Source organism: Lonchura striata, chromosome 1 (assembly GCF_046129695.1).
Source record: "Lonchura striata isolate bLonStr1 chromosome 1, bLonStr1.mat, whole genome shotgun sequence".
Taxonomy (NCBI): Eukaryota; Metazoa; Chordata; class Aves; order Passeriformes; family Estrildidae; genus Lonchura; species Lonchura striata.
In genome coordinates, this window is record NC_134603.1 from 71878681 (window position 1) to 71943494 (window position 64814).

The 64814-nt window shown below is 41.4% G+C and overlaps 1 protein-coding gene and 1 long non-coding RNA gene across 2 annotated transcripts; one reads left to right on the plus strand and one right to left on the minus strand.

Annotated features, from left to right (window-relative positions):
- The first annotated feature begins 262 nt into the window (after positions 1–262).
- Positions 263–48591, plus strand: ANKRD33B (ankyrin repeat domain 33B). Its single transcript, XM_021538417.3, has 4 exons — positions 263–670; positions 33472–33601; positions 39047–39187; positions 46955–48591. Exons 1-4 carry the CDS (start codon positions 263–265, stop codon positions 47803–47805), a joined length of 1530 nt encoding a protein of 509 aa, XP_021394092.3. The 3' UTR covers positions 47806–48591.
- LOC116183234 (uncharacterized) lies at positions 26022–28272 on the minus strand. Its single transcript, XR_004147806.2, has 2 exons — positions 28027–28272; positions 26022–26192 (listed from the first exon to the last, which is right to left on the minus strand). It is a non-coding gene; the product is annotated as an uncharacterized LOC116183234 (long non-coding RNA).
- Positions 48592–64814: the final 16223 nt, after the last annotated feature.

Consider the following 64814-nt stretch of genomic DNA (forward strand, 5'->3'; position numbering starts at 1 on the left):
CCCGCGCTCCCCAGAGCCGCCCTGTCCGCCCGCAGCCTCTCCCCGCTCCCCGTGGCGACGGCGGTGACCGGTCCCGCGGACCCTCCCCCGCAGGCGGCGGCATGCCCCGGCCCGGGGGGCGGCCGGGCTGCCGCGGGGCGACCCGCGGGAGGGGGCTGACCCTTGCGTGAGCGGGCAGCGGCACCCAGCCCGGCCAGGCAGAGCCGCGGCTGCCGGGCGCCCTGAGCGCCCCGCGGGGCCCAGCGCAGCCCCCGCGGCCGGCATGGTGCTGCTGTCCGGGCACGGCGAGCAGCTGCCCGGGGAGCGCGTCTGCCCCGCGCCCGCCGCCGCTAAGGAGATGCCCGGCGCCGAGGCGGAGAGCAGCCCCGAGCAGGGGGCGGCGGAGGCTGCCGCCCAGGAGCCGGACGAAGAGGAGGAAGAGGATTGCGAGGAGTACGAGGACTTTTCCGAGCTGCCCGACACCTGCAGCATCGCCTCAGACGACTCCTTCTACCCTCCCGCGGGGCTGGACGACGACGACGTCTGGTCCCTGGAGGGGGACGAGCGCGACAGCCCCGAGGCGCTCAGCCTCTTCCGAGCCTGCTGCACCAACAACAGCATCGTGCTGAAGGCGCTCATCCGCCAAGGCCCCCAAGAAGAGGAGGTGCGGGAGGCCGACCGCAACCGCAGGGTGAGCATCCCGCGCCGCGCCGCCGCCCCGGCGGCCCGGGCATCTCGCCCGGGGCAGAGCGGCTCGGCTCCGCCGCCGCCGCCCCCAGCGAGGAGCGGAGCCGGGGGCAGCAGCCGTGCGGGGGCTGAGTGAAACCCTCCCCTTTGCTGGGACGCTGCTCTGCAGCCCCGCGGGGCACGGGACCCCGGGCAGCGAGGAGCAGAGAAGGGCGTGACGCTACGCCTGGCCAGCCCTGGCTTTGCACATTTGCCTAAGGAAAGGTCTGGTTTATGGGATGAGACGGTGATCGAGGTTCCGGTTTTCCCGCCATCAGTTTTGAATTGGGTCTTGTTTTCCCTCTGTTGGGGACAGAGAGGGGCATCGCTGGTAATGGTTGTGCTCAGTATCAAAAAACCTTCCTCTGTTCTGGGCTGTTCATCCACTGCAGTACCTTATGATATTCACCTTAAAATTTTGAACTGCTGGTAAAAAGGTTTTTTTGTTGTTGTTGGCGGTGGTGGTGGTTTTTTTGTTTTGGTTTGTTTTTTTTTTCTAATTATTTTTTCTTTTTCCTTTGGCTCCCCCAAAAACGTATGCTTGTTCCTGGTTCCTAGACTGCCAAGCAGGGTTCAGGGTATTAAAGCGCTACAATCAGCATTTTTCAGAGTTTTTGTATTTATTTTTGTTGCTGATAATCTATTTTTGGGCTTTGTATAAGTACAAGTTTTGTGGTTTTGTTTTTTCCTGTTACTCAGTTAATTGCGGGAACAGAAGTGTACTTCTCTAAATCAGAAGGTGAAAGCTTGGGAAAGATTTTCTGCTTAATGAGTTACTGGGACATTTGAACAGCAGTATTGAAGATTACCAATATTACTACAGTTTGTTTTAAATCTAAGAAGTTATTTTGCATAAACAATCTGCAAAAATAATTCTGGGACTAATCTGTGACAGCAGTGTTTTCAAAGGAAACCTGTATTATTTTAATTGGGCAAGTAACTTGTACATTCTGGCAATATAAGTGGTCTTTACAACGAAAAAAGTGCCATGGTTCTGTCTGGAGAGGGGCTTTTCTTGTGGCTTAGATATATGTACTTCTAGGATTTTTCCTAAAAATATCTTTACTTCTTCTCCAAAGGATTGATTTTAATACGGATTTTTAGTGATCTGACTTTTTGTAAATTTCTTAAGAAGATGAAAGGTCATATTAACACATCTGAGGGAGAAGAACCTATGCCGTGAGCATGGGAATGAGCAACACAGAACAGAAATAATTACATCAACTCTTCTGCCCAGGCCAGGATATGGCATGGTTGTACTTTAGCTGGTAACATGTGAGATCCAGGTGTACATTATAGGATATTTTGAATATCCTGCAGATTCATCTATCCCATATATTAGTGCTGTGCCTGGGCTGGAGCCCAACCCCAGCTCTGGCACTGTATGGGGTTTGGGCTCCAGCCTCTGCTGAGGTCCATTGATTCAGTGAGTGTCAAGTGTGTGATAATGTGGGGGCTTTGGCCCCCCACACATGTGGCATTAAGGGCCAAGTGCCCCAGAACTGTCCCTCCTGAAAAGGTGGCCTTCCTGTCCAACAGAGGACAAGAAGCTGCAAGAACCCTCCCTCTCAGGGCTGGGTCCTGCAGACTTCGGTCAACAGGAATGACAAAGTTCAGCACAAGCATCAGAGACAAAATTTTAGTTTGAATCCGAAAGTTTATTTTCTTTGTTCATACTGTAAAAACCCAAAATCCAACAAAACAAAATAAAAAGAACATCTACTTAGGCAAATAGTCAATTTGACCCGAAATTAAAAATTGACATAAAATTCTGTTTCCTTCATTTTTTTATGAATTCAAAGTTAAAAAGTTCTGGAATTCAGCAACCTGTGAAGCTACAGGAACAATGTGGTAGACATGAGTTCACTTTCTCTCTGCCTTCCTCAGAGAAGTGCCCTAGTCACAGCAGTACAGAGCAGGACAGTTGGTCTTTTCCAGAGAGATGTGAATGGGGTGGGTGAAATCTTTTGACTAGAAAGCAGAAGCTTCAGGTGTGATTCCTGCTCAGGCAAATTCTCATTATTTTACAATGGAAAAATCACCTTTTTTAGAGAACTTTACTTAACAAAATGGAAGTTTCTCTCACACCTTTTATTGCCCTTTCTGTGGATTTTTTTTTTTTTTTGCTCTTGAATTTCATTATAAAATCATTGAACTTTATCCATGAACAAGACAATTTTTCTACCACAAAGTAACAAAACAAATTACACATACCTCTTGTTCTCATGAAGACTTTTCGTTGCTGAAACTAAAACTACTGTTGGCTTTCAGCATCTTCTTTTGTCAAGATAATGTTTATCTACAATGTTATCTTGTATGCATTTGTTGGAAAGCTCTGGGTTTTTTTCTTATTTTATAATACTTTTTTACCTTTCTTTTTAAAATTTATTTTTTTTTCCCACACTGAACAAATAAACCATACTTCTCTTTTGTCTAAGTTTTAGTTTCTTTTCCATGAGACAGGGCAGGGAATGAAGAATAACTTGCTTTTTGAGAAGTGGGGTGGTGAAGCGAAGGGCTGTCCATCTGAGGATATTAACTACTTGCACCATCCTGATCTGATAACCTCTGGTATGTAGGTACAATGCAGTTTCATTTTCACAGCTTCAAAATCAAGTTTTCTTCAAAACAGACAAAACAAGTAACAAGATATTGTCAGTAACACAACACTATATTTTGATTCTGAAAGTAAATACAATCAGCTCAAAAAATGTAACATGAAAAAACTTCCAAATGCCCTAAAATGGGTACAATGAGCCTGCTCTGTTTTTAATTAGTTTTATCTTGCCCCTAAAGTGCAAATGTATAAATGTAAGATGTAGAAGCAATTCTCTGGGAAATGCTAGGATCCAGAAGTACCCTTATTTATTTTCCTCCATCCTTTGTGCCAAAATACATCACTTGTCTCTTGGAGTCAATTTGCCAAGCTTGGATAGTGGCTTTTTGTGCCATTTCTCCAGATGCATATTTTCCCCATAGTCTGTTCATGAGCTGCGGAATCTCCTGCCAGGCACAAGTTTTCATTAAATGCACCTTCCTGCAGCAAACCAGACTCCACAGCATCTGATTTGTTAGTCACCACATGTAGCCTGAAGATCTGTACCTTCCCTCTCTTGTTTTCATTACTGTCAAGACAACAGTTTATGTATCATTGACTGCAAAGGATCCCCAGATGGCTGATCCCCTCATCTTCTCTTGCACTGCTGTCTGTCCATGGAATTCTGAAAGACTGGATTGGTACTGCCCATTTTCTCTCCTTGCCCAAACTAACACTGAAATATTTGGAAAATAACTATGACAGCATATAATATACTAATTGTATATCGTGCAGGGTGACCTCTCATTCTTCAGTGTTTATTTATTTATCCTAAAAGTAAAGAGGGATTTGAAAATAGACAAGGGAAAATATAAACATGGCTCTGGTGAAATTTCCTGACCTGACTTGAGACCTTAGTATCACCTAGCTAATGGTGCTACTTTTCACTTTGTAGCATGGGGACTGGTTCTCCTCCCTCACTAGCCAAATTTCTAGAATTTCAGATATTTTTATCTCATCATTTTAACATCACTTAATATCAAATTTTGTCTGATGACCAGGATTAACTATATATATATATATATATACTTAGAGAGACAGAGTTTTGAAATCTGATGTTACCTAACTGCAGAATGCAAGCAAATTTAGAAATTTGCCATGACAATAGAGAAAGCATTAACAGATGGGGGAGAGAGAAAAGAAGGCAAAGAATGTCTCTTTGCCAGATTGAAAATAATCACTGCAGCTGATTCACAGAAAGGTTTTGTGCTGATTTTACATGTGGTATAGCCCATATTAGCAAGAATACTCTGTTGTAGTCTTTTTCAGTTATTCTTTTTTTTTTTTTTTTTTTTTTTTTTTTTTTTTTTTTCTGTCATTGCTCAGTGAGTCTTTTGTCCAGTTCCATAGACAGCTATGGACTTAACTGTGGGAATGTTTCTCTGGATGCAGCCTAGGTTTGTCTGTGCCCTGCACACCATGAGTGGATGTTTTGGAATGGCATCACTCACCTGGTTTCCTCACTGGGTCCATGACAGTATTCAAGGCATCAGACCTGTTGTGCTGCTCTCCTTTCCCAGTGCTGCAGGCTGCTCCTCAGACTCTGTACTGCCACAGTGAAAGTGCTTCAGGAAACTCACCCAATTTAGGGAGCATTACCCTTCAGAATTTTCCACAGAACAATGCACAGTGAATCCTCCGTGGATCTGACACCTGAATTTGTCTTTGCCAAAGGGCTAGGCTTCTGAAATTGCAATTGGTTGTGAAGGACAGGGAGCCAGTGGTTCAATTTCAACTTTCTGAGTGAGGAAACTTTGTATTGGATGATGCTTTAAAAAGTCATGTGTCACAAAAAGTGCCAGAGCTTGTGTAACTAGCTAAAACAAGTTAACTCCATTAACAAAGAAACTTGTTTGTTTGTTTGTTTTTATCTTCAGAATGTTAACTTTTAAAACAAAAAAATCAGGAGTCCAACATTTTCTAGTAAGGGATGAAGTTCTCCATGTCACATATTGCTTTTCAGTTTTCATGGCACGTAACTTAACCCATATCAGAAAAAGGATTTTAAGAACATCATCTGCTACAGTGCTCAGAATATTTTTTCATTATTATTTTCATAGACAGCTTCAGTTCCTTCATATTGTCTTATACAAAGCATTCTCATGGAAACAGTTGTATTGAAACTTAACAACATGACACTAAATCATGAAAGGGAATTTTTTGGGTTGAAAGTACTTTTAAAAAGACAACAAAAGTAATAGAATTTAAATCCTTAAAAAAGTACAGAAATCCTCAAATACAATAAAAAACGTCCCTGGAAATACATGCTTGTGCTTAAAAAGGAAGTGAGTAAGGTAAAGAATTATAGACATCAAAAAAAGGGGGAATTTTTCAAATACAGTAATTACAGATCAAGGGTAGCCATCAGAAAGGGAATGGAAAATATGAAGTGAGCTGGCTAGGAGGGAATTTGGTGAGCTAACCAGAGCATGAACCAGACTAATACAGGTAGGCACTCAGAGGCATTATCAGAAGAGCGTGGGCAGGTTAGCTGTCTGCCTGCTCTTGTCTGTATTCATCTGCAGTGTTAGGTGACTAATGCCTATGTAAACCTGGCACAAAAAGAAATCCTTTAAAATAACTTTACTGGGGAAAAAGTATGTGCACAGAACATACTTTCTATAGATTAAAGAGAACAATGAATAAAGACCATGAGGGTGTGTAGGCATAAAGAATGGCAATGCAGGTCTTTAGCATGCTGCTGGAAATGCAGGGCTGGAGCAGGTTTTGTCCTCCATGGAGCTGAAAGGTAGGATGACATAATTTTTACTTAGTCTCAAAAGCAGCATTAGCTAGCAGATGTAGGTTCTACTGGAATGGACAAATACAGATTTGAAGAACAGATGGGAAAGTTGTACAAGTTTAATTTAGTTTCATGTGATAGTTTCAGCTTCTAGAGAAACAAGATGAAGAGTAGCTTCTTTGAAGAATTTTGACAAATTGCTTAATGTGAATGGTATGGAACGGGAGGGGTGTTTTTGGTCTGACAGTAGTACAGCAGTAAAGGTCACAACAATCTTCTGTTCTGCTTTAAGCAATATTTCATGTTAGTGTCTTAAATCAAGTGTGTGGCTTGCAGGACTACTCAGAGATGCAGGGATGATCCTGGTTACCCATCTGAGGACAAGTTGACTGCAGATATTTAAAAATATAACTGCATTTAAAATCCCATGATAGCCTAACAAGACTGGTTGTCCTGGACAGCTTTCATCAGTAATTATGACAGACATATAATGAGTTTTTAACATAATAGGTCCATAACACATGGGACTTTTGGATGCCTTACTGCCTTTCCTAGGAGAATACTAGAGCTTTATTTCACAGTGCATGAAGTGACACTGCTAATGCCTTCAATCCATCAGGAAATTCAAATTTATGTTCTCATGGAGGAATTGCTCAAGAAGGAATACTGGCATTAATTTCCTTTTGTAAAGCTTAGAAAGATTTCTTAGGGAAAATTTATTGAGGAATAATAGGAAGTTGAAGTAGAGAGTGCTGCTACAAAACATCTGATTGCTCTGAAAAAAAAAAAAAGGGTTCCTGTTGAATTTCAGTAGCTTATAGGAGGTACTGGAATTCAAGTCTCCTGGGAAAGGAAGTGGTCCAAAGCCACCAATATTCCCAAATTCTTCAGCTCCAAGCTAAGTGCCAGTAAGGCAACAGTGGTACTTTGTTTTATCAAGGCTTTAGGTCTCAAGGCAAGGGCTCTGAGGAAGAAATAAAAAATATTCCTGTCTCAGGCAGGAGGTTCAAGGCTGCCTGCTGAGAAGTACCACAGGAGCGGTGAGTTCAGGTGCCAGTTGTGGTGGACAGCAGGTCTTCACTGCCACATCTTTCAGTGTCATCAAGCACTTAACTCTCATGTCCTTTGGCTCTGCTGGTGCTGGAAGAGGGGATCTGGGCTGTGGCTCTTAGAGGCTCCCAAGACAGTGGCGACAGATGGAAAGACAGGGACAGGGATGTCAGCCCCTCATCAGTTTTCTTTTCAGAGGTGTGAGACTTGGTTGTCTTTCACTCAGTCTGACTATTCTGGTTTGAAAGCAAAACCAGTGAGAGACTCCAAGTCAGAAGTACAATCTATTAGGAAAAGGGAAAAAGAAAACAAAATACATGCAATCATACAAAAGAAAAACCACTGAGAGAGTCAGAATACAACCTGATATGATTTTGGTCAGGGTGTTGGTAGCAGTCCAAATTAGAATGGCTGCAGTCCTCCTGGAAATCCAGCGGGAAAGCCTGAGTCTGGTGTCCCCCAAACACAGATTGTATCCAGTTAGGAATGCTTGGCTCCTCCCCCTGGGTGGAGCATCTCACAATGGGATGTTATAGTTCTTATCAGTAACTCAGTGACATTCAGTAGCCCATTATCAGCAGATGTCTCCCCAGTGGGAGAACTGGTTGTGGAAGAAATAAGGAAAACTGCCCACTTAACAGAAGACAACTGCCATGCAGATGGCAAATGGAATACATCTTGCCTCGAAATCTGGGACACTGACTTATTGCTGGGTTTCAGGGGACATTTCAGAAAGGGTTTTGAAAGAGGCATTAATGTTTGCTTTTGTGTGTGGCGTAGAAACTCTTGCCATCATCTTAATTTTAGTCACACAATCTTGTGTTTATGCTTGGGAATATAAACTGTGACAATAAATTGAAAAAAAAATATTGAACAAGGAATACAAGCAATCAAAACAGCTAATTTGATCTACTACTCAAGAAGAATTAGACAGAAAAATAAAAAACCCCAAAGCTCCATTATACATTTTGGAAAACGTCACTGTGTGACAAAGACCAACAACAATCAGGTATTTCACTGTAATGCTTCTAAATGTTGGTAGTACTTCAACTTCATAGAGGAGAATGACACTTTACAGGTATTGGTTGCTTCCCACCAGAGGAGCCAAAGGGCATGGGGAGTGTGTGTGCTTTGCCAAAAGAAACCATCTCTGGCATGAAAGTGATAATAAAAGCGTTTTAAAATCATGGGGATTTAGGGTTAACAGGAAAAATAAGCTTAGTAGGCCCTGGAAAAATAAACACCCTAAGCACATGAAGAACTTGTAGTTGCTAGAACTACACCTGTGTAGCTAGTACATGATAAATAATATAATTGTTAGATGTGATGATTGTTTAGTAATTAAATATAATTATTGTTTAATCATAAGAATAATTATGATAAACTGTGGTCAGGGACCTAAGAAAGATCATGAGAAACTCATGTCAATGTATAAAATAGAACAATATAAGTTTAATAATTAATATGTAAGTTATATAACGATAGAATATAAAATACATTCAGCTCAAAAGCCATGTCGGAGTCAGATTTGGGTTTGTACCCCTGATTCCCAGAGCTCTTGATAAAAGCACCTGCATATAATCATGTCCTGTGATTATGTATGCTCCTGAACGCTAACAAGAGCACATGTGCAGCCCAGCTCACATCTACCCTGTGTAGGGCATCTCTGGTGTGGACACAGCCAGTGCCTGGCCTGCATTTTCCCTGAATCCTTGTCTGTTCTCCTAATTCATTATTGGCTTTTAGGCTTTTGAGTTCAAACGCCCAAACTAGCATAATTTGTTGTGTTATGGTTTTGGAAATCATTAACTATGCTGGTACTAAAATTGGTAAAATATCTATTTGCGCATGCTTTATGCTTTTTTCAGATATGGTAAGATAGCTTTCCAGTAGGATAACATAGGTCATAAGATGCTGCAGTTCTTCCCAAATTGCAATTTTGGTCATTAATTTCCGTATCTTTTCTAGTGCTTGTGCTGTTTTTGGACAAGTTATTCTGTTTTGGGTGAGGCTGGGGGAAAGGGGTTAGCAATTATTTAAGTGCTATATTGCCTGCTAAGAATTTTCCTGTGTGTTCTTTCTGTATCATCTGTCATTACAGTGTGGAATTAGTTTAATCTTTTGGGACTAAGGAAGAATTGCACTAAAAACTAATGGTAGAGTTGCTAAAAACTGCCAGTATATTTTTAAATAGAAAAAAAGATCTCTGGGGAATGTGAAAACAATGAAGAATTCCCACAGGCCTTATTAGAGACAAGAGCTCACCTTTAATGTTTTCATGAATAAAGTTTCTCTCAGAAGGTTACCCTTCTAAATTATTTAAAATATTATGCCACATAGGTTTGAATGTACCTGTTTCTGACTGTTCTTTAATTAAATATGAAAATGGAAACCCTCCAGCCTGGGCTAGATATAATCCTGTAACATACTCAGTGAGTCACAATAAGAAATAATCAAGTACTGTAGGAAGAGGATTGTTGTCGCAGAGTCTGTGGTTGCACATCTGGCAGTGAATTAGCAATTCAAATTGTATCCACTGTGGGAAAAACCCACTATGTGGAAATAGTTCCCATTTTTCAATTCTATTATTTCCTATAATGTCTGTTAAATTCCATTGGGAGCAATTTGAAAGCAAGATGATGCAAAATGGGAATGACTCACGGTTGGGCTTTTGTTGGTTCACATGTTTTGGATGTATAACGTTCTGAGATTGATCCTGTAATATCCTCTCACATGTAAGGGCTGGGGGATTTTTTTTTTTTTTTGTCTTTTGCCTTTCAGTACATGAGGCCTCATCTTTGGGACAGCTTTTGTGGACAGACCAACTGCTGGCAACAAGAGATGCTGCCAGCAGCCACCAGAGCTCAGAACTGGGCTTGTGGAGAAGTTTTGAAGCTTTGCTTCTGTTACTATAGGGGCGGGGGGGAGGCTTATGCAGAATCTATTGTTATTAGTTGTCTGAAGTTCAAAAGCAGCAGATAAAGGGACATATTCAATCTGTTAATAAAAGGAACCTTTCAGGCAGTCTTTGGCTTTTTTTTTTTTTCCTTTTTTTTTCTTTATAAAACCTAGACATCTTGCTATTTGGAGCTAATAGTAAGAAGGCTCAGCTCAAGTGTTTAGCATTTGATTGAGAAACACAGGACTGGTATCCATGTATTCATAAAAGTGTCTTTAAGTGTAGATGAAAGGAAAAGGAAGACTTTCTTTGAAAGGTGGCGTGGTACTTCTGTGTATCTGCAAGTATCATATGAGTTTGATAAAGGATCTAAGAGAAGGCAGAGTCAAAGCTCAGCTCCACAAAGGGCTTAATTTAAAATACTTTTCTTTCTACAGAGTTTTCTACAGATTTTCTGTACAAAGAATGAAGTAGCAATAACTTGTTAGAAAAAGAATGTAGGACAACATGTATTGGTCAGTTCTGCAAAATAAAATACCACAAGTATTAGTGAAATACCACAAATACTAATGAAAAAGAAGTGTTTAGACTTACAGAGCCCTTATGAGCTAGTAAAAATATAAACACAGTAAAGGAGTTTTCTGATTACACTGAGTTGAGCTGTACTACACAGTAAATAGCTGGAAGCATGGAACAATGCCAGCCAGAGGAAACCTGTGTCTGGGAAGAAAAAGGTTGTTTTCCCTGCTGTCCTGCAGGCACTTTGCAGGCTCACCACTGCGTTAGGTGAGTCCTGTCCACAGGGAAAACTGGGCAGCATGACCATATCAGAGACACTGCTGTGGCACACTGCTTCAGCAGAGCTCCCCATGCAGAGCTGCCAGCCTGGAATAAAACACAGGGCTCCTGGAGGAACAGCCTGGCCACTGGTTTGAGGGGGGAGTGAAACCATTCATGGCTGACAGGGAAGAAAACCACTTAATTTCAAGGTCTCTGGGAACAGAGTGAAAACCTCTTTCTAGTTCCCCAGGGACAGGTGCAGTCTCCCAAGCAGAGACTGTCCCACAGCCTGCAGGCAGTGGCTGTGACAGGGCTCAGGTAGCTCTGGGATCCCCCATTAACCTGCCACCACCAGTCAATGGGACAGAGGCCGAGTTGTGCTGAGTCCTGCTGTCATTTATGTGGGGCGGGACTGAACCTTCCTTTTTATGGCCACCTGTTTATGGCTGTGCTTTCCTTTGTTTTACTGCACTGATGCTGTATGGTCTGCAGAAATTTTACAGTCCAGAAAATTCTTCCTCTTGCGAGAGTGCAACAAAGATGCTCCAAGTGTGAAGGTACCCCTGAGCAGAACTGCCTGTGGAATGGGGGTTGTCCTCTTTCTCCCAAGTAACAAGTGATAAGACAAGGGGAAATGGCCTCAGGTGCTGTGAGGAGAAGGTCAGATTGGGTAGTAAAAAAATTTCTTCACCAAAACAGTGGTTAAAAGGGGAGCCTATGTGAGGAGCTGCAGAAGTAACTTGGTTTTTTTCAGTCTGGAGAAAAAGAGACTGAAGGGAGACCTCATTGCAGTTACAACTTCTTTGTGAGAGAAAGAGGAGAGGCAGAAAGAGGGAGTGATCTCTGCTGTGTGGTGACCAGTGACAGGACCCAGAGAATGGTCTGAAGCCGAGTCAAGGGAGGTTTAGGTTGGATAATGGAAAAGGATTTTTCACCCTGGTGCCTGGGCAGTGGAACAGGCTCCCCAGGCAGTGGTCACAGCACCAAGCCTGAGAGAGTTCAAGAAGCATTTGGACAACTGTCTCAGGCACATGGTGGGATTCTTGGGGTGTCCTTTGTAGGGCCAGGAGTTGGACTTAATGACCCTGATGGGTGCCTTCCAACTCAGCTTATTCTGTGTGTTTCTGTGTCATTCTGTGATTAGGTTTGGAACAGGTTGTTCTGGGATGTGGTGTAATCACCATGCCTGGAAATGTTGAATAATGAGTAGATGTGGCACACACACAGTGTGGCTTAGTGAATGTGGTGGCATTCCATTGAAGGCTGGATTTGATGATCTTGGAGCTCTTTTTCCAGCCTTATTGATTCTATGATTCTAGTATTAGCAGCCCAGAACTAAAAAAAAAAAAAAAAAAGAAAACAAGGTGGTGAAAAAATGTCAACATTTATCTTAGAATTAATCACCCAAATTATTTTGTTCTAAGGCAAGAAAGAGCTTATGAAATGTCTTTTATTTGCTATTGGCATTTTTTTCTTTCTGTGGGCATTTTTATCATGACCTAGTTTATGCTTATTACAGTCAGCAAAGCTGATTTATGAGCAGAGTCTCCATTCTCAGATGGGTGCAGGCAGAGCTGAGGCATTCAGGTATACATCTATGACAATGTTCACAGATCACAAATGAATTTACCATCCTCTTAGGATCTGAAGTCAAATGAGGGGGAGAAAAAAGCCTAACCTGGAGGTTTCAAGTAACGTAGTGCTGTTTCCCAGTGCTTCTGATATCTCAGGTCCATCACACTCTTTTCTGCTGTTGTTAAAACTATGAAACTGCCCCCCTCCACCAGCTATCAGGTGTCAGCAAAAAGTGCTCTCTCTTTGGAGCTTCAGTACCTGGAGCTAGATCAGTAGGAGCTCCCTCCTGCAGTAGGTACACAGACAGTAACCATGGGGAGACATAGATCAACACTGCCCACTAAATGTCATAAATATGTGTAATATGGATGAAGATATCACAGAGAAGAAGGGTTTTAGAACTTACAGGTGTTCCTTTAGTGTCAGTGGAAAGAAAGAGTGACTCCAGGGCAGGCCAAGGCAGTGCAGGAGCAGGGTGCCCAGGGCACAGTCACTGGACCTGCAGGGACACTTCCACCCTGTGGCATCCAGCTCAGGTCCCAGCTGCTGTGTCTGCTGGAGCAAGGGATCATACCCTGCCTTACCTGCTCACAAGGCCACCTTCACAGATACGAACTAGTTATGTGCAAAGCCCACTTTGTTTACCTGCTGTGCCTGTGTTATTGAAGTACATCTCCCCATCAGAGTGAGCTGAGGGCTGGTGGCTTCAGGCTGGGCTGCTTAGAGGGCAGCACAGACATTCTGTTTGAACATGTCACAAGCTGGGTGTGCTGAGGAGCACAGTTCACAATCTTGTAATGAATATCCTTGGTGAGCTAGCCTACTGTCATTTATCTGTCAGTCTGCAGTCTGAAAATTTAGGTCAAATATATCCAAATTTGTGCTTTGAGAATTATTACAAATAAATTAATTGTTTTGAGAATTAAAAAAGAAATCAGTACTGTTTTTTCTGTAATGTAAAATAGTAACTGTAATTGCACTTGTGAGTTTAATGTGTGTATTGGCCCTTTTTTTCTGTTTACTCCCTGCCATCCACAAAACACATTCCTCTGGGGAGGAGGTTTTTAAAATAGTTCTTAGTTATCCTGTTTAGATTTTGAGTACTTGCCTAAAAATACTGTCTTTTCCTATTTCTTATGGAATTTCTATTTCTAGTACAGTGACTTCAACAGTTGTGATTTATTACTAAATTGTTAGTGTGTATCATAAAGGAACTAAGAACTGGAGCAAAGCCTGTACAGTTTGGCAGCTTATCAGTCACAGGGGAAAGGGCAAGTGAACATTGTTCATGTGATGTAAACCCTTACAAAGACATTCAAATATTGTCAGCCTTGCTTTCACAAGCTTACTTCTCTTCCCAGAGCAGTATCCTGCTATTTCCTTTCAGATTTTAAGGTTCTCAGAGAGTGAATATGGAATGATTCTACCTCATTACTTGTGATACTGCAACCAGTAATATTCCAAAATACATTACTTTGAAGTCTACCTGTACTGGCTGAGCTTTCAGGATTATTGCTGCAAAGCAATATCAAATAGTATAATAACCATGTTATTTACAGAAATTCTATAGTAAATTCAAAAATCCAGTATGCGATTTACAAATGATAAGGGTAAGAAGGTGATTTTTGGCTATAGGGTTTTCATACCAATGTTAGCTAGAATCAGTTAATTGCAACTAGCCATCATTTTGGATATGTGCGACTGCTTCTTTCCAGAGATAGACTGAAGGAGTCAGACTCTGAAGGTAGCAGGAAACAGTCTGCCCATAATTTTCAGGTAGAAATTAAAATACCAGATCTGGTCTTTAAAAGATTTCCATATTACCAAGTAGTATTCTCTCATTTTGTGTCAGAGAAATAGAAAAATAACTCCAAACACTAAGAAAAACATTAAAAAATACTCTGCTACTGCTTCTAGGTGCCTGAATACTGAGAGAGAAAAACATAAATTTACATAAATTCTTCCACTGCTATTTTGTAGTCTCTTTAGCTAGTAGAGATATAGAGTTCTCAGAAAATCTGGGATGAGAAATTGCAGCACCTGGTTAGTAATTGTAAACTCTCTAAGCATGTCAGCTTCCACTCATCAAAGAAGAAAAAAGAAAATAAAACCCAAACAGTATCTTCTGAAGTCATGAGAAAGATGAACTGTTAATTGGAAGGAGACCGTATTTATTCTTATTTTTTAGATTCCATTTCTTTCTGTTTTCCATAAAAAAATTCATTTCTCACTGATATGAGTAAAGGAAGACCTTAGCAAACCTTCCTGTTGCTTTTACTACACTGCAGCTTTTCTACACAAACCTAAGTGACCCTAATTCCTACTGAAGTAGAAGAAAAAGCTAGTGGAAACTGACAACTTCACAGCCAATCTCCAGATTAAGGTGTTTTGAAAGAGTGATGAAAATGAAAGGAGCACCCAGGAATTACTTAGGAAATTGATAATATAGTCTCTAAAAGGTCTGACGTCTAAGTTAACATGAGGTATTTTTCCTTAAGCAAATATTTAGGCCAGAGATCTATGATGCAGAAAGGCACATATTGATGAGGTTATTCATACCATAAAAATGTAATATGAATGAAGATATACAGAAAGTAAAAGGCTGTAAAATCAACAGTTTTCAAATCTGGGGGTACAAGTTATCCTTGCATGGAATTTAAAAAAAGAAGGAAATTATAAGTTGTTAGTCTTCCAGTAGAGGCAAGATCTTGATATTTCCTCCCCGTGCTTTCTAGTATCCAGCTGTGTAGGATAGGTTAGAACACACTTTTTATAAGGGTGGATGGGAGACATGACACTCCTGGATCAAAAATGGAAAGGATCATAACCTGTAAAAGAGTCTTTGAAGTCATTAAGGTACGCATGTCTTTCAGTTTACTGCTGTATGAATCATTGCCTTTGTGCAGCTGATACAATCTCATCTTCTAACTGAGTCATGGAAAGAGCTTTTGGCTCTCATTTCGCAGAGCTGGGCAGAGCCTGGTAGCCTTCTGTAGCAAGTTAAATGTTCTCTGTGGAATAAAGGGCTCAGAGGCTTTGAAGTCTACATAGTTAGAATATCATCTCTCACCTTTTCAGGACCGAAAGGATTGTTTGTACATTTATTTGGCCAAAAAACAAGGTGGGAATCAGACCTAGGAAATGAGTCATTTAGCACTGGATGATAAAATGCATATTAGAGGAATTTAAAAAATGAAGAACAGAAGGCGTAACTCTCAGTGCCTCTGCTTCTAGAGGCTAGAGCTGAAGAAACTGTTCCTTTGTAGATTTGTGGTAAGGAAGGAGAGGGTTTGTTGCTGCTGAGCCCTGTGTCCATTCCCAGGGCAAGAGAAGAGCAAGATTTGGCAGCAGACTGTGCTGCTGATTTGCCTCACAAACTCCTGTGGCTGAGCTGCTCTGGTAGAGGGCTCTGTCTAAGCAAACAGACTGGCAAGCTGAGGCTCTCTGGGGAACTCTGCATGGAGCTGGGAGGTTTAGTGCTGCTGAGATTTACTGTCCTCAGACCACACATAGAGGGATTTAAGGATGCTACTTAAGGGTCTGCTGGTGAAGGAAAGCAGCTAGTGCTCCATATACTCAGTTGTGATGAAACGGAAACAAGTGCCAAAAAAAAACCAAACCATAAAGAGAAGAATCTGGATATAATATTTAACATTTAGCATCTTAATTGTGGTTGAATGTATTTAATTATCAATCAAATCTAGAAAAGCCAATCTTCTAGTTTGGCCTCCATCTCCTTTAAAAATGCTTGATTTGTTCTTGAGTATGGCTTGTGAGTAACTGCTAAATGGACAAGGGCTAACAGAAAAAAATATTGTTATTCTTTATGGAGTAGGTTTTGTTCAGTATAGTGTATGCACAGCTGAAAATTTATGTTTTCATACATTGCTAGTAAGAGAATACCAACTAGAATAACATTTACATCAGCATTTATTATCATCCTTTTAAATACAGAAATACCTCTTCATCCAGCTTTTCATTCTCATTATTTCTATTTACTGCTAATCATTCCATGCTTATCTAATGGTAGAAGAGTTCCTTCTTTATCATGCTCTTCATCATTATGAAATGTAAAAATTGCACAAATAATAATGGAATCTTCTTTGCAGTACTTCTTCAAAGTAAGTGTGCTTCTTCTCATCTCTTAGGAAATTCCATAGCTTTGGAGTTGGGCACCACAAAAATGAAGAAAATTGTGTTTACAAGTCACCTCCTACTATTTCAATGAACAAGTCAATGAACCAATCATTGCAGTTACAGCTTCCTTGTGAGGGCAAGAGGAGGGGCAGACACTGATCTCTTCTCTCTGGTGACCAGTGACAGGACCCATGGGAATGGCCTGGAGCTGTCAGGGGAGGTTTAGGTTGGATATTAAAAAGGTTTTTCACCCAGATCATGGCTGGGCAGTGGGACAGGCTCCCCAAGGCAGGGGAGCAGCCTGAGCGCACCACAGCACCAAGCCTGAGAGAGTTCAAGAAACATTTGGGCAATTGTCTCAGGTGAACGTATGACTCTTGGGGATGTTGTTGTGCAGAGCCAGGAGCTGAACTCAATGATCTTGAGGCGTCCCTTCCAACTCAGCATGTTCTGTGTGATTCTGAGTTTTAGTTTCCACCTGTACACTGAAAATTTCCTATAAGTCAGCTATCTTTTATTTGCTCCAGGGCCTGCTGCATCATTCGAAAGGCCCATAGTGTGTTCAGATACTGCTCTCATTAGTGAGCTGCTATAAAAAAAAAAAAAATGCCACCCTGCAGTTGAGCAAAGTCTTGACATACCCAAAGACTCTTGTAGTTCAATGGCTGTGGCACAGCGATGTGTCAAACTCACTGCAAACAGGCCTGAGAAACTTCCATCAGATGTGTTTGATACGTGCTGGGTTTTTTGTGAGTGCTTCTTTTCAGCAAAAGATATTCTTGTGTTGAGAAAGCTATGTTCTAAATGTCTACCATTTTGCTCATAGAAATAGGTCCCTAAATTAAAAAGCAGAGTGGTTATATGAACTCCTGGACTCCTGTCCTAATAGTATCTGGTTTACAGTTTATCTAAATATTCTCCAATTTTCTGGAGTAGGAGAACTGTTTCTGGATTGTTTGACTGAAATTATTTTATAAAGTATATATATATAATTAATGATTTAGCTGTTTTAACAAAGGCAAGTAATCACTAGAAATTCCAGCTATTTGAATATAAATGTGAAATTGCTTATCTTTTTTTCCCAGATATTTAATTCTGTCTTCTTCAGATTCAATAGTATGTTAATGTTCAATTACTCCCTATGTTTCTTTATTACTTAGGTGAATGGGGTGTATTCATTAGAAGATTAGGTTTTTAGATCCAAGTACAGAGGCAGAAGATGTTTTCCTGCCTTTCATTGCATGGAACTAAACTCTCAGCTGAGATAAACTGGGTGGTCACAGGCTCTACAGGAGAAGAAAGACTCACTCTGCTCTTGCTACCAGGCAAGGACATGCAGTAGCAGTGTGTGCTGCATTTGCTTATTAAACTTATCTCACCAACTGAGATAATAAAAGGGAAATTTAAAATGGGAATGCACAGTTAAGAAAAAAAAATGAAATCCAACAACAAACCCCAAGACTGCTTTTAAATCATGTTATTCATGATTCAAAAAAAATTGAGTATAAAAACCCAGTGAGCTACTGGTTCACCATTTTTCAGGAAAAAATGTCCTCTGGACAGATTGATTCTATGTCACAGTGTGTGCTTTCTCAAACAAAAAAATGCCAAGCTGAGCCTCTTTCAGATTAATAAGGCAGATGAGCCTATTCCCTAAATACAGCACTAAATTAATGTGAGTCTATTCACTAGGATTTGCAAGCCAGAAACAGCAGCATTCTTGGTTTTGCCAAGTGCTAGTCTCTGATCTTTCAAAACTTCAATTCTACCTTTTCTTAAAATAGATGTATTTTTCACAGAGTGATGCTAAACCTTTAGGAAGGAACTGTTCCTTAATGAAAATCCTGAGGCATGCTGGATTTCCTCTACAGTGGCTGTGTGCATTCTACCAGTTACTTTATTACTTAAACAGACAGAATTGAAGGTTTATAGGTTTTATAGCAGGAGTTCTTGCCCTCTAATCAGCCTTGAACATTACAGAGCCAATGTTGTAGGTGTAAGTCACAAGAGCACAACCCTGTTTGCCCTTGACCAAAGAACATTTACATTAAAAATAGAGGTCTTACTGAAACACAGGTCATTTGTTGTGCTGTAATTTAAAATGTGAACACAGTCATCAGTGGTTCTAACAGTTATAAAAGATGAAAATGATGAGAATAAAATTTATAGTGCTTATGAAACAAGCATTACTGCAAAATGGCATATTTTGTTTGAAGGTAGTGCTTTCACCCAGAACTGAAAATCTCCATGATTCAGAAACTGTGAATTTTTCAAGATTTTTAAAAAAACCCAGTAATTAGTGCCTCTTTTCTCTCTCTCCCTCACCCTTTTGTTTTTCTTTTTATGGAGACTCACTTTTCAATGCAATTTGTGGAGTGCTACTAATAAGCCACACATAGGTAGGAAAGAGCAAAAAACTTCATAGGAAGTCAGTAACTGTGGTACTTTCCTCCAAGTTTTACAGGCCTGAATACTAGGATTGTATAAAAATACATTGCTTTTGCCTCCAGCATGGTCATATGTGATAGTCCACAGCAGCTGCATTCCATATAGTTGTAGGATTATAGGATTGCAACCTTCTAGGATCACAAAGGTTAACACTAAATCCACACATACAAAAATCTACTTTAGGTCTCTGTGAAAAACAGTCCCATCCATTCACCACAGATACATCTGTTGCTCAAAACCACTTGTTTTCTAATAAAAAGGAGACTTTTTAAATATTTATGCACAAAAACAAAAAATCTTTTGCCTTGTTAGAGATAGGGAAAGAACAAGAAGCGGCATAAATGAGTGAAAAACTAGTCTAGGTAAAACCAGAAGCGTAACCAAGATGAAGGAAGCTTTTTCATTGTGGAAAGCATAATGAAAAGGGCTTTCAAGAACCTGGACACTTTGACATGAAAAGAACCATTGTCACTTGCAGTAGTTGATGATACACTGAAGAGTCAAGATAATGAGATCCCATCAGTGAGGGCTAGAAGTCAAATAATAATGGCTGGTCCAGGTGGAAAATCCCTTTCACACCTACCAGTAATATTTCAACATACCTTTCTTTCTGAACATTAGTATTTACCTTGCATTTCCATGAACAACAAGGCTGTTGTTACCAGGTTATCCTCTTGTTTGAAAAGAGGATTTTGACTGTTGCTATGTGATAGCCCATCTAGACAGAAGGATGTAAGGTGAATCCTGTAGGGTAAATACTAATACTTTCATCTGAGACACATGTGCCCTTCTGCTGTGCAAGGGCAGCTGGTCCTTTCCCCCTGTCTTTTTTTTTCCTCTGGGGAAGAAAGTTTACCACATTTTCCTGGTGCATTCAGGTAAATTTCAGGATCAATAAGCTTATTATTAGAAGATCCAAGATCAAGAGGGAGGGTTATTATTAGAAGTGCTAGAGAAAAGGAAACAGTGAGGTTCAAGAGGCAGAGCACAGGATTAGTTGGGAAGAAGATACAATGAGGGACCTCCATTTCCACTGATGCCATTATGAAACTCATCGTCAAATGGCACTCTAATATGGAAACTAGTGCTCTTACAGCTTCTTTAGATCAAAGGGTGGGAAATAGGCTGACACGATTGTGTGTGGTATTACTGAATCATACAGTGGGTTTGGTTGGAAGGGAGTTTAAAGCTCATCTAGTTCCACCTCATTATAGAGCACTCTGTGTTGTGTGTGCTTAATTCCCCTCTTTGGAGTCATAAGGGTATACAGTTGCCCTTCTCGGTGAGAATAGGGCCTCTGCAAGGGAGAGATTCCACCCTGATGGGTATTTTTCTTCATCAAGTTGATTTTTTTTTTGAGGAAAAAAGAGCTTTCAGGTTTAAAGTTTTGTTTGGTTTTTTTTTGGGTTTTTTAGTTGGTTGGGGTTTTGGGTTTGTTTTTTCTCCCAGTGGTGATTAGCCACTGATGGACAGAACTATTCCTGGGCTCTTTCATTACAAGGTTTGGGTCTGGTGCAATTTCACAACCAAAAGGCTTGGAAGAACATTGGCAAAATGAATTTGCAGAAATTGGAGGAAAACTTGGGAAAATTCTTGGGAAGGTCTTTCCTAAAAAAACTACAGCATCTTACTGCCACAAGAGGGTGCTTGCAAGCTCATCACTGGTCATTTCAGAGACTTTAACAGTGAAAATGTTCTGGAGGCTTTAAAATATTCTTTACAGAAAAGACAGATTAGATACAGTGATAGATTCTGATGGCGTGAAAGGTTGTACGTTCATCTTCTGCTCAGTGTCAAACTGAAATTTATCTTTATGAAGATTTTGTGAGAGGTCTCCTGAAAAAAAACTATGCATTCAAACACTCTATTAAGCTTCTTGTAACAGATATCAACTACAACCTGCCTGCATCTGACAGAACATAACAAAAAGGAAAATGAATCTATTAAACACAGTGAGGAGTTGAACCATGTGCTCTAAAGTAAAAGGCAGCTCTTTTTGACAGAGTTATGTCAGTGCACAAAATGCATTTCACATGGTTTCTGAATGCCCTACAAAATGCTTTTTAAATGATGTAAACTCTCTTTTTCATCCTAAGTGTGTATGAAGGTACATGTATAGTTAAAAGCAAGGAGAGAAGTTGACAGTAGAGTTTGTCAGGCACAGGAGCTGAAGTTCACATCTAAACTTGTTTCTGAATGCTCCCAGAGGTCTTACGTGCTGAGACCGTGCACTGCATACAGGTTGCACCAGGTTAGGTTATGCTGTTAGATCATCCAGATTTGACTAGCATTTTTTTTACCTTTTAGGTGGTTTGTCTTATTGAAAATAGAGTAAACAAAATGCTTCAGTGAATTCGTGGGAAGGCTACAATTTTGACATTGGATTTTGAAGTAATCGGGCAATTGAGAGACTCTCCAAAATGTTTTACATATAATTATATTCACAAAAGGTGTAGTTTGAGGTTTATTACAAGCACTCTCTCTTCCAGTGATGCCCAAACCCACTGCAGCTTTGTGCAGCAAATAGCCAAAGCAGCAGGTGGTCCCAGCCTCAGGTGTCCTCAGGAGGAAGCAGTCAGTACTTTTCTGCTTTTAATCTATTGATAGCTGGAAACAGCTGTTCCAAGAAAACCACAGTAAGGTACAGTTCATTTAAGCACCCAGAAATACATTATCCTTGTTCACGGAATGGTTTCCAGCCATTGGAAGCCTTTGCAAACATTGCATATCAAGCCAGTGAAAGAAAAAAAAAAATAAAATCCACTCACCATTTGCTGTAGCAGGACCCTGATGATGGAGGGAGCCTGTCACACTGCTCTCACTGCCCTTCCCATTAACTAATGGTTTGGGTTGCTAATGTTCAAAGCATCTTGAAGTAAAGACATGGGATTTGTGGTAGAAATGCCTTCAGGGTTTATATCAGGATCCCCATATGAAATAAATCACAGTATCACAGAATGGTTTGAGCTCAAAGAGGCCTTAAAGATTATTTGGTTCCAGCCCCTTTACGATAGGCAGGGACACCCTCCACTAGACCACGTTGTTCAGGGCCCATCCAACCTGCCCTTGAGCACTTCCAGGGATGGGGCATCCACAGCTTCTCTGGGCAGCCTGTCCCAGTGCCCCACCACCCTCACAGTACATAATTTACATTCTTCGCTGAAGCCAGACATGTTGATTTTTTTAAAAGCAGAATGTCTTGCATTTAGCACTGATGCTAAAACAGGCATAACAAGGAGGACTGTATAAATTTGGCTGCTATGGATCTTGTGTTACTACCACCAACACAATGAAATCTCAACACTAACATTTGACAGTACTAACCTGCAGTGCTTGTTACAACGTACAGTACAAACAGATAAGCTAGGAGTAGTAAAGGCTACATTATTAATCAAGGATCATGACTATTTATTAGTTGTACCCAACATGACAGTCTAAATAAAATTAAAATATTAATTTTAATCTGATACAATTTGTGTTTCTTCCCCTACCATTTTCCCACACTACTTTCTGTTCTTTGCAGCCAGGCACCTCAAAAACAGAACAGAGAACTCTTTCTCAAAAATGGAATTCTGGGCTGTTTTGCCATCTTATTGGATCCCGATACAACTTCCTTTTATCTTATGTATAATGATGGCAAGCTCCACTGATGACCTGTGAGTTCAAGGATATGTTATTTGTATTAAGCAGTATTTCCCTAAAGTTTCCTTATTTAGTCCTTCTCTAAAATTATGCCTTGTTTAGTTCTGCTGTGACCATAGATCTTGCATACATTGCAAAGCTTTATTTTTGATTGATTGCATACATCAAAGATCACTCTGTGGGAAAATGATCCCAGTTTCTTCTTTTTCCATATAAACTTCTTGATTCTGTATATTGCTTTGTTGCATATTATTTGGCTGTGACTAGCAAAGGAACTTCCTTCTGCTGAAACTTCAGATTGATGAGTAAATTCCTAATCCTTCACCAGCTGTCACCGAAAAATAATATAGTATCTTAACAAAATTGATATTGAGCATGAATGTGTATATCTGCTAACATCCTGAGCAGTTTTTATTTCTTTTTAAATATGTGTTAAAGGAATCACAGTAAATTTCTTAACTCAAGCATCTCAGTGTTAAAATATGTCCAAGCTAGTTGTGGCTGCTGCTGGTTCTTGTTTACATGTTCAGTTCTAGCTGAGGTTCAGAGGAAAGAGCAGTAAAAGATTTTTCATGTCATAACATAGATCCAGTTGTTGCTGTTTCAAGAAGTGTGATCAAGTGTCAGCATAAGTCAGAGGAAAACACTGGCAGCACAGCCCAGGCCTCCTACCACTCAGTCAGCACGGCATCCTTTGGCTCATATATTTCTGCAGGGTTTTTCTCACTGTTAGATATAATCCTGAGTGTCCTCTGCTTCTGGCCTACTTGTGCCATGGAAATGATTGTCCAGAAGATGCTATACAGCCAGGAACAGAGCAGCCCTTTTCTCCAGCAATGGGGAGAGGAGGTGCTGGCCACTGCTGGCTGCTGGTCAGGTTGTACAGTCCAAAAATGTCTTCTGTGCTTCATCAGCTCTCCAGGCCCTTGGACATGGTGTGATATGGGGTGAGAGGTGGGGGCAGATGGAGCAAATAAAGAAGTGAGAGAGAGAAGTCACCCTACATGGCTCCTGGAGCCTCCAAGGGGTGCAGGATAAGGTGTGGGGCTCCCAGGCACCTGGGTGTTTTCTTACATGGACTTTGCCTCATGGGAAGATTAGAACTCCCTGCAGGAGAAAGGAGAAAAGAAGGATCACCATTTTTGGTGTAATGATTCTGTTCTCCTCTCACCAGGCTTCCCATCATATCTTCAGACCTTAGTCAAGAAAGCTGTGTCAAAAGGCAGCCAGATGGCTGGTGTTGGGATATGTGGGGCAGTGCAGGAGCTGGACACATGTTCCAACCTCCTATGGAACAGTGCACAACCCTTAGGTCCCCATCAGCTCATGAGGTTTAGATATCCTACTGAATTATATGCTTTTTTATGTATCTTGATATTATAAAAAAATAGAGAAGGGTTAATATCTCATAAGCATCTCTCAGAATTGCCACATATTCTTTATATATCTTACCCACTGGAATATCTCTGACCACTCAGCATGTATTTATTTGCCTTGTAAATCCCTTATGGCTCTTAGCAGTTACTTCCGAGGTTTCTGTCAGATGTTTTTAATTCAGATGACGTACATGTTAGTAAATAAAGAAAATCCCACTATTTTTATTACCTTTTCCTGTTGTCTGCTTTATTACACAAGTGGCACAGGTTCTCTTCGTTGTGTAATGCAAGCTTTTGCAGGCATAGTAAAACGAACTTTCCTGGAACTATTTTTAGAGGTGATCATGGGGATTTGGATTAGAATAGATTAAGTAAGGATTTCTGCAGAGATTATACATATACCTTTCCTTAAAGACATATGACCTGACTGATTGAAGAGGTGTTTATGAAATAAGTGAAATAAGTGAAGCTGAACACATCACAAAAATTGGAGCAGAAAAATGATGGGTCATCATCAGTGTGTCCATGGACTGGACTGTGTTTTTATGTAGTAAACTGCAGTCCATACTGGGAAATGGATCTGTAAATAACACTGCAAAACAGAGGTATCAATTTTGTACCTTCTGTATCGAGGCACTGGCAAGGGCAATACCATTTGAACTCGATTTTGGATATTGGATTAGGCTTTGGGCTACTTTGCTCCTCTGCAGAGCAGGCAGAGAGTTTTGCACACTGATGGTCCATATTTGGATACCCCTTTGTATTTCTCTGATCACTTTCCCTGGCAAAATTAGCCTCTCCCCCCTTTCCTCCTCCAGGCATGTGGAGTTTTGATCAAATAACTGTTGGACAAAATTCATTTAATTTTCCTTTTTTTTGTCACTTTCCCAATACAAATGTGCATGTGACTAAGCTGTTGCAGCCCTTTCTTTAAAAGGGCAGCCTAAATTATTTTCTGCAGATAATATTAGGGCTTATGTGCTTGATGAGTTTCTGTAGCACATAAACACCACTTCTCACAGGACTGATGACCTGAATAATTACCTCGTCTCTGTCGCTGTTGAAATAATCAACCTAAACCAAATATAAGAGAAGCTCAAGCCACTTTGAAAGTTTCTGAGAATGCCATTTTTATACTAGAATATTTTAGTATATAGCAGATCATGATGCTCAGTGCCACACTTTGCTCTTTTTTAATACAGCGTAAATTTAGAATCTCTGTTAGAGCGAAGTTTCACACAGTTGCAGAGCTTTTAGTGGAGATCAGAATTATCAGAATTACCCTGAAATTATTTTGGGAGATTTACTTTAAAATACTTGATCTGATTTTAAATTTTTTTTTTTGTTTGTACTAGAAGTATGGTTATATATATAATGGTGTTATAGTGTGAGTTTTGTATAAGACAAAATATTAAACATATGAATTATTATTTTAATGAATCAACAAGAAAATGCTTCAACATAGCTTTTTATTCCTTTTTTTAATTCTTTCATTTATACTATTTTTAATATTTTTTAATAACATGCTTTTAACTTAGACTTAATTTTCATTGTTGTCCTTGCATGTGATTATGGATTACAATGAATCATTATCTCATTTAATTCAATTACATATGGTTTTAATCACTGCTAGTAAACCAGCCTTGCAGAATTGTCATTAGTACTTACAGATGCATGCAAAGCAAACTGGACAGTTTTTTATCGAAATGCTTGTGGAGAGCAATGGGTAATATCAATTTAGCCTTTTGCCAGACTCATTTTGTCTGGTAATTGGCAAAAACCTATAATAAGCTGCGTTCATTCTCAGCATCTTGGTGGAAAATAAGTTGCCTGAAGAGAACTTTTAAAAAGCTAAATTAATTGCATGCTGTATGTGATTTGCTTGTTATTCAGCTTGAGTTCAATATTGATCCTTGAGTATTTCTTGTGATCCTTATTATCTGTAATGATCTAGCATACAAATAGCATTACATCAGTAATTTTGTCATAATGTCTGATTTATAAAATCGTGTGTTGAGATATCCATAACCTCACTTAATCAGACGTTATTATGTCATTAGCCAACACAGCTGAGCAAAACAGAATTTATTTTCATAGTGGCAGCACTATTCCAGTCTGGCTATCAAAGACACATGAAGAATTATCATTTTAAACAAAATCAGAAGATTCAATGCTTGAGGAAGGTGTTGCAACATCTGATTTACTTCAGGTAGTCCCATGGCCGTTATGTTAATTTGTGCACTGTGAGAAGAAAATAAGAAAAGTAGTTATACTTCATTTAGAATACATGGGAAACAAGTATTTTATCTGACACTGTTTTTTCATATATTCTAAATACTGTTAATTTTGCTTGCACAAAAAAACCAGATGTATCATAAACTACAGAAAAACTGTAGGAAAGCTCTGTGTAATGTCAAATATTCCCCAGAGAAAAGATAGAGCCCCCAATACCTGGAAGTATTGTGGGTTCTACTTGAGAAAAAAAACCAAAACCATTACTGAGCTGACTTTCAATGTCCCCTTCTGTGGAAAAACGACCGTAAATATTAATGTAGTTGGTGTGATGGATGCCTCATGCTTTCTTGCTTGTCACACAGAGCCTGTATGCAGTATTTGAAAAATTAAATATGATCAGTTGCAAACTTTGTTTCATATTTTAAGTCTCTTATGCACAGAGGATCTCTTTCACTGGTCTGGCAGAATGATGGGCAGCAACCCTGGCCACTGATTGGGAGAGAGTAAGTCAGATAACAGAGTATCCTTGAAAAGCAGGATACTGTGCTTGCATGCTGTGACAAATGTACAGTTGCATTAATCATTGATGTTTATTACTATATATTAATAGGAATAGTTTGAGTTTTATTATAATTTAAAATAATTTGTGTCTGAGGACATGCAGAAGGGAAGAGAGGGGAAAGGATGCTGTTTCAGGTGGAAAGTCCTTTTAGGAAGAGGATATACCTTGAAGAATTATCAATCTTCCTTTCTCCTGAAGCCCTCCCAAGTGTGGGTCTCAGATTCAGTCAAAGAAAGAAACGGAATGTTTCTAGCCAGGCAAAAGCCTGGGAAAGAGTTGGGAAAGAATGTAAATAATTCTTTATCTCTCTTGTTGTTCACATTGTTAAGTTCTATCACTGTGCGTCAAGCACTCTGCACCAATGGTGGTGGGTTGTTTTCACTTCAGAACCAACGGATTTGGTCCTTGCGGAGCTCTGTATAAAAGTGCGGTGTATTTTGAATAAACTGGAGTTTTACTCCCAGCAGCCTTCTGGTCAGAATCTTCTCATTCCCGTCCTGCCTCAGCAGCGACATCTGATTACCGCCGATGTGGAATTACACCTTACCCTGAGGAACAGGGTCTGGTGTAGCCTGACGTGGCACTGCACCCTGCCCTGAAGGGACCTGGCTGCAATCTGGGTGGGCATCGACACAGCCTTGGACACAGGCAGCGGTTCCGACTGAGTATTTTGGGATCCCTGACGCGGACCGCACCAGAGCCTGCACGGCGGCTGGCTGCGCGGGCACACCCTGCCCAGAGCACAGTGCCGCTGACATTGCCCGCCCCTCCCGAGGCAGCTGGGGTGCCTTTGCCACAGCTATCAGCACACCCGGCGTTGCATGGACTGCATGGGGCGGCCCCGGACTGGCAGGAGCCGCCACCTCCCGCGTCCCCGTAGCCCCCCACTTTCCAAACTGCATCCTGGGGGGCTGGAACTGCCCTCGGCGCCAGGTGCAGTGGGGGTGGATGCCACCCCCATGACTTCTTCGCTGATGGAGCCTGCGCAGACGGCGATGCAGCCTTTGGTCCATCCCCTGGCACACCCACCGCCACCCGCGGGGTTTTCGACTGTGCTGGCAAAACAGGCTTTGCCTCCCGGTCCGCCCCTCTGCACGCCATGCGGACCGGCTGCTTTGATTTCATTTACAGTGCCGGTATCTGTCGTCCAACAGCACAGCTCGGGCAGGACACCCATGTTGTTCTCTGCCCTGCCCACTGTGGGACAAACTCCCGTGCTGGGGGTGGAGCCTGCCTTCCACGCCATGCCTGACATGGCGCCACCCCTGCCGACAGTACCTTTCACTGTCACGCCCACCACTGCTCCGGCGGCAGCAGCAGCCTCGCCTCCACCCACCCCGGGACCACCGGTGTCATTCCTGGGAGAAGCCGCCGCAGCCGCAGTGCTGCCCACTACGGCTCCGGTGCCTGTGCTGCCTGCTGCGTTGCAGCTGCGAGCGCCAAGAGCGCCGCCGCCGCCGTCGAGCTCGGAATCGGCAGAAGTGCCGCCCCCGGCCCCGGCCCCGGCCCCGCCGGGAGACGCGGCCGCACCGCCCGCCCCGCTCATGGCGGGGGAGGGGCGCCCACAGGGCGCAGCGGCTCCCGCTGCCGCACCCCCTGAAGCCGGCTCATCAGCAGCGGCTCCGCCCTGCGATCTGGCGACCGAGAGCCCCGTGTTGGACAATGAATCCAGCCCTTCATCCCCTCCAGACTGTGCCGAGCTCTGCCCCTCCGAGGGAGAGCCGGCGGGAGGGGGCACCGGCTTGGCCAGCAGCAGTGCTACTGCTGATGGTCCTGAAGCTGGGAATGAGGGGGGTGAGGTCGCGGATCAGGGAACTGTGCAGGGACAGGGGAGCAGCCCCTTGTACTGGGTGGGCGTGGGTGGTGCAGGGAGCCCCGGAGCCCGGGTGGAATTTTATATTCCCGGGGAAACAGCCCCTTCTCGCACCCTTCGCGTCCTGCTCTTGTGGTTCACGGAGCGAGATGCCGAGAACTGTGGGAAAACTCATTGCTAGGCGGGGTGGGGGAAGGGCAGAATCCCGGAGGAATTGCTGGATTTCTTGCAGCCTGTTGGGAACATGCACTGATGTATGAGTTTGGGGGAGGTCGCTCATTTATCAGTGGTCTTGAAGTGTCCCAGGGACCCCAGATTAAGGGGCCCCAGAAGATACCAAAGAGAAGCTGGGGGCCGAGCCGGGTGGCTCTTGCCTCAGCAGAGACCCTTGGCTGCCCATGGCTGGGTTTGCAACATGTGGCCCTGCCCACGGGGCCAGGTCCTCCGCCTTGCCTTGCCTAGCTAGCATTGCTGGGTCATAAAGTCTGCCGCTGGCTCTTCAAAAAACAATAAAATGCAGAAAGAGCTGTGTTTTCACTAACAACTCAAAGTATTGGGAAGCCACCAATCAACCTCAGCCCAAGTGATTGAATTAAGGGCTGTGGCCATGGCATTTCAGAGATTTCATGGCATTTCAGAGGTTTCTCAAGTGTTGTGAATTTGGTCCTTTCTGAATTGGGTCAATTTCACTCAATTGTTTTGAAAGCCTTGAGGATGTAATTTGGATCTGAATTCAATTTTATCACTCAAGCTGTCCATTGAGGACATGATTGCACAGGCAAAGCCTTGCATGATTCTTCTATTAAGTACACACACCTTGCAAAAGCAATTCTGATGAATGCCAATCGAGGCAAACCTGCTGCACCTTACTGGCTGGGACAAATCCCAGAGGCCTAAAGGCTTTGCAGCTCTGGCAAAGAGATGTTACTCATCTTGCCAAATTCAAATTTGGCTGATTTGGGTATGTGCATGTGTTGTAAATACCTTCTTTTCTGTCAGGTCATACTCACACTGGGAAAAGGGTTTTGACAAGTTGGACTGCCAGTCTTTTGACAGTCTGACAATGACTTAGACAGCTTAGAGCTGGTAACTGATTCCTTGAAAATTATAAATTTGGAAGCACTTTGACCAATCTGAGCCAACATTCAATGAGGTTTTGAATTATCAACTAGTGAACCTCGGAGTCATGTTTGTCCTCTTCTTTGCAAGGTGCTCTGACAAACACTGCCTCCTTCTTTAAAAAAAAGGAGGAAATGTGGGTCTCAGATTCAGTCAAAGTGATAAACTGAAAGTTTCTAGCCAGGCAAAAGCCTGGGAAAGAGCTGGGAAAGAATGTAAATAATTCTTTATCTCTCTTGTTGTTCACATTGTTTATAGTTAAGTTCTATCACTGTGTGTCAAGCACTCTGCACCAATGGTGGTGGGTTGTTTTCACTTCAGAACCAATGGATTTGGTCCTTGCGGAGCTCTGTATAAAAGAGCGGTGCATTTTGAATAAACTGGAGTTTTACTCTCAGCAGCTTTCTGGTCAGAATCTTCTCATTCCCGTCCTGCCTCAGCAGCGACACACAAGTAGTGAGTACTTCTGAGAATTGATCTTACTGACAAAAATACTGGTAAGATTAAATTTTAAAAAATACTTTTTTTCCATGTACACTGACCATTTCATAATTGCACTGTGGCCTTTCATATGAGGAGCAGAATAATGGATGCCTTTGGTAGCATATTAATGCCATCTCTCTTCTCAGGGTGACCAGATTGTTCAGGTTCAATATTTTCTAACTAAAACTCATTTATTTTAGATTTTGAAAAGACATTAAGTGCACAGCTGTATTTTCCTGCACGCTGCTGTGATACAGGCTACTGCTTTACTGATCACTTCAAAACGCAATTTGCTGGAGGCAATTTTATAACACTTATTAATTGAGACTGTTGAAGGAGTTTTTAATATATGGAAGTATTTATTGGCATATGAATTTAAAGATTGTAGACTAATAAGTCACTTTGATAGTGACTGATTTCACATGCTGATTGGTCTGTTTGTACTAGCTTTCAGCAATGATAATATAGACAGGATTGGAAATGGATGCAAAGGGAAAAAAATCGGAAAAATAAAAAGCAATCTGATAACAAAAAATATCATTGTATTATTGCACAAGGATTTGGGAAATAACCATCAAATCCAGAAGTTTATTGCAACTTTCATCTTAAAGCTGCAGCCTCCTGCACCCCATTTCAGTATCTGACACCTTTGGAAGGGTTATGCAAAGGAAAGCAGTCTCTCAGCAAGCAGCAAGCAGTCTGTCTCACCCACCTCCTGTAGAACTGCAAAAAGGGTGAAAAAAGCCACATCAGCTTTACAGAAAGGATTTGTTTTTATTTTCTCATCCCATAGCCTGTTTTGTTTCTCAACCAGGGACTGCTGGGTGTACACTCCGCTGAATATTGGGTTCTCACACTCTTATCTGGCCCACTTCAGATTTGTAAAACTGTTCTTCAAGGATGATTTTCTGTGCTACTGCATCATGTAATCCCTCAGAAAGCTCCTGCTCTCTCTTTCTTTCTTTATCCTTAAGCAAGCAGTCTTTGATAGCATCTTTGGAAAATAAACTTCAGAAAATGTTGACACCTAAGTAATCCTTCTGGTTTTCAAACACAGAATGGTGAATTTTATTGATTTAAAGATAATTTGTGTCTTCCATCTGCTGAAATCAGAATGTCAGTGTTAGATGCATTAGTTCCTATCTGTCCACTAAAAGTAGGACAAAATCCCTCCAATACTGTAATGCAAAAAGCTCTTGCAAAAAAAACCCCAAGGAACCAAAAAACCCACAAATGTTTGTTATTATTTTTTTACAATATTTTACTATATTTTTAAAATATTTGCTTTATACTTTTACAAACAGAACAAAAAAACCAAAACATTTTAAGCATCTGGTAACTATTTTTAGAACACAAAAATGTTCTGTGAAAATATACTCCAGATATTGGGTGAAGAAGGTTTTTTTTTCATTAGAGATAATAGCTACTTTTAGTTATTCTTACACCCTTTTTGAAACTATCTTCAAAAATGCCATTCTTTTCAGTGAACAATAGAATCTCTCTTATTGTCAAAAGCTTTTGGTCTCCAAACAATTTTGAACTTAATTTTCTGCTATTGTAAGTAATGGACATTTTATGGAATGACTGTGTGCTGTTTTGAATCTACACAGCTTTTGGAATTGGAAAGACCTATATCCTGATCATCCTGGGTGAAAAATTAAATTATTAAGGAACTGAAATAATGTTCAAGCCCTTACAAAATGGACATTGACTGATTTTTCTTAAAAGCCAAAAACTATTACATTACAGTAAAACTTGGATTTATCTGTACAATCCCACCAGGAAAGTACATATGTTTAGTAAAAAAACCCCAAAAACTGAAAATAAATTACTTTTGGCAGAATCCTCCGTACAATTTCAATAGAAGGCTTTGAAGTATTGCAGGTACTTCAGAAGGAAATGAAGATGTCCTTTATGAAGCAATGGTAGGTGTTGCTTCATGCTGAGGGCAAGAGTGAATTGAGAACAAATGAAAGCATGGTAATGATTTTATTGAGAGATGTAATTGAGAAATAACCTACATAGTCTGTGAACAGCCTGAAGAGTAGATATCACTCCTGTATCTCAATAAAGGTCTTTGCCACCTCAGCCAAGAGAACTATCCAGAATGACAGTGAAACAGGACACTGAATAAGTAACTAGTTAAGATGACAATAAATCAGAAGCTACAGTTGTCACCTGGTGAACATCTCTGTCTTAGTAATGTCCACGGGGAAAAGAAATAAAGAGAATGTGTAGGCAAGAAAAAAATGATGGAGGAGCTAGGGTGGGCCATTCTGTTTCCATAACCAGGTTCTCCTTGCAAGTCTTTCGTGTGAATGCATTTCAGGCAGGCAGCATAAGCAGGAGGTTTGAGATTTGTGTCTCTGCCCTCACCTCTTGGGCAGTCAGATGCTCAGGCTGGGCTCAGGCTGAGTGGCACGCTGGCAGCGAGGAGGGAGTGCAGGCAGCGCTGATTTATCTGCACCTGCCCTTCCCTACACCCATCAGCCCCAGGCAGATGAACGAGGGCTGCCCAAGCAATCCTGAAGACTGGAGATAATGGCTTTAATCCTAGTGGTCCAGAGAGCAGCCAGGATTAAGCACTGTGGTTCCATGTAATTAATGACAAGTGTATTTTTCTGTATTTTAGGGAAGCTGTCAGTTTGCTGCTGTGGAGTGAAACACTATCTGGCTACCAAGTGTAGTTACAAGGTTTACGTCCTGGCTTGGCTTCCTCCTGGAAATTTTACAGCCTCCAGCTGTCATAAAACACATTAAACTGGACCTCTAAAAGCAATTTAATTTTATTTATGATTATAAAAAAAGGAGGCATAGTTCTAATGGGAAATTTGAATTATTTAAAGATAGCAACAGGCAGTATGAGCACAACTCCTGCCTACCACTTCCCTTCATGGAACAAATAGCTGTTTTTCAGAGAATTAATATTCAGAGCAGGTCCAGTTCATCTTACCTGCTGGGTTCATTTTATTATCTAATAAAATCAGATTTATTCTCATTTGGGTATAAACTATATAGCCATATAAGCATAAGCCATTTATAAACAGTTACTTTGCATGTAGCATAATGTAATACTTACTCTCTTAGGTATTTATGAGGAGTATCAAACTTGACTTGCCAAAGGGCATAGATAAAAAGAAGTGTATGGATCTGAACATTATGCCTGGAGGTGATCACTAGTTGTGCTGGTACCTTTTTAGTTCTTGAGTCTGGAAAAAAAATAAAATGAAACAGCTGTCTCGTAAACTTCTTCAGTGAACATTTCTCAGTCTGGCAAACCTAAGTCTCTCTTTATATTTTACTTACAGAATGGTCTTATTATTGCCTGTTACCAAGGTTATGTGGATATTGTAATAGCCTTAGCACAATGCCCTCACCTTGATGTGAACTGGCAGGACAACGAGGGGAACACTGCTCTAATTACAGCTGCACAGGCAGGTAAGGCTCTCTGTGTCACCTCTTACATGCAGGGTCTTGGGAGGAGTGCGTGTTTAGGCTACTTTATTTTAGGATTTTTTTCAAATCCCTGAAAGAAATTATTCAGTGTAAAATAATTCTGGCCAGGCCCACTCCCAAATAGGTTTGTCATTATTTTCTTTGAACTAATTAATCTGCAGTAGTATTTATCCATATTATAGTGCTTTGCTCCTTTAAGCTGATTTTCCAGTGTTTGCTCTGGCAAGCAACAATTGAACAGTGTGGACATGTAATGTGCTGCATTAGTGCTTTTCTCCCATGCTTGCTGCACCTACCTTAGAGGGTCTGTAGGAATTGATGACTGTAGGAAAACATATCATCATTAAGCTATACCTTATCTGCTAAGACATTCTTCATCGACTCCACATCTGAAAAGCAAAAAACCTCAGCAGGATTTAGGATTTGCCAATGATCTTTTGTAACAGCTGATATCAACATTGATCATGTTAATCCTGATGCAGATTGGAGTTTAGCACAAGGTTTTCTTTTATCCCACCCAGCATGGTAATATTCAGTGAACGGCTCTAACAGATCACTTAGATGTAAGAGAAGCACCCGGGAGAGTTCCTTGCTTCCATTGTTCTGTTAGAAAACAATAATTTAATTATTTCTGTTTAAGTTGAAGGTCTGTTCTTCAATCTTTAAGGGAAGGTTTAGTTTCCTCTAATGAGTGTTAACAAAGTCCTAAAGCATGTAAATCAGGAAAAATTTCTCCAAGGAAGGATGCCATCACTTTGTAGTCTAAAAGCCAGGGGCTGCCTAGCTCTGCATCTCTGGTTTCCTTGGCATCCTTCAAGTGCACTCTGCAAAGGTGATCGCTTTACAAGGGATTGCATAGCTGGCCTTTATCATGTCTGCTGCCTGGTGAAGAGTCTGGGATGTTTGTGGGAGCTCGTGGGACATAGTCCTCACTCCTGGACACTGGCTTCCTGAAGGGAACAAATTTCCATCAGGGAATATCAATGGGAATTACAAGCCATGTCTGAAGATTGGAGCAGTTTGATTTCCACGTTAATTTAGTAATAGTGCCACTGGACATTTCCAGGTAGTACCTAACCTTGCTTTGTGTTGTACCAAAAAGTGAACCCTGTGAAAGTTCCTGCAAGATGAGTCTTAAATACTGGAAGAAAGAACTGTGACCACATTCGTACCAAAGTCATGAGTACAGCTTTCCAAAGAAGGTGGAAAAGTCCCAAAAACACTAATCTACTTTTATTTATCTGCCCTAATATAAATTTGAACTAAAAAAGGTTTAACACTGCCTCCATCTTGACCTTTATAACTCATGATAATGAGCTCAGAATTAACCCAGTGGGCTGACATGGACTTGACACTCTCTGCCAGTACTTGCTATTGATCCCAAAAGCAACTAGAAATTACTGTAGTCAACAGAAACTTATACAAACTCCCACCAAATTGGATGTTTTCCCCTGCCTATGCTAATCCTGAGCAACAGGGTTTACACCAGGTATTTAATTAATTATCACAGGATACTGCTGTAGCATTAATAGAGATTACTGTGAGGCTAAATTGCAACCACAGGAGTTACAATGCAATAGATGCAGATTAATTATTGCTGAATGTTAGGTAGTAACACTGAGCAGTGCATTATAAAGACCTGAAAGAAAAGCTTATGCAAGCTTGCGTTTAGTGGAGAATTTATATGTTGGGGGAGGAGTTAACTTTAGGCTGTGAAAGTAATCACATTTTTGCAAAGTAAATTATTCTGAGATCACTGTTATTTATACCAAAACTATGGGTTTTCCTGTGGAAAGTCTAATAGCAAATCCACCTTATTTCATGTATCTGTGAGATGGTGTTTGAAGGTTTCAGAAAGTGCTGCTATTTTTCTTATGATCCATTGCCAGGTGGGCCATCATGTATGGCCAGACCCCAAAGACGAGCTGAATGGGCAAAAAAAGTGTGGTTCTGAGGAGCTGTTCCTTGTGTTTTAGAGTCTGCATCTGCATTATGAGGTATAGATAACAAAAGAGATGACAGAGAGGTCTCTTTACTTGTGCTGAAGAGTTTAATATTCACACTTGCCTATGCCATTTCATGACTGCCAGACATGATGCTCAAATATGAGCATCAGCTTGAAATAAATAGGATTAAATTAAAGAGCAACTAGAGTCTCAGAAGATGAGTGAATTCAGTTCTTCATATTGCTTTTGACAATTTGAGATTCTCATCCTCCAACAAAAGTATCTAAGGATGAAGTTTTCTGCATGGGCTGACCAGAGAAAGACAGGCTGGAAGGATCAGTGAAAAGCAGTTCTGTTTTAAAAAGCTTATTAATATAGAAAAATAACCACAAAATGCTCTGCTTTGTATGTAAATGTCACATTTGAAAATTGGTCTGTCCACCTGCTTTCTCAATATTTCCTATTTCTTATATCCCTTTTCAAAGAGAACTTGCCTTCCAGAACTGTTAATGCATGCAGTCTGCAGCAGGTGGTGCCCAGAAATGGGTGGCAATGCTATTGCAGCAGAAGCAAAATCATTAAATATCATTACAAGGACAATGCAGAAAAAAAAAGGGGAGATTGATACAGACACGCAATTGAAATAACAGGTGGAAAAGGAAAAGAAGGAAAATTACTTTTTTTCCCCTCAGTTCTGCTGCTGATGGGGGCATAGCTACATCAGTGTATAGTAATTGGCATGCACTGGTGTTCAGAGGGAGTTGTATTTGCTTACAAAGTATAGATGTTTTATGTTACAGCCACCAGTTTGGGAGCCTTGCTGAGAACACAAATTGGAAGTTATCCCAGTTTCTGTTTATTAAGAAAGACATGAGAATGCAAACACCTAAAATACCCAGAGGATCAAGCCTTCTGGGTGTCTTTGGTTCCATCCATCTGTGAGAAAGCATTTGCTACCTGCAGGCCAAACTCGAGTGTTTTGCAGGTACAATTCAGGAGTGAGATGTTATTTGGCAAAGGGTCTTCCTTACTATGCAGCTTATCCTTCTGCCTGTATTACACAGATTATTAGGTAATATTGTCATCATTGTAGGCCTTTTCTTTATGGCAGCAATTAAGTGAATTAAGCTATTACAGACATCTGTGCTGATCTCTAAATAAGGTTCGCAGGGAGAAGTGAGCCCTTAGCATGCCAGTTCTGGTAGGAAGTAGATCTGGCTTGCAAACAGCAAGACACTGCTTTGAATTCAGTATCACCAAATGGCCTGAGCCCAGGCTCGTTTATTTTAGAGCTGCACAGGGTTTTCATAGTAGACTTTACAGCACCGGAGGCTCATCCAGTTTATAAATTAGGTACAGACTGCTTATTCACACAGACACAGGAGAACCAAAGCAAACTTCATGGCATTAAATCAAAAGCATATGACAGGGTTTGAAATAAAACTTGGCAGCTCTGAGTTTTGCTTTGAATTTGATATCTGTTTGAACTGGAAATCTGAAGCAAACCTCAGAGGACAGAAGATCCTCTAGATTAAAACTGGTTTTTGGGAATCCCTGAGACACAAAACTTTTGTGAATCACAAACTTCTTAATTTTCTTTTTTAATTTACTGCTGGTATTTTTTTTCTGTCACTTTTGGGGCCATTTCTAGTCCCCCGGAGTTTTGATTAAGAAAGGTCTTCAGGATTAATTCTTAGGATCACCCCAGATTTGCAAAACATATCTTACTGTAATTATACTTTTGGCAAAGGGAAGAACATCTTTAGTGATGAAATAACTGCTGAAAAATATTACATTTTATCATTTCTACTTGTTTCAGCTTGTCTCTGGTTTCTGTGGTCAAAAAGCAGGATTTAAACTGTTCCAAAACCTTCATGAAGACACATTTTCTACATCACTGCATCAGAGCATGTTCTGCAAAACAATTTGGGCACAAATATTCTCCTAGTAGCAACTGATTCCTTGATAGGATTTGATTTTATGACATAGAATCAGCAAAGCTGAAATCTCTGTATTGAGTAAGCAGGATCAGGTCACTTGATCCTGCCCTGAACCCAGTTCACTTTTGCTTAGTTCAGCTTGTTGTGGTTTGCTGAGTCTTTGTAGTTCATTCTCATCAGACTGCACAAGGTACAGGGAGCTTTTTATTTGGTTTTCTCTGGCTCTGGAGTTGCTCATCTGATCTGCATAATCTCTACATCAGCTCAGGTTTCATGAGAGTCTCCAGTTATGCAGAAAGGTAACAGAGTAAAAAAAAATTACAGGAGAGAAAGAGTAACACCTGCAACACAGATTAATTGGTAAAGACTTTCTTAACTTGCTTTTCAAAGTGAATGAAGGACTGTGCTGGTACAAAGTGGCTGCTGATGAAATCTACACCAGATGTGATGCTACAGACTTTAAAAATTGTCCTGTATGAATTATAATCTACTTCAGTAACATTTCTAGATGAATTTGAATGGCATGCATCACAGAATAGTCATCTGGTCTGCAGAGTGAAATGAGGGAATATTTTTACGGCTCTTACTAATTAAATTGTTATTGTTGCAGCTGCCTGACAGACGGCATTATTTTATAGAGCATCAAAGCATCATAAAATGATTGACAAGTGAAAGGAAAACTATTTTGAATGAGTCATAATGGCCCTAGCTATCCATCTGATAGTCCAATTACAAAGATTTGGTGTCTTAATTGGTCTTCTAACCATTTAGCCAGAGATGTGCTCAGCTCCTCACCATAGCCTTGTAGACACTAGTTATCCTGGCATACAAGGCACATGAATGGCAACAACAGTTGCTTTTAGAAATAGAACTTAAATAATCTATTTTACTATCAAAATTGAACATCAATCCCATTTTCCAACTGAAGGAGAGTAGACAAGTAGCTTTACACTGTCAGAGGGAAAAATAAAAATGTGGGATCCTACACAAAATATTTTATTCTCTTGTGTCAGTCCTGGCATGGTTTGAAAGCATTATTGGCTGGAACAACTATGCACAGTCATTACTTTTTAATGAAGCACCATGATTGTAAGGCTCAAATTTACCAGTGGAGGGAAAATGATGAACCCTTGCAATCAGTTGCCCCTGGTGATGTGCCTTCCTTCCATAAGCTGTAGGAATTCCTGTTGCAGTGCTACTCACTGGGTCAAGAAACTGGGGCCCCTTGCAACCTCAGAGTGACCATTTCTGGTTTTCAGTTATTCCCTTACCTTAAACTGACTTTTCAGAAAGGACAAAAATTTGAGAAAAGGTGGGAACCCAGATTTTCCACCTCCTATCTGAATATTCTGGTCAAAAGTCAGGGCCACTTAACCCTAAGGCTGATGACTGCATTGAGTGGAAGAGGACACAAAGAAAAGATGTCTTATTAATTATCAGCATTTTCTACTTATCAGACCTGCAGAAGTAAATTTTTGGTTTATCCTTGAGACAGCACCTGCATTGTATGACATTTTCTCTGCTTTTTTGCTTCTTTAAAGGGCACATAACCATTACAAACTATTTGTTGAACTATTTTCCTGGGCTTGATATTGAGAAGAGGAATGCGTTTGGATTCACTGCCCTGATGAAATCTGCAATGCAGGGGCGAACAGAATGTGTGAAAGCCTTGATGATGGCAGGTATGCAAAGTGTTTTTCTTTTTCTTTGTCACTATCTAACAACTACCAAGAATAAAATTGACTCTTAGGATGTTTGCTCTGAGAACTGTGGTAAAGCCTTCCCTGAAAATAGGTGCAGCTTTTAAAGAAGCCATAGTCAAGGCAGTGAAGGCATGTGCTACAGGAGTTTGCCTGTACAACCTCACCCAGGAGCTCTCCTAGAGCTCTGAGAGTGAGATTGTCTCCAGGAGAGTCTGGGGAGCAGGATCATCAAAATTTGTAGAACAGGAGTTAATGAAATCCATGACACAGGTGGGAAAGACATGCCAGTCGCTTGCTGCCATCTCTCTGTGTGGCAGACAGTGCAAGGGTGGGACCACAGCCAGACCTCCATTTCTGCCTTGAACTGTGCTGGGCACTGGAAAGCTTTGGCTGCTCCAGTCCCTGTCAGGAGTGTTTGGTGTAGGGACCACATCCCACTTGGGAACATTGGTGGGAAATTTGGTGACTTATTTTTTTGTTAATGACTCTACAGCTCTGAGTTTGGTCTCCAGGTTTATGAGCAACTGGGCACCACCAGGTCTGTGTCAGCTGCAAGGAGGGAGCTGTGGCACAAGGAGAGCAGCTCTCTGTCTGCCCACCTGTCTTTCTTCACATCTGAGAACAGGAATTTTGTTTCTTACTCTTGGCTCTTGTCTACTGTTGAATTTCTGACTGTGTTGCATTGCAAGGTGAAGGGGTCCTGGAGAGGAGATTCAGAAAGCCCCCTAAGGGGCAACAGCCTCTACAAGAACAGTCCTAACACAAAGCATCTTTCAGCCACAATATTGTATGGGGTTTTTTATATGAGATAATCGGTATATAAACTGTTGGATAATAATAAAATAACTAGCTTATATGAATATATATTCTTGTTTTTCAGTTAAAGTCACACAATTTTATCAAGCATAGTGATATTACTATCCTTCATTTCATAATATCCAGTTTCTAGACATTGATATGACACAGAAAACATTATGTGGTAACTGGTGTTTTATTTTATGCTAGGTTCTGTAGCCTCTTATTCTGGAACAAAGGCTTAGAAGTCAGATCATTAATTTTAAATTTTTATGACAATAAAACTATGAAACTACTGTCAGAGCTTGAACACCACTAGAAACAGATGCACTTTCTAGACTCACACATACTTCACACAGATGCTAGTTCACAATTTTCCAGTCAGTGTTATAAATCATAATTTAAAATTAAACTTCAATCCTATGATTTTCTTACCTGTCAAATTTACCTTATGATGTCATGATCTATTATTATCACTAGAGATCCAAGGGAAGCTTGTTCTTTCTCTTTGGGTCACTAGAAGCTGTTTCACAACCTTTCAGCTATGTAAATAACTCAATGCTTGATATTCTGATTCTTATACTAAAATATTATCAAAGTCCACTTCTGTGGTGGCTGCCTCTGGCATCTGAATAGCCATTTCTTGTTTCCATGATTCATAAGAAAACAGGCTATTGGGGAGAACAAACCTTTAGACAGCCAGAAAATGGCTTTCTTTAGCCTCCATCTTAAGTTTGCCTACAGAAAGCTTTATCAGCCTATTTTTGCATCAGAGATAATGAGGATACCAAAGATTGTCCACCAGCTAAAGATCTGATGAATTAATATGCTTTTGATTTTCTAAATTGCAGTTTCAGTGAGTACTTGCAGTTCCTCACATTTTCAGCTCAAAATATGGGCCACAAAGAAAGTGCAGTAAATTACCTGCACCTATTTTAATATCTGAGTATTTTTTAGCACTGCACAATCTGGTGAAATGGAGGGAAGGAAGGAGGGAAATTCTCATTCAGAATGGGTTTAGAAGTAGTTTGGGATTTAAGGGACACTGAGTGGGTGCTGACAATTTAAGTACTAGTGAGCTGAAGAAGATAAAATAAGTTATTGAAAGATTTGGTGAAAAATTAATTTCACAAATAACACAGCAAAATTTCATATTAAAACATAAAAATGCATGACAACATAGAGGGGAACACCCATAATAAGCTGTGGGTCTACTTGCACAGCTACAAAGCAGTTATGTGTGTTTAGAAAGGAGTTAGTCAGGAGGTTTTTAAACCTGGTATTTGTTCAGTGGCTTGGGTAAGACCTCTGCTGATGGCCAGCTACTTATGGCAACACAGGAGGTCAGCAAAGCAAAATAACTCACCTTCCTAGCTGCCTTAGCATGGATTCAGCACAGTCAGATGGGGAAAGAGGTAACAGCAATGTGTGACAGATGGTTGGAGCTGGATTGCCAAAGTGACTGCTCTTTCTGAAACATGAGTTTGTGGAGGAGGGCCAAGGTCAATCACTACAAGATTAAGGCACTCTGAGACACTTGGCCATACTGTTGCTCTTTCAGAGGGACTCTTGGAACACGTGCAATTGCTGTTTGCGAGCGCACAGCGGGTGAGGGGGCCGGTCTCCCAGCGGCACTTTGTCACAGGCTGCAGTGCTGCCAGCACCGCGGCACTGCCAGCATTCAGCAGGAGAGACAGCCAGAAATGCTGGTATGTCAAGCCCTCCTGTAATCTCCAGTCTAAACTCAGTGCTGCTTTAGTAGCGCTGTTGGAGTGGCCCCGGATCTGGAGACTGGGCTTTAAACACTACCCATAAAACAAGCTGGTGGCAGATGCCTGAGCCTCCTCAGCCCCTGTCTTTAAACTCATGATGCTAGTTCTGCATCTCAAAAGTGCGGCTTTTGGGGGTCACTTGCTGCTGTCCCCCGGCCCCCCGGGACCCTCCGGCTAGCTGTCCCCTCCGGGGCCGGGGTTTTCCGCGGTCCCGCTGCCCTGGGCTTACCAGGCAGCGTCTGGGTTAGCACGGTCCGAGCTGCGGCGCTGCCTCAGTCACCGCTAGGATTCGAGATAAAGAGACCAAGAGAGACCAATGGTATGCTTGTCCAGAGAGATTGTATTGCCTGAACCATAGCAGGGACCAAAGGCCCTGGGCTACTGCCCAGATACAGTTTTATACAGCAAAATTAAGAGATAAGGTCTAAACAATAGAAACAGTGTTCAGCTAAGGCACATCAGAACCACCCCAGGGGCCAGGTCCAATGGGAACTGCTCAGGGGTGGGGAGAAGGGGGTTTTCAGAGAAATGCTGAAGCGAAACTTTCCCGAAACAATGGGGCATACAGAAATGTATCTTTTCCTCAGTTTCCCATTCCCAAGGCCTTTCTAAAACCCTTCCTCCACACTACCATGCAAGCATGATAGCAACACAAAAGGACATGAAGTCTTAATAAAATAGGATATTTATATCCTAAAGGAGCATGTGTGTTCAAATTAATTGTGCTGAAAATGATCTTCAGGGAAACTTCTAGGAAAAACAAGGCTAGTGGCAAGTGCAGCATTCCTGAAAGAAAACTTGTAGGCTATAGTTACACTATAATTACAGTTAGTTCAATAAGACTGCTATCACATTTACAAAGGGACATGACTACTCATGTGTATTCCAGGTAAAGCATTCTGCTGAATGACAAGTTTGTTCAGGAATTTTGTGTGGAAAATCAATAAAACTATGGTAAATAATGCCTTAGAAGAGATTTTGTGATATGAGGTATGTTGGAACTCAAAATGTCTCTCAGACATTTTTAGAGGTTCCAGGCCTTGGTCAGAAGCATTTTAGACCCTGGCAGGCAGCTGGAAACAGCTGTGATTTTGAGTTTGAGCCATGGAATGAGTTACCAACTTTGGAGGTGGAACAAGCAGTCACAAAGGGTTAGATAGTATAGTAGAAGTAGTTACAAAACAGAGGGGAATTTTTTTTAGTATTGTACAGGAGGGTTTTAGCACCTGTACAGGGGGGTTTTTACTTTGTACATGGGGGTCAGAAGTTCTAAGATGGAGGAAAGTGGGCTGATCCTGTTCTTCCTCCTTCTTCTTCCTTGCCTCCATGTTCTTGGTGATGCTGGCACTTATGGATTGGTTTAGAGTAGAAAAGCACCTTGTAACATAGGTAGTAGGTATTGGGGGAAAACTGTAAACACGGACCATGTAATATATCATATAAAAGATAGCAGCAGCCCTGGGCAGGGAGAGAGAATAAGAAGACAGCAGACAGAGAGGATGTCAGGGTGTGTGTGTGTCTCTGCCTGAGCTGCTGACCAAACAGCCGCAGTCCAAGAAGACAATCTTTTAGATAACTCACAATAAACTGCCTTGAGACCGAACAACAAGAGGCTGTGGAGTTTTTCTTTGGAAGCATGGGTTGGAGGAGAGACTTTACCACCACATGAGACCCCCGAACCAAGCCCGGGGTTCTCACAGAGGTACAAAGTCAGCATTCATTTCTGTTGGTAGGTTGGGATTTCAATACTCTGTAGTATTGTTTCCTGAGATAGAGTTTCCAAAACACCTGGGGACCCATCTGTCAGAAAGAATGGGCTGCTCCTTAAAGGAAGGTGATCCAAGGGTGACAGTAAGGCCTCAGTACCAGTCTCATCAACAAAGGTGCTCCTTCAAGGAACGTGGCAGGGCTGGTGACAATAACCTGGATCAGGCAGCACTGCAGATTGCCAGGCAAGTCCATGATGACAAAGGAAAGTTCATAGAGACAAAGTAGGTCTGAGGTAAAACAAGGAATTAAGTCTGTGGGTCAGGGTCAGACCAGCAGGGGACAGGCACAGCCCTGACAAGGACCAGAGCTGAGCACAGCCCCCAAGCAATGGTGGGGAGTCCCCAGTGAGCACTATCTGTCACTGTTCTTTTTGAACTCCAAATTCTCACAGCTGCACTATATCAAAACTGGAATGACTCCTTCATGAAGATAATGGTAAACAGCTGTCTATACCTCTTGCTTGTTTACAAGCTGAGAATTAAATTTTTTATTTTAAGACAATTCCTTTAGCTGCTGTTCTTCCTGTATTAATTCCTTGCCTGTTACCTTTACATTAAGGAAACAACTTCCACATAATTTGCCACAGTCACAGTGAGCTCTTTTGGGAAGGAGTTCAGGCTCAGTCAAGTGTTAAGAAGTGACCAGGGAAAGAGGCTAGCCTGAGATGAGAGAAATTCAAAGATAGGAAGTTTGGGTAGGGAGGTTCAGAAACAGGTTAGTGAAGCAGAAGGTATGTATTGGTATGTCCTTTTCTCTCCCCTTACTGATTTACCTGTAATTTCTGCAGTCATTAACTTCAACAAACCATTCTGCCTCTGAGATCTTGCAATCCTTTTTTCAAATCCACAGCTTGTCAATTCTTTGATTTGATTCCTTCCTTCTCTTTGGCTCCTTTCTGCCTCCCAATCCAGTCCCATGCTTGACTCCCTGCAGTGCCTTGGTGTTCTCTCTCTGAGTGTCCTTTCTGCAAATTTCACTTAAATTACACTTAAACTCTTATCAGCAATTTTGCTTAGCGTGTCTCCTTCTACATCCATTCTTGATCTATGTCTCTAGCATCTTCTCTTTAGGGATTTTCTCAGCGACTTAGGAACTAACTTAATAAAGCTGAGGTTTTTATCACTTTCCCCATGCTCTTTTTGCCATCAGCTTCCTGTAATGACAAAACATCCTTTGTGGGAAAGGTTATACTGAATCCATCACAAACTGGGTTGTGGTTGCTTTTTCTTATATCAAGTCCTCCTTATTCCACTTTGAAATGCTGTCTCCAAGACAATCCACCTGGAAAAAAATTATCATTATACTCAGTCTCTCTAATAAGTCTCATTATCAGTATTGTCTGGTCCTTTCCTCAGATCTCCAAACATCTCCAAACATAGGCTGTAACTTTTGTGACAAGATCTGCGTAGGTCAGTTTTGTGTTGGCTGTTTGAAAATGGTCCTTCATCTGGTAAAGAAGTCCTTCAATAAATAAAATATTCTTTGTATCCAAGCTTTAAACTTTTTCAAGAAACCCAGAAACTATCTGCAGGGAGAGAGATATGAGTAAATCATGACTAAATGTTGCAGAGCTCAGTATGCTGAAGGCAGCTGGGCAAAGTGCCCGTGCCTGTCCCAGGGAACAGTCTGCAGCCTGGAGCATGCAAAGCTCCCTCTGAGATCAGTCAAAGTTCAAAGGCAGAATAGAAACCAAAGGATTTTCAGTTTAAGACCCTGACTGACACCAGAGAGTATTCCCTCATTCTCCCATTGATTTCATTCATTTACCTTCATACCCATATACTGTAATGCATCAAGATGAATGCACCAGGTGGTGTACCCAGGATCTCTTGGATGTGAAGCACAGGATATGGTGCCAATTGTCAAGTCTTTGACATGTCTCTGAGATTCTTTTTAATTGCTGCCATCAGGCCAGTTTTTGGACAGGTCTTTTGTATCCTTTAGCATTCACCAGCTCTAATCTGTTGGCTATTTGCAACAGTGTCCTGCTCACTTCAGCTTCCAGAACCACTTGCTGCTGCTCATTGTTCTGCAGCAATTCTTCCACAGGTGCACATTGAATTGAGTTTCCTGTGTCCTTTTCAGAGCTCTTCTCTGTGAGCAGGATTTGGCATATGCTACCCTCATTGACAAATGCTCACAGCCCTACCCTAATACCATGGGAGGACTTCCCTGCAATTATCTGGTTGCCAAGGAATGTGGGTATGGTACTAAAGAAGCTGTAAAGGATACCATAGGGCAGACGAGGATGCCTGCTTCTTGTGATGCTCTTGTATCCTGTTTTCAAGCACCCAAGTGCCCCGGAGGAGAAGAGTGTAACTCCACTTGAAAACAAAAGGATTAAGAACTAAGGCAAAAGCAAATGTGTGGGGTCTTATAGGAAGATGGAGAGATCAAAAAAAAATGCAAAGATGGAAAAGGATGCAGAAATATGTGATAAAAAAAGAATGGTGATGGGGACAGATATGAAAATTGGAGAGATAAAGTTCATAATCTGGGAATGGGAGAAGGATGGGTCAATTGAAATAATTTCCTTCCAAGACAAACACTTCAAATGTCTAAGCCTCTGCTGTGTAGCCTGTATCCTAGCTGCCTCTTTTGGCTGGTCCACTCAGCAATAACATAATGTTTTGTCTAAAAATTACTTCATATCTTTAGGGCTGGTAATCTCAGGTAGATGAGAACAGCTGTTCTGGGTTCAGACTGAAGGTCCATCTCACCCATTATCCACTCTTTGACATTTATGGAAACTTTCCTTATATTTTATCACCCTTGTTACCATCTTCTCAACATTTCCTAATTCTATGGGGTGCTTTCAGACATAAGAGAGCATTAATTGTACATTTGTTGTTTTCTCTATTTCCCCTTTTTTAACTTTCTGGGTTTTTTCCATTTTTAATGCTTTTTAAATATATTTTATTTGCTGTTTTTACCCCTAGTGAGCAGTGAGTGGATATTTTCGTGGAACTTGTGAGCATTAGGCTAAGACCTTTCTTCCAAGTGGAAGTGACCAGTAAAAAGTCCACTGTTCTATATGGGGAAGGATTTATTTGTAGAGAATTGTTTCTTTCCATATCTGTAACTCTTTTCTTGTGAGCTCTACTGAATGGATATTAAAATGGCAATCAAGATTAAATGCAGGTGAAATTCATTATTTCATTATTTGTAATTTTAAGAGAATTTCATATATGCAGTCTTAATGTCTTTTACCTTGTTTTAATTAAATAAGGGGTTCATAAAGTCAGGAACCAGATCTATCCTTATTGCATGTTCATTTTGACACAAATACTATTGTGTATTTTATGTGATATTTTCTTGTAGGGATCTGCCTGACTCACCTCTGATCACAGCAACAGGAATGCTGATGCTTTAATTAATTAACACTAATTGTTTCTCTTTTTCTTTTGAGGGGCAAATGTTCATGCAACTGACCCAAGCCGTGGATTGACTTCATGGGAATGGGCTTGTTTCACAGGAAGATCAGAGTCTGCCTTCATCATGCAGAAGCTGATGGACAGGCCATGCCCAGAACAGTTTTCTGATCAATATAAACCAGAATGGCCAAAAATGAAGGAACTTCTTGCCAAGGCTGCAGAGCCAAAAAGCTGTTTGCAGAAAATTTCTGAGTGCGTAAGGGCAGCTGTCTCGTTCCAGTCTTTCTATGGCCCAGAAGAGGATGGGGTCCTCGACCACATGGTGAAGGTGACAACAAGCTTAGGAAGTCCCTTCATTGCTCTGGGGTGCCGGACTGTGTGCCCAGGCAGCCCACCTTGTGTGGGGAAACGCAGACTGGCAGTGCAGGAAATCCTTAGGAAGCAGAGAGCAGAGGAGATCCGATCTCAGGACAAAGATCTTGTTAGCAGCTACGAGAAGCTCTTTCAGAACTCCAAAGTCACAGTGGTCCCCAAGAAGAAGGAGCGTCGAGCCAGCTTGCAGCCCATCAGAATTGCCATGTCCCAGGTGACCACAGTGGCCACGAGGAAGGCAAGCCTCCTGCCGCTCCACCTGCTCCGGAGGAGCAGCGTCCGGCCGGGATTTGTCATCCCCAAAGTCCGTGTCAGCAAGGCTCCCCCACCCACCTTCCAGCCGGAAAAGGCGAGGAGGAGGAGCAGTGCAAAGGAGGACCCCTATCTGCAGATTCCCAAATGGAGATACAAGGAGCTAAAAGAGGAGCGGAGGAAGGCAGAGGAACTGGAGAAGAATAGAGCATCAGAGACTCAAAAGCCCAGGCTGGTGTCTCCTGCCCAGAGCAGGACCTGATTTGAAGGTAGTTGCTGAGAAGGTTCTTGAGCTGCTAGTCTTGTTATCCTAGCAAGATAACACACTGAATGCCTTTGTGCATGTCCACTGCTCATGGAGCTGAGTGATGGCCTTCAAGGAGCAGAAATACAGCAGAAATACAGCAAGGGCTATGCCACAGCAAATCTGATGGTGAGCAGGAAGGTCTTTGAGCTGGAAGACTTACTAGTTTACTGGTCTGCTGTTGACAGGACGTTCTAAGTGGTGCAGTCCTCTTGCGAATTCCTGTTTTACCAGCTCCTGGTGAATGACTGTGAAACAGCTTGAAAAACGTGCTTGAAAGGATTGTATTTTGTGTTTGTTCATTTTGTAATGGACAAATTAAGGAGCTGTGTTTTTGAAACTAGACATTCCTCCCTCTTCTTCCTTAGGTAGACATATTGCAAAGGTTTATAGTAAAAATTAAAAGTTTAGAATTTACCACAGTATTGGTTGGCAGTGAAAATCCAGGTCTACAGTTGTTTTGGAGATACTAAGCACTTTATTTCTATTCCAGTAAACAAATTTCAAGTACACGTCTATACAGTCTGTATGGATGCAGTTCTTAATGCTATTCTTTGCTCTGTTGAACCTAAAAAGGGCTTAATATGAAATATCTGTGCAGTTAAAGTATTCATGTCTTCTGCAAGTATAAATCAGGTGCAGGGACTGATTTCTTTGAAGAAATATAGAAGATGAGACAATTTTTGATTGCCACCATCACCTAAGATTTGCCTCCCTGAATAGATCTCCCTTTATCCATTATCTGTTGTTTCCTTTTTAGTCTCAGGGAATATTTTGTCATTGCTTTTAACTGTGAAATAAGGGAGATGATGAAGCACAGTGGATATTTTTTTAGGTTGATATTTAAGTTTCTTTTTAAAAAACTCACCAAGTTTATTGTCAGCCTTTACAGAATATAGCCAGGATAAGAATATTATGCAGCTTTCAGAGGTTCAAGCAACTTTCCCAGTTGTGAAGTGCAGCTACATGCTGTGAATACCCAGTCAAGAGGTGCAGTACCAGGCAGCTCAGCCACTGACGTGGCCAGATGTCACTCTGTAAACTTTGGTACCACACCTCTGGGTGCCCGAAGAGGGCAGTACCTCGCCCCCTGTCTCTACACTGGGAGAAAACCTTCCCTAGTATGGAAATGCATCTCCAAGTGGCTGTTCCCGTGGTTTGCTGCAGGCTTTTGTGCTCCACATTAAGGGTTCCTCTGGTTGTGCCACCAGTCAGCCTGAACAGCAAGCCAAGCCCTGGCAAATTCTGGTAAGGGCTGTAAACCTGCTTCTTGCTGGAAAAAGACCACACTCATAGAAGTAGAGGTCCAATGCAAACAGCATTGAGCACATGCTCAGGGTAAGGTTTTGCTCAGGCTTTGTACACATTTGAACTGAAATGTGCTGAAGTGTGTCCTCCTGAAGTTGTTGCTGTACTGGAGTCCAAAGCTCCAGCAGCTGCTGCTGCTGTCACCAGTTTATCCCCTCAATTAAAGAGAGGGAAAACTTTTCCATCCTTTAATCCCACAGCACAAATGCTGGCCACAGTCTCACTGAATCTGTAATGAAACTGTGCATGTCATGGGAGAAATAAATTCAGTTGATTGAAAACTAGAGCCCAGATCAGCACTGCCATTTCCTGTCTGTGGGGTCTGACAGAGGTTAGGACAGATGTGGGAAACAAGGATTTTTCTACACAGTCTGTTTTTTGTACTTCTGTGCTGGCCAGGCTGCAGTGCCAGGTAGCCTCCTAGGTCAGAGCTGGAGGAATATGCACCTGCCAATACACCTGCCTAGTCCTGGGAATATGATTAGTGTTTTAATCTGCAAGTCCAGCAGTGCTGTGCAATTCATTGGCACCAATTTTGTAATGGCTTTGGGGTGACCAGAATACAAGCTGAACTCATTTCTTTGGAAAGCAGGAAGACATCTTTTGGCTGGCTGTGGCAAAGGTATCAGGACAGATTTCAAACTGGTACACTGGATTGAATGGTTTAACTGTTAATTTTTAATACTGCCAACCCAGGGTTTTGAAGATATAGCGCTCAGATTCGGTTCTGAAAAGCAACCTGTGCTACAGCTGAGCACTTGAATTTGCACTTTCAGTACCACCTGCAAGAGACTGACCATTTACAGGTGCTCTCAGGGATTAATGTATAGTATGTTAGAATTAGGGGCTGGAAATCAAGCCTATTTTCTAATCCTTTGTACTTCACTGTGTCTATGTGCATAAATGTGGTATTTCCATTAAAAGAGGCACAAGATGTTAAACTTATTTGGCAGCCTCATTCTTCAAAGGGGTTTGGGGATGCTGCCTTTCACTTTCCAGTGGATCTAAAAGCCCATTCACTTTCACCAAAGGACTCACCAGCATCACCTGGAAGCAGTTTGGTTTCCCTGGAAAAGAGTTATTGTGGGTTAACTTTAACTCCTTGTGAATTTTTCTCTTGGAGTTAAGAAAAACTGTTACTTTTGGTTCCCGTCAGGTTTTCACTGGTCATCTTGCTGGAGAGAGAAGTCATTGCTTTGCTGGTCTGTGTCCATGTTGCTCTGCAGCAAGCAGGTGGTCTCCCAGTATCCCTGCTGAGAGTGTGACTCCACTTGGGGCATCTGTGTAAAGCTTTGCACTTGCCAATTTTGGCTGTGCGGGCCACAGGTTTCTGTGTCCTCACTGCCTTCCTCCCCTGCTGCCTTACTGCTCTCCAGCTATCTTCCCCTCTTCCCCATTGTCCTCACCCCAAAGGCTGCACCCCTCACTTGCTTCAGTCTTACCTGTCTGCAGGTTGGAGTGTGCAAAGCTCCCACAAAACAATTCCTGAAACCTGTGGCAAATGCACCACAGTGGAGGAGGGGGAGGAGGAGGAGGAGGAGAAGGCACACCTGGCTTGCTTTCAGCCATCTGTCCCCTTGAGCTGCTGCTGCTGCCAAGGAGGATTTGAGTTCTGTTGGATTTCAGCACAGAGCGGCTTGATCTGTGTTTTGTTGTGGATTTTTTCCCCCCAAGAGATCCATAACTATGAAATGCCAGGCAATATGCCTGCACTTCAGGTTGCTCCTGGTCACTCAAGCAGCACAGTTTGCCTCCTAAAAAAGAGCAAGCAAACCCTTAGCAGCACCTCCTGGCAGCTGGAGCCCCTGTGGGAAGGCAAAGGTGCTGCTGCAGAAAGATACTCCTCAGAGGGAAAAGGGACATTAATTCCCAGGGCAGAGGGAGGTTTTCTACCTAACTTCAGTGCCAAGCTGTAGTGTGGCACATTAGTGGGAAGAATGTCCAGGACTGCTGTAACTGGAGTGGGGGCTGTCTGCCATCACAGCCACTCCTTGTCTTGGTACCCTGGGAACATCTCACCATGGTGCTCCCAGGAAGCTTCCAGCCCCATGGGCCAACCTGGTTCTGCAGTAGCTGTACTAACAGGGATTTAATGACAGTGAGAGTGGAAGATGAAAGTCCAACTGCTTCCCAACATTCTCTAAAATTATGTTGTGCTCTCATCTCTGGTGAGGAAGAGCTTCAGCATGCGGGTTCCCAGTAGCCTTGCTGCTGGAAGGCACCAACTTCCCCATCACTCAATACCAGTCACTGTGCTGGGCATCATCCAAGTAAGGATAAAAACCAAAAAGTATTCATAGATACCTCCAAAAGTATCACAGGCTGTCATAGTATTTGAAAAGAAGCCTGGAAAATGAGAAGGACCAATTCATCTTGTTCTGGAAAGCAGGAATTTCCTTTTGCTTGGTGAACTCCTATGTACAGCTAAATATAGCATTTATGGAAAAACTTCATGAACTCTGGACCCTTTTTGCTTTGGCTGTGGAGATGCTGACCACTGGGAAGTATAAATGATATCAGCCAAATCCATGCAGAGACTGAGGTGTGCTTTATAATGCCAAATAAGGATATCCCAGACTGGGCAAACTGGATTCCAAATCAGTTCCCCACCTATATAAACATCTATATCATTAAGTTATTTCAATTATACATGGTATTACACTTAACCATACCTACAAAACTACCTACAGGTAACAGGCACACATAAACATCATTCATATATAAAGTAATAATGAGAGGCATATATAAAACATATCTATACATATATAATTCAAATTTTTAAACATTTATTAACACATATACATATAAAAAGCCTCTTACCTCCTAGTGATAATGTGGAGCACTTATATATGTTAATGATGACCTTCTCTCAAAAAGTCAGTATTAAATAATTGTTCTATAAGAGGAACAAATCATTTGGGGTATATTATGAAGGCTACAAAGGCAAAACAGACCAGCTGCCTTTTCACTGAACACTATGGAGCACTTGCATGAGAAGAGGCTGGGGATTATGGAAAAATTGTACTTCATTGGTTAATTAAAGTTATTATGTACATTAATTTTGCCTAGTCAGGTTTAAATTTGCCACTTCTCTTGGCATATTTGAATTTACAATGGTTGTAGTATGCTTTTATATCTATAAAACTGTACACAGGTTTGTGGATAATTAGTGAGCCAAATGCTCCTGTTTCAGTTGTCTCTCAGGGAAAGAGAAGAAGTTGGGAAAATGGGTTCAGGTTAATTTTTCCCTTCCTGTTGTAGCAGCTTCCCACACGAATGAGAGCTTGCTACTTTGCCCAAGCCTTTCCTCCCAAACAGACAGAAAATGAACAGAAACCCTCCAGAGGCAGATGTGCAAAATCCATACTCAGAGGTGCCATCCTGGATGCATTCAGTGATTTCTCACAAAGCACTGATGGAACAGTGAGCTCCTGTAAATGTGGATCAGAAAAGGGGCACAGGAACTGCTGGAACATCTCTGCATGTGTGCACCTGCATGTGTGTGCCAATGGGATTTTTACTCTTGGTGCCATAGTAACTGAAGTCAGCTCAGAGAGGTGTTAACCACCAAAGGTGCTTCCTGAACTTCTGTGCACAGATTTCTGCTGACAAAGGTGATAAAATATTTACTTTCACAGCAGATGCAGCAGCAGGGAATTAAGGTTTCCTTGTGTTTGCTGCACTATACTGAAGCCAGCTTTTTGCAGAAGCTGGTAGTGTGGGGGTGTTCTGAATTTTTGTATGAGAGTGTTAATGGGACACAAATCAATAAGTAAACGGGGAATTTAAGTAATAGCCCCACTAAAAGTTCTGTTCCAAACCAAAGTGAAGTAGTGTTTGAAAAGAATATACAAATATAGTTGTACTGAGAGCAGACACGCTCTATTATCATCTTGGCTGCTTTCACAGGGAAGTGTAGTGGAACAGTCGTCACACAGCATTTACCCAAGTTCTGTGCAAGGGAAATGTGGTCTTTGACCACCTGGTATCCTTTTCAAAAAGCTGCAGTTGTAGCCTCCTGGAGTGTATTCATATGAGTGAAATAAAATTTTTGTTTAGTGAGCAATAGAATCAATCAGACCAGCCATATTAAACTAATTTTTCTTTGTTTTGGTCTCAAAAAATTGTTTAGCAAACAGAAATTCTACTCACATGTTCATAAAAATATACTTTGTGGGTGTTTTACATGATCAGCTTCTCACCTGTGGCTTTTGAAAAATGTAGGGTTTATTTCACATCATTGACTGCATTATCCTTTTTTTTTTATTATTTTCACGGGCACAATGAGCAGCATTTGCCTGTGGTTTTTCAGGTCTTCTGCAAGAGCCTTTTTAGGCTTCTGAAGAGTTTACAACCCTCATGAGAATCTGCATGACTGACTAGGATACTGTGCTCAGAAAAAGCCAAGGCAAAAGTGCTATATGTCAGCTGTCCAAAAAAGGAATAGCCAGGTACCACAGCAAGGTCTGGTCTGTAAAAACAACACAAAAAAAAAACCCCAATTGAGCCATTCTAGCTGAAAAGTTGAGCTGAACTATTGTGCACAAACTCTCTTGGGTTGGTTTTAATCAGGCTGACATTCACTTGACTTAACCAATCAGAAGCAGTTTGTAGTTAAGAGATATAAATCATCCTGAAATCGGTTTCTGTGCAGAGAGTTGTGGCAGCTTAAGTGTGTTGTTTCCAGCCAAGAGGGCTGCCCTGCCACATCCTTGAGCTGGGGGAAGGCTGTGACCTGGGCTCTCTGCCGACCCAAGCTGGTTTCTTGCAGCTTCCATTTTTCCAAGCAGGTACTTGTCGCCCTTTTACTCATCATTGATGAGCTCTCTCACACACAGCAGCCAATGGCATCTCCTGGAGATGCTCAGTGCCTCTTGCACACCTTTGGCTAATTACCAGTGTCACTTTCATTAACATGGCTCACAGCTGCCAGGGATCCTTCCCTTCACACCATCCCCAGCAGTACGTTGCAGCTTTGCTTTGTCATTTGGATTTGGGAAAATCTAAACCTCCACATGCAGCGCTGGGTAAAAGCTGCATTGTCACCATCCTCCACAGAGAACTATTCTCTTTCCATCAAGTAAAACACTGGCTTAATCTTTAATTCAACAATTTGAGGATCACAGCCCCTGCTCAGGAACAAAGTGAGCCTGACAACAGTCAGAGGCAGAAGATGAAATATTAATCCATGCTTTTGTGACATTCAGGCTGGATTACAATAATTCCCTGTCTGCAGGTCTCCCAAGGCCGCCTCCTACAAAACACAGTTTGTACAGAAGCCAGCAGTGGGATTTAACCACTGCAGACAAACAGCCCACCTCCCAGACTCCAGACCTGGGGTTTGTCTGGAGAACTTTCTTCCTTCTTTATCTCCAGGTATGCTCTTCAATTGCCACATGCAGATCACATTCACAACCATAGCTATTTTTAATCACTAAAAAAAACCCAGCTTCAGGATGTCAAATAAAAAAAAAAAGGCATAAAAGCTATAAATATGATAGGAAGATTCTACAAATATGATTGACTATGACTATGGCTCTTTCTCTCCTAAGCCCATCATCCCAGGGCACAGAACATATGTTACATGGGTCACTCTTCTTTTAGGGCATTGAATGGCATTTCCTCGGGGCAAGAATTAGTCAAATTGAAAAAGCAACAAAATGAGGCCATAGTGAAGAGTTGAGTGCTGTACACCAGTCAGCTCAGATCCGACCAAAGTAAAGAGAATGTGAGGTTGAATGAGAGAAAGAAATCCACTACCACAAAGGGATATAGCTGAAGAAAACACTGAGGGAAGAAAACAGGTTAAAGCCAAGCTTGCCATCTGGTATTTCCATAAGCATCAAAGATGCAGCTGTTACTGTGTTGGCATGTGTTGGATCAAGTGCAGGGCTTGTTCCAGTCAGACTTGCCTATTTCCTGTGTGCCTCAGTCTACCTTTCAATTGAAGAGAAATATTTTCCTCAATACCAAGTTAATTCATAAGGTCAACTCTTGGCTACCAGGTAGTGAGGGAAAAGGATGGTTGGGAAAATCCACAGGAACAAAACCATGTAATGAAAACAATGTCAGTCAAGCTAAGAGAGAACGTGTCATCTCTTGGCTTTGGAAAACCACACAAAATTCTCCAGAGATGGCAAAGGCAGCTGGGACAGCAGGGGCCAGAGTGGAGCCTGTGGCAATCCCAGTGGCAGTCTTCAGATGTCAGGTGATGGTGAGGCTGAACACATCCAGGACATGGATCATCTGCTGCTCATGGCTGGAGAGTGGCTGAGGCTCCACAGCTTCTGAAGACAAAGGAGGGCAAGAGTGCTCATGCATTCCCTACAGTACAAATATAAAACATTAAAGGTGCCCTCCCTCAAAACCCATTTAAAAAGTATACTTCTCTCTGATTAACAGGAAGCTTACAGTGCCCTTAGCCTGTTTTTCCCACCTTAGGTTTCCTTAGATAAATGAGTATTTGCTGTATAGGAAAGCTTAGCCTAAAATGCAAGACTAAGAAAGTTTTGCATCATATACCACTATCATGCCCTACTTTGCTGAAGAATTACAGCTTTTGAAGATTCCAGCAGGCTATTTAAGAGATTTATGAAGTTATGAAAGCAAAAGTCAGGTCTATGCAGTTTAAATGCCATAAAATCCCTGTGTTGCCATTTCCCATTAGCTGGGTTCTTCTGAAAGCCTTGCGCCAGCTGAGAAGGCACATCCAAGAATGACACTTAGGGGGAATTTAAATGAACCCAGAGCAGGGAAAAAGAGGAGGGAGAGGTGGTAGCAGCAACCAGCAGCAGCAGCAGTAAGTCTAACAAAGCCAAGATCTAATTTAACAGCGATCATCCCCATCCAGTTATTTGAAAATCACATTAATGTATGGACATGAATCTTCCTATAGAATTGTGGGTTTACACTCAGCTAAAACAGCCTTTGGACTCCTAGACCCATGGAAGAGTGAAGAAATCCTTGTGGCCCGAAGGTCTCTCCCTCAAGCCAGAGAAGGCAACACATTTTCATAGTAGTGTCAATAAAACCATAGTGGTGGGAAAGAGTTGAAGTGGGAGTTCTTGAGTACCATGCTACACCCAGACCTCTGCAGGAAGGTCTGCACTGCAGAAAGGTCTACACTTGTGAAAAATTTTGAGAGCACTTATACCTTTCCTAGGATTCCTTGCAAAGCGTTTCTGCTCATTTCAATTTTATCCACATCTTTCATTTGAGAAAATATCTACTGAGTCGGGCAATGAATGCTGGGATGCTGGCAGGGCATGTAGCTATTTAAGGGCTTTTTCACATCTGTTTTCACAGGCAAACCCTATTAAATTGTAACAATAAACCACATGGATTTTACCGGTAAGAAATCAATTTCCATGAAAGATAACAAAAGCTTTCACTGAAATGGGTTAGAAATCCAAATCCCTTAAAATCTGAGCCTGTATTATAAGCACCATGCTGTAGGCACTGCAGTAAACACTGCTTATTGGGTGTTCAGGGTGTGGTTTTCTTAGGTTAAGCATTACCAGCAGATGCAGTCATATGTGATGGGGTAACCCCACACACTTTATGCCTGCTGTAAACTCCAAACATATCCAGTGGTCCAGAACGAAACACTCTTTTTGCCCTCTCTTCCAGCAGCTGCTCACCAGCACAACAAGCTCTCACAGACTCTCCTGGTGGCTGGATGCCTCTGGTCACAAGAAATACCTTATGGGCTGGGACTGCCTGAGGTGCCTGGCCCCCAAAGATCGTGCAAGGCTGAGAAATGGCCCTGGCGCTGGCCCTCCACACTCCTATGTCAATAACACTTGGGAATAAACCTCAAAGACCCTCACCAAGGAAGGGTACAGGGGCCACACTCTGGTCTTCCATGCTGGCCGCTGGCTAAGAATAAAGGCTGTCCACTGCATCATCCAGAGAACTGACTGGGACAGAGCAACACCAGGAGACTCACCTCTAATAAAAAGGGATCTTGGGAACACTTAAAAATGCTTTCTAATACTTTATAACAACTTTTAGCCTTGTTGATGCTCCAAGGCATCAACATTTCCAAGGTGCATTTCTAAAAAGGCTCTAGCTTTCTCCTCTCAAAAATATCAAGGCTAAAACAACTCAGTTGCTGTAGCCTCACACCACTGATTTTCATTAATATCTTCCCCAAATTCTGTTCATCAGCTAAACCGTCCCTCAGTGAATCTACAGAACAGTCCCATCTGATGCTCAGCATCCACTGGCAGTTTTAGGGAGTGAAGATACAACTTCAGCTTGAGTCCTTGTCCTGGTTTGTCAAACCAAGACAGTCCTCTCCCCTGGATGCTCTCCCAGCCACTTCTTTTAGTCACCTCCCCAATAAATTCCCACCTCTAATCAGTCTAGCACACCACAAAACATTACCTGTGGCTACATCAAAGTTAATCTGTGGCTTTGCAAGGCACAGGCAGGAGCCGGGTCATGAAGTGTTGTCCTTGAGAGTGGCAGCAGTGGGGAATCAGAGGCCAGCAGATGACAGAGGATGTGAGACACCACTGCCTCTTGCTGACTCCAGGCACACAGGAATTCAAAGTTCCACTTAAAGAAGCATTTCTGTTAAGTTTGCAGAATAAAAACAAATTCACCTCTCCTTTTACACTTGAAGAGCTTCTGCTGCATAGCTAATGAGAGGCAAAAAGTCTTCAGCTCTATGGTTATTAATGCCAGCAAATATGGCTGAAAAAATATACAGGACTCATATTCATCCCTGGTAGCTTGTATTACCTATTAGAACTATAGTGCTTTCAAAGTGATGCTCTCCATTTACATTGGCCCTAGCATTTTACCTTGAGTACAAATGCTCAGCTATCAAAATTGAGTGCTCAAAATGAATATGAAGGTGCCATCTTTACTCAGCCACCTTTCAGAACACTAGTACTGGGTCACTAATGCTGTTTAGAATTGTTTCACAGGGTAATTGGTACAGCCCTTCTTCCCTCAAGTGCTGTGCTTTAATCTTTTCACTCTATAATCTCTGCCACAGAAGTATTTGAATTTTCAGAACATAAACAAAAATAAAACAAGAGTGACGTTCTTTTTTGATTCTATTGAAAGCATTTCAATAGCACCTGCAAGCTGAGCTGATATCTTGCCAATTGTTTTGCAATCTTGCTTAATTAGAGGCAAAGCAACAAATAAGTAAAAGAGAAACTGCAGAGCAGTAACACTGGGACTGCTCTTGTAAATAAACGAAGGATATAATTTTTAAAATATACATTTATATATAATGTTTATATCATTCCTCAAAAAGGGGCTCTGGTTGGTTTATGCTTGTTTCTGCTGAAACAGACTGTACACTTGTTTACTAATAAATGAAAAATTAGGATCTTTCCCCCTTGATTATTAAAATCAGATATACTGAATTATACAACATGTATATATTTAGATGTACATGTACACCTGTGTGCTAAAACAGTGATTCACCCCCCTCCCCCTCCCCTTATATCTCATAACCTAATTTACTCTGAAGCATTTTGTTCAATTGTTTTCAAAAGAACTCATATTCTCACTCATATAATCTTTTCTTCTAACCTTGCTGTTCCAGCAAGGAGCACTGCACAGACCTGTGCTTCTTCCAAGAAGCTCTGTTGAATTCCAGTTCCCTATTTTTGAAATCATGGAGCCTATACAATGATATAGGGTCATATTTTGCATGACAAATTTCATTTCATGCCCTGAAGCCAGAGCTTCATAACTTCACATTTGTGAGTCAGGAAAAAGCCCAGAAATCAATGTTTAAAAGGTGGCTTAGCAGTGACCAAGCTGCAGAACTGAAGATGGGACACAGCCCTGTAACACTGGCATCCCTCTGCAGAACTCCACAAACACAAGCTCAGTTGACAGGCTTATTTAAGGCTTCAGCCTTTCATTCCAAACACCTCCAGCTGTCACAACTGTCACATCAGCAGCAGGTTAATGTTTATTATGTTCTGAGTAATAAATCAGGCCCTAAAAGGAGAATTCTTGCATTTGCTATTCATTATCTCTTGTCCAGAGGGAAGGAATTAGGTAAGGAATTAGCTTCTGATGTAGGTCTTTTTTATTAGAAAATCAGATGTGACACTAGCTACCTGCAAAAAGGATGCTAAAGGTGTTCACCCAAAATGCATGTTCCAAAGAATCTGATCTCCCATTGCTTAATACCTCTGGAATGAATGAAATCTTACATCCTAGTCTTTAAAACTGACTGTTCTCTCATTGTAGGGACATACACTCACACACACACGGATATTAATTAGGTCTCAGTTCAACTAGAGTATGTCTTAGGTCTACATCCTATAGCCACATACATGCTGTCATTTGCAGTGAAGAGAGATAACATATATTTCTTTATGCTTACCCTTGCAGGTTAGAAGAACCAGAATTTATTATAATGTATTTGCATTTGCAGATTTCCCTCAGCCAAAGGCCTCTTCCATGCAAAAAGACTCAAGGACATGCAGATTTACAAATCAAAGAATTGTCCTCTCAGTATGTAATTAGGCATGGGAAATTGAGGTCACCAAGCAGCGTAAGAAATGGCCAGTGTACAGTTCTGAAACAGTATGACAGCTCTGCTGCTTTTCTCTTACCATCCTCTAACAACAGCTTTACCGAGCACAACTGAATCCACTTCTGTGCTGATCCATGTACTGTTCTACTTTTAATATTTAAGGCTTTACTTCTCAAATCACAGCTCCTGTTCACTGCTGATTTAAATATACCAGAAACTAAAATCAAGTGTGCGACATTCCACTGGCATGTGCCCCAGTCTGGTGGTTTTCAAGAGACAAAGCCAGATGACCTTTTTGTTCTTCAGAGATACCATTTGAAAAAATAAATATAGCTTAAGATGAGGTGTACATTTCATCTTAGAAATAAGACTTAGAAATAAGGCTTTTTTTTTTTTTTTTTTAAATGCCAAGTGAAGTTTTGGGTTAAAAACATTAGGCGCACATGTAAGCATAAAACAAGGAAAAAGGTGATGCCTCTCTTCCTTCAGATGCAAACACTGCCACACGTGGTGCAATTTTACTCCAAAAAGCATTGAATATGTGTTTTCAGTCACATCTGAAACATGACATTTGTCATTTCAGCTGCTACCAGCATATAGAAATAAGTTGCTAAATCTTGCTTTTCATTTTAGCTAACTCCACTGTTTCCTATTTTAAAAGCCACTTCTGGTTTAGAAATGAAGCCAAGTGGGTTCCATTGTGACCCTGAGATAACTCAGCTGGCCAGAGCATGGTGCTAGTAACACCAGGGTTGTGGGTCCAATCCCCCTAGGGGCCCATTCACTTAAGAATTGGACTCACTGGATCCTTATGAGTCCCTTCCAACTCAGAGCATTCTGTGATTTGTAAACTGTGATCTGACTACTGTGGTCTCCAGTTCACTTGCTCCTCTGTGTGTAACAAAGTGATGTCACTATCCAACATGGTACCAGATACCCACTGGCACCTGAGCAGCTACCACACATGGCTCCAAAGAACCCACTGTACACATCTGCATAACCTGCCCCTTGCTTCTCTGCCAGAAAGGAGGATAAAAACCATTATGCTGAACCAGCTTTAGTCAGGGCAATGTGAGACTACACGGAAGGTAACACAACACATTACCTTACTGACGCTGATGCGAGCTGCAGTGTCATCAGCAGCTAACCAATTTCATAATCCTTAAAATCACCATGGATTACTAATGCTTTTCTTTTTCTAAAGCTCTGAGTGACCTATAGAATGCCAGACAGTCACGTTTTCTAAAAATACCTCCAGTGTAAGCTGGACAACAGAGATTATGTTACAGGGCTTCTTTCAAGGTCACTTGCAAGACCTACGCTTGCCATGGCTTTAGTATACTTAAATTCAGTTTTGTCATTGACAGCTTTCTCTGTTTTGCAAAAAATTACATTCCCCAAAAGGGGTATCATATTCTTTTTCTCACCTCTGATGAGCATTCTGAAGGGAAGGAAAACAGTCATTGCACTAGAAATTGCTTATTTGTTCACACAGTGCTTTGTCAAATACAATACACTCCACCTCTCTTCTCAGGCCTCATATCTGAATGCTAGTGCTTCCATTTTATGATTCAAGAAATAGTATACACCAGGTGGAGCCTTTTCTCTGATGGGGGATGAAGAAAATCAATAAAGGCACATTCTTGAAGGAGACTCAAAAACACAGGAACAAGCAAAATACAAATCTCCATCTTCTTAAGAAACTACCTTTAGTAATTTTATATAACAGAATAATACACAGCACTTACCAAAGATTACAGCTACAATGCTGATTCATTTTACCCATCTGCTGAAGAAATCCCATGATTTACTGCTGTAGACTTGACTCAGTTTCTTCTTGAGCCAGCCAGTCACTATGATCTGCGTCCTTATATAGCAGATAATGTTAGCTGTAACCAGCTATATTTAAATGTCTTTACCTTGTGAGAGGTTTGTGGGCAAAGAATTTAAATTAAAACAGAGATTTGTCTTAATTCTTTACATAATTGCAGCCTCTGAACAGCAACATATCTCCCTGTTGGAAAGGAAATTTTACCTATACTGATATCCCCACATTTTCTAAAATGCAATTATTTGTATTAATCAAGCATCTTAAGGCATTAGCCTAGACTTTAATATAATTCTAAATTTAATATACCCAAATCTGAAGTGGACACAAGAAGTGTCTTATAAAGCCCACACCTCCCTCTCCCATGAAGATGGCGAGTATCCAGAATCAAGTTATTCTAAAGGGATAAAAACCTATGTCTGTTCATTCCCTTCACCTTTGTATAGAAAACTTCTTTGAGTATTTTCATTAAATAGCCAAAAGCATACAATGATCACATTACTGTGGAAAAAAGTACAAGACTTCTGTTTCAAGGCATTCAGTGACAAAAGAGTAGATCATACTGTTGATATAGAAGTAAATAATTCCTAATTACTAATAACATTTGCAATACTGCTGGTAACAAGGCCCTGAAATTTAGAGTTACAATGGACAATGCAATCAACAGCATGCCTGACATCGTGCACATATATTTTTCCAGAATTTTAATGAAAGAAGGTATCTTTTGAATAACGTAGCATGAAAAGGAGGCTGAGAGGAGACCCTATTGCTCTGTACAGACCCATCTGCCTGTAAGGAGGTTGTAGCAAGGTGGGGTTGGTCTCTTCTCCAAAGTCACATGTGCTAACATAAGAGAAAATGGCTTCAGTTGTGCCAGGGGAGGTTTATATTGGGTATGAGGAAAACTTTCTCCATCAAATTGGTTGTCAAGCTTTAGAATAGGCTGTCCAGGGAACTGGTTAAGTCATCACATCTGGAGGTATTTAAAGTATGTATGGATGTGGCTCTTGGGGACATGGTTTAGTGGTGGACTTGGCAGTACTGGGCTAATGCTTGGACTCAATGACTTGAAGGGTCTTTTCCAACTAAACCGTTCTATCGTCATGTGAGTGCAGTGTCTAAGGACGTAATGCTTCAATAGTCCCAGGGCAGTAGCTATCACCTCTGCACTGTATCACACACATTTGCTGCATTATATACACAGTACACATGCACTGAACACGGGATGTCCAAACTATCAAAAAGGGCCCAGAAACACTGCGGCAATTTCTCCATATTCTTCAGCAAATTACTTATGTTACAGCATGCATTGTGTAAACTGCAGCTTTATGAAAAGCTTGCCACCTCTTCTGATTACAATACTTGCTTTTTCTGAAAGACTAGAACTTGCAAAGTAATGGAAAATGTTACATTTAGTTTTCTTTACCATCCTGGTTTATTACCAGGGTTAGATTCTCTAGCTTCACAGGGGCTAAGCAAGCATCTCCAATTTCATAGTGGAAAACAGCAACTCCCATTCTAGCTGGTAGCATCTACTTTTTATTTTGCATGAGACTGGACTATTCAAAACAGCTCATCCACTGTGTCATAAAACTTCATAATAAATTTCACTATCTATAAAATGTTGATTAGTCATGCAGCAATTCGTAATAAAATCCCATACATGCCACAAAACTGCACCCTGCTGATTTACATTGCACTTACAGAGAAAAAAGAGCCCAATATAAACTTCATGCTTTATTGTTGCATTATTGCCACATTGACAATTACAGCAAATTTCTTTTGCAGCTATTTCAAGGTAACATCTGAACATCTCCTGTGCTAATATGCTATTGCAACATACTTTAAAAGTATCAATAACCATCAGTAAGAAATCCAGTTCACCACTTACGATTATTTTGGAAAAGGCAATGCTTTGGTAAGGACATCTGTGTATAAACATGGATACCTCCCAACAATACATAGCTTTCATACAGAGACATTTTCTAATAATATATGAATTTCTGCCCTCTAAAAGCCACTAAAGCTATCTTAAGAGCCATATCTCATTGTGAAAACATACATATCTATCTAAGTAATCAAAGACAAAAATCAGGTATTGTCTATATATGCTGTATATATCGCATTAACAACCAGGAGCAGTAGTTTATAATTTGAAAGCATCCATGCTCCTAACTTTTACTGTCAGAATGGAGATGTAGTGTGGCTTTCAAAACCACTTCTACCTATTACAAGACATGAAGCAGAGGTACCCAGCCCCCACCTCACCGTGTGCCTCCACATTGAGGGTTAGTTTTCCACTGCAGCCAGTGGAGCCAAGAGTGATCCAGCTTATCCTGAAAAACTCTTCCCTTTGGTCAATGACGCCATACCTAAGCTCTGCTGACACTCCTGACTGCACCACCACTGACAACACCAGGCTCTAGATACTCCTTCAGGCACAGCACGAGGCAAAGCTGAATCCCACCCAGCTCCCTCTCAGGCCAGCAGGTACCAGAAGCGACTGTGATAATCTGCTCCATTGCTGACACAGCACACGGACAGCCATGGATGCACCACCATCTGCCTCCTGTCCCGTGCCTGCAAACATTCCTGCCAGCAAATCATCTCCGACAGAGATTCTAAGAGGCTCCCAATACTACCTTATGAATGAGTTGCTCAGGTGTGAATCACTTGTATGCTGATAAGCAGATACAAATAACGCCTCTGCTGCCCCAACATCAGAAAGAGAAAGCAGATTTGAAAAGTGACGTGTATTCTAATAGAGAATAATTCTTACAAACAACACTCATTCCTTAAGGCAAGTATGGTTTCTAATCAAATTGAAAATAAGGACTGCATATGTAGATTGTACATCCTTCCTCGGGTTTAGAATAAGTATCTCCATGCATTATGGGTATTCTCAGTTCAGTCAGAGAGAAAAAGAGAGGTTTCTGCCAGGCTGGGCCTGGGAAAGACTTGCAAAGGAATGTAAATAACTCTCTATCTCTCTTGTTCATATTGTTTATAGGTATGTTCTGCCACCGTGCATCATTCACTGAGCACCAATGGTTTGAGATGTTTTTACTTTAAGACCAATGAAATTAGTCTGCACAATGCTCTCTATAAAAGAGCAATGAAATAAATCAGTTGGAACTCACTTTATCTAGTTTTCTGACTGTTCTTCCATTCCCGTCCTGCCTCAACAGAGACACATGAATATAATCTGGAAAACATCATTTCCATTTCAAGCCTACAAAGAGATGGAAATGTCAGGTCCCTCGCACTCACATGAAGTGCGTTGTTCCACTTGTGAGAAGGGCCATATTACCCATT

Coding starts and splice junctions, on each gene's coding strand:
- ANKRD33B (XM_021538417.3), top strand. CDS start 263: ATGGTGCTGCTGTCCGGGCACGGCGAGCAGCTGCCCGGGGAGCGCGTC. Junction 671..33,471: donor AGGCCGACCGCAACCGCAGG/GTGAGCATCCCG, acceptor TTTTACTTACAG/AATGGTCTTATTATTGCCTG. Junction 33,602..39,046: donor AATTACAGCTGCACAGGCAG/GTAAGGCTCTCT, acceptor GCTTCTTTAAAG/GGCACATAACCATTACAAAC.